Genomic DNA, 72,089 nt, shown 5'->3' on the forward strand with positions numbered 1-72,089 from the left:
GTCCAAAATTGTGACGAAGACTTTTGTGATATGAAATCGACATTGCATGGAATATCTTGTTGTTACAATATTTAAGAATTGAATGTTTCTTCTTGTAAATTTTTTTAGTTGTAAAAGCTTTGACCTAGGTACATTTTGTATGAAGATACCATGGTCAATGCTTTTATAACCCTTTAAAATACTAAAAGAAACTTTCAATACTTATAATTACATCGGGATCATGAAAACACAGTTTTCTATCAAATTTTTCACTTGTATACCTGTGCACTGTATTGTGCAAGCTCATGTCATCATGAATGTTACATTTCATTTTAAAATGAAGGTTAATTTCAGAATGACACCAGATAGATAAAGATCTAGCTGCAGAATAAAATGTGTTATCTTTATTAAATAAGATTTACTTTGGCACAAGGGAGATAATCAAATTTGAATAAAGTTAAATCTCTCTTTACAAATGCATTTTTGTCAATATACACTTATAGGTATAATTCATGTTGCAAGTCCTAAATTATTTACCAAATACTTATTGGCATTGATTTAATGGATAAGTGTGACAGCAAAAATATACAAATCTTCTTTAGGAATGCATGCAGGATTTGTTACAAGCACAAAATGAAGGTACTACATTTATCTATGAAAAAACTATTTTATCTCAATCTATGACTAAATAATGCAATTTTAGGAAATGCCCAATATAAATAAAGCAATAACATATGTGGATTCTAATAAAAACAAAACAAATCTTGTCACATAATATAATATAAAACATTGCACAAATTTTTAAATTCAATTTAATTCATACACTATCTAATACAGGGGATGAACCTAATTCTTTGAAGTCACATAACCATAAGTAATATTTTATTTCTCAGACATTAAATTTCCCCATAGCAATAATAACAATAAAACTCCATACTTTTCTATAGTAAAATGATAGTGACCGAAGTGGATTATATTTATATAATTAAGGGAACTGGAAATTTTTAATAGCATCATGATCAGTGGCGGATCCAGAACTTTCCTAAGGGGGCCTGCTGACTGACCTAAGAGGGGGCCCGCTCCAGTCATGCTTCAATGATTCCCTATATAATCAACCAAATTTTTCCCACGAAAGGGGGGGGGGGGGGGGGCCGGGCCCCCCAGCCCCCCCCTGGATCAGCCTATGATGATTTATATTTTTTTTGTATATAACATCTTATTGTATATGTATATTATATGTAGCATCAAGATAACTGAAATTTACATAAATTTCGTTGAGAATTTTTGTTTTGATAGGCTCAGAGTTAAAAGCTAGAACATCATGGTACCCTGAAAATTACTGTAGAATAAAGGGGACTTCTGCGCTTTATGGTGAGTCTCCAATTTGTTATGTAGTAACATTTTTTTTTAATTTGAGATATTTTCCTTGAATATTATAAAATATGAAATTCAAATTTTTTTTTTAATTGAAAGATTTCAGGCAGATTGGTGTGTCTCCCCCACCTTAGATTGTAAAATAGCAGAACATGATGGGTGCAGATCTTTAATAAAATATGCTAATATTGAGAGAGCAGCTTAATTCATTTTAAGACTTTTCATTGCAATAAAATGAAATAGTTGTTTCATCTTTTTATGACTGTATAAAAGAAGAAATTATTTATGTATGAGTAATTTTTTTTAACTTTACCTTTTAAGGGGAGATAACTCAGATAACCTAACTGTAATAACTGAAAATGTTGAAAATTTACATTTTTTTGTTTAAAAGCAATACAAGTCCTGGGAGTCCTTAATTTTCCTTTTTATTTTCTGAAAGCACATTATAAGAGCTCTTTTTTATATATTAAATCTTAAAATTCTATCATTTAATTTCTTTCTATCACACATAACAGAGTTTTTTAATGTACAAAAAGGATGCAGACTTTTAATCTAAACAAAGTCTGAGAATTTTGCCTGTGTGGCTTGATAAAGAAAGCTCTGTGGCCCACACCATTTTTTCAATATTTAAAAAAAAGCATAATGTAAACTTCATTCTGACAATTATAACAAATTGCATAGATTTAAATTTAGACCCTTCTTTCATCTACCTTAAGCTTTTGAGTATTGAAATTTCTAGTTTATGTACACAGCAGATAAAATGCGTAGAGTTGAAAAATAGCACATAACTGAAGCAGGCCAAGTCCACATGTTCATAATAGTCAACACAATTGTGAATAAATCAATTTGAATCATATCATAATAAAAAACAATAGAATAATAATGACAAAGCTATGACATAAAACGCAACTTAAATTATTTATTTTTTGTGTCAAAGAGGGTAGAGGGACAATTAAAATTGCAAAAAAAAAATAAAATAATTTCACTCTGTTCTGTCTAATCAAAAGTACAGTACTAAATTGTAGTCTTTCTATCTTTGCAATGGCAATGCCTACTGTGCATGAATTATGTTTATTCTTATATTTACATCTTAAAATACAATTTGGCGGAAGCATATAAATATGGCAAGTATAATTGAAATACAGATAAAAATTATAATCACATACATGTTATAACAAAAGGCACAGGCAGCTAAAATGGACAGACTTTGTGTTATAGAAGTAAGAATTCTATAGCAACAAGAACTTAAAATTCAAATGTAACAAATTACATATAACCATGATAACAAGAACGTGTCCCAGTACAGGGATGCCCATCAGCATTATCATTTTCTATGTTCGGTGGACCGTGAAAATGGGAGAAAATCTCTAATTTGGCATTTTAAATTAGAAAGATCATATCATAGGGAACATGTGTACTAAGTTTCAAGTTAATTGGACTTCAACTTCATCAAAAACTAACTCAACCAAAAACTTTTACCAAAACTTTAACCAAAACATTAACCTGAAGCGGGACGAACGGACAAACCGACGACGAAAGGATGGACGCACAGACCAGAAAACATAATGCCCATAAATGGGGCATAAAAAGACATATTCTCAACTACATTATTATTCAAATGTTTCATATACAAATATATAATTGCATCTGAATATTTGGACTAGTCATGGTTGGGTTAAGAAAAGGACTCAAAATGAAAAGATAGCTGCATGTACAAGTGTTTAAAAAACAAAATGAAAAATAAGAAATTCAGATCTAAAGGGAAACACATCAACACATATGTTTTAGTGAAATTTGTCTTCCTGGTTCCATTAAGATAAATATTTAGAACACAATCCATCACTTAAATTATACAACAATTTAATAAATATTCATTGCTAACAGTTTTATTATGTAGATAATACTTCTGTCTGTCCTGTTTTGTCTTCTGAAATATCTTTTTCCTTATGATCACTTTCTTCTGTCTTTTGAGCAAGGTCAGGGTTACTTGATTCCTTAGTTAACATAGTGTTTGTTTCAAGAGATTTCCTACTTTCTGTTTCAATTGAAGTAATTTCTTGAGAGTCTATTTTTAGATTGGATACTTGATCACAGATATCAGTTGAAGGGTCTTGACTTTGTATGCTTTCTTTATTGTTCATTACATCCGTATCCTTTTGTGTCACAGTTTCTGAGCTTAAAATGTCTTTTTTTCCAGGTGATTCTTCATGATAATTTGATTCTGTCTCTAGTTTTGGTTTTTGTTCACTAGAACTTTTTGTCTGGAATAAAATAAAAAAAATTACATACATTTGTACTGATAATGATTTATTAAAAAATATATTTAGGTTGAAAGTTTTAATAGAGTAAAACATTTCAGGATCCCCATAAATAATCAGTCAAATTTTACATATTCCAGGACCTCTACAATTCAGTTTCAGGATATATAAAACTATAAAGCTATTTATAGAGGTCCACAATTATTTCAGGAGCATCGCAAAACAATTTAAGGTTATCCTGAAATTAAGTTATGGAGGCCTTGAAGTATTTAAGGATAAACTGAAATCAAATTTATAAGGTCCTGGAATATTTCAGGAGCTCCTTAAATACAATTATTTGACTAAAGATGAGCCTCATATGGAAAAGTATTTTATTGTAATTTAAGAAGATACAGTGGAGGAATCTGTATCTCTAATGATTAATAGACAATTTGTAAAACTAACGGATGGGATTGTGCCTGATATTCATATGATGAAGACATAATCTTTTAATCAGTTAAATTGAGGTCTGGAGTTGGCAGGTCAATAACTGATAGTAGTCTTTTGTTATTTATGTATTATTGTCATTTTGTTTATTTTCATTTGTTACCTCTTCTGACATTAGACTCCGACTTCTCTTGAATTTTCTGTGCGTAGTGTTATGTGTTTACTTTTCTACATCAGCTAGAGGTATAGGGGGGGGGGGTTGAGATCTCAAAAAAAAAGTTAAACTCTGCTACATTTTTGCGCCTGTCCAAAACATGCTTTTTAATTTTAGTTTCTTGTGTATAATTTGGAGTTTAGTATGACGGCCATTATCACTGAACTAGTATATATATTTGTTTAGGGGCCAGATAAAGTACGCCTCTGGGTGCAGGAGTTTCTTGCTGCATTGAGTACCTATTGGTTACCTTCTCCTGTTGTCTGTTCTATGGTTGGGTTGTTGTCTTTTTTGACACATTCCCCATTTCCATTCTCAATTTTATTAAACTTCCTTTTTCTTTTCAAATGTGACAACAGTATTATGTTACACCTCAATAAGAAATTCGGAGGAAAGCAAGATTATATTACATCATTATTGAACTTTAACCAATGAAGAACTGAAATTATTCGTTCCCTCATTCATTCATTCATTCATTTGTTCGTTTGTTTTGTTCGTTCGTTCGTTTGTTCATTCATTTGTTTGTTTGTAAGATTACTAAAATTTCTCATTCATTTCAAATGAAAAAATTCCCTCCTGACTAGATATACTTCTTTTGGCATTCATTCATTCATTCGTTTGTTTGTTCATTCGTTTGTTTGTTTGTTAGATTACTAAAATTTCTCATTCATTTCAAATGAAAAAAAATCCTCCAGACTAGATATACTTCTTTTGGCATTTAATTTCTCTGTACATGCATGGTAGGTACTGTAAATTCAATATTCATTGTGTGCATTTATTATTGTAGTTTTGTCATTTTAGACTAAAATGCAATTATTATGTTTGCGATATTGAGAATAATCCTGTTAAATTCATATAAAAAATTTCAAAATGCTATTTTGAAGTATTGGGATTATAACCCTGTTGCATTTTGGCAATAATAAAAACATCCCAATAATTTCTGAATTTACAGTAATCCTTTTGTCACATGTTTTCAATGAGTAAGTATTCTTCCCAAAAATCAAACTTATTATATAACTACCAGTACTTACATTAGAACCTGGATTCAGTGTAGCTAATTCATTAAACATATTAACAGCATTGTGTAACATCTCTTTCAGTTCAGGACTTTCTGCTCGATCAGCTGCTAATTCATTCCTCTGTAACAAAATCAAGAAACTTGATTTATTGAGCGAAAAAAGAGAAAGAACATTCTTTCCAAATCTTCAATATTTCATCTTTTTTTACAAACTGTTGGCTATTTTCAGCTTAGTAAGTAGCATGATTTGTTAGCCTGTTATTTACAAGTTGAAATGATGCTATACTTTTTTGAGTTACAAAGTAAAGAACAGCAGTAAAAACAGTCTGCATTTGAATTAATAGTTATCTATATTCATACAACAAATTGTCAAATTATCTGAAATGCATCTGCATGGTATATTATATTTGAGTTTATCTATTAACTAGAAATAAGAAGGTGTGGATTAATTGCAATGAGAAAACTCGCAAGACAAGTTGCAATTTGTAAAAAGTAAACCATTTAATTAAAAGTATGGACTTCAACAAGGAGCCTTGGCTCACACCAAACAGAAAGCTAGTAATTAAACAAACCAGGATGAAAAATGTCCGTGTAATACAAACCAGATGCTCTGCAGGGCGCAGCTTTATACAACTGCAGAGGTGGAACTTTGGATTGTGATTAAATAGTTGACACAACATAGGTTTCTGACACAGAATGAATGTGGTCCAAGAACTTAAACATAAAAACTTTAAAATTTTAAATTGGACATTTACCTATTATGGTCCAATATCGAAAATCTAAATACATGGTGAGATTCAGCATATCATAGAACCCCCAAGAATTCATTTTTTGATGAAATCAAATAATGTTAATTTAAGACCATTTAGACCTCAATGTGGACCAATTTGATAACAGGGCCCAAATATCAAAAATCTAAATACATGGTTGGATTCAGCATATTATAGAACCCCATATATTCAATTTTTGTTGATATCAAAAAAAATTAAATTTGGACCCCAATTTGGACCAACTTGAAAACTGGGCCCATAATCAAAAATCTAAGTACATGTTTAGATTCAGCATATTAAAGAACCCCAAGAATTCAATTTTTGTTAAAATCAAACTTAGTTTAATTTTGGACCCTTTGGACCTTAATGTAGACCAATTTGAAAACAGGACAAAAAATTAACAATCTATTTGGCATATCAAAGAACCCCTATAATTCTTTTTTTGATGAAATCAAACAAAGTTTAATTTTGGACCCTTTTTGCCCCCAATTCCTAAACTGTTTGGACCAAAACTCCCAAAATCAATCCCAACCTTCCTTTTGTGGTCATAAACCTTGTGTTTAAATTTCATAGATTTCTATTTACTTATACTAAAGTCATGAAAGTTAGTGTGCAAAAACCCAGAAAAATGCTTATTTGGGACCTTTTTTTGCCCCTAATTCATAAACTGTTGGGACCAAAACTCTTAAAATCAATCCCAACCTTCCTTTTGTAGTCATAAACCTTATATAAAAATTTCATAGATTTCTATTTACTTATACTAAAGTTATTGTGCAAAAACCCAGAAAAATGCTTATTTGGGACATTTTTTTGGCTCCTAATTCCTAAACTGTTGGGACCAAAACTCCCAAAATCAATCCTAACTTTCCTTTTATGGTCATAAACCTTGTGTTTAAATTTCATAGATTTCTATTTACCTTTACTAAAGTTATAATGCGAAAACCAAATGTTTTTGGATGACGACGATGACGACGCCAACGTCATTCCAATATATGACCAAAAAATTTGTAATTTTTGCGGTCGTATAAAAATTAAGCGTTGAAAAAACAGAATACCATTGCCTATGCTGATTTTTTTTTTATTATTGGTTGAGTTTTTATCCTTTTTGATGTGCCTCTGTATTTTAGATTAAGAGTCTTGACTGAAATATATCTGAGTATAATTTGTAATTTAAAATAAATTACATGACATTTGCTGTGTTGTAAAGTAAAGACTGTTTATCTCACTGACACTGTATTATGTGGTTTTAAGTATCAAAGGTATTCATAAAGGCTAGAAGATATTAATTGATGATTTTTTATTTTTGTGTTTTAACATCTCTTTTGGGCTATTTTTTGTGGTGGCCAGTTATTATTGGTGGAGGAAGCCGGAGTGTTCAGAGAAAACAAAGACATTTGATAGGAAAAATGACCATCCTAGTCAATTATGATTGGAGTCCAGTGCAACCACATGAGTCAGTTTGAACTCATAACCTCAGTGTTGACTGGCTAGTGATTACAGTAGTAACTACTGTAACCACCCATCAGGGGTGGATCCAGCCATTTTAAAAAGGGAGGGGGGGTTCCAACTTCACGTCCTCATTCAAAAGCATTGATCTTCCAAATAAAAGCAGGGGTTCTAATCCCCGAACACCCCTTGGATCTGCCACTGCAACAGGCCACTGAGGCCCCCTTAGAAGATATAGATATCAAACCCGTACATAAGGGTTTTGACTGAATTTTATGCAAACTGTTGAATCAAAACATAATGTTTACCGGGACTTTACCCTCATTGATATACACACCTGTCCTCTTTTTGTAGGGTCAGCCCCTGACCCTAGTAGAAGATACACCATTTCTTCATGTCCCCTATCTGCTGCCCAGTGAAGGGCTGTCCATAAATTCTGTCAAAATAAAGTAAAATTAAGAAATAATTCAAGGGCTTGAATATATCATGATTTTACCACAGGTTGGCCCTTTATGCAAAATATTTTACCCTGAACGATAGCGAGGGGTAAAATATTGGCATAAAGGGCCAACCTGTGGTAAAATCCAGATATATTCAAGCCCCCATGAATTATTCTGATTCTAATAGGATAAATAGGGCAATTCTTTTGGATCGAAGCGCCCTAGGTGGAGGCAAATATTTGCAATTCCTATAAATAAACACACTTTTAAATTGTCGTAAAAGAAGGGAGCAAACAGAATTAGTAACATGCTCAAACTATTTACTATAATGTATTTAGATAGTTTTGAATGAATTTAAATGGTAATTTTCTTATATGTTCTATATGCAGGGTTTCCCCTGGGTCAATAATTTTTTTCGCCACCTCTTTCGCCAAAACAATATATTTTTCGCCACTTTATTATTTTTTTCGCCAAATAACATAAATATATTTTTGTTTAAAATTTATCTTTTTTTTCTACCCCCCCCCCCCCCCCCCCCCCCCCCCCCCTTTTCCCTTAAATATGATGATTTTGCCCCATTGTGTCTAGGATTATTCTCTCAAACATATTTTAGAATCTACATTTTAATGAAAACACTAAACGTTTACATTAAAACAACTGATTTTTTTTTAACTTAAAAGGGAAAAATATTCATTGTATTTTAAACAACTTTTCTTAATGAGGGTGCCACTATACTTTTTATAATAAAGAAGATATTAGTCCTGGAATATAACAAAATTAATTGACAGGGTTTTGATCATATAATACCAGTATAGTTCGTAGGGAAAGTTTCTTTATAAGAAAAATACTGATGTGCCCTTTTGTACTAAGAAACTAAGAAGTGGTTTTTACAACAAAACAAAAGCTTTTATCACATGAAATTGATCCCTCATTATCTATTGAAGGGTTACTCTCCTTCGAGGGGTTGTTCCCAACCTTTTGGATATATTTCTTCATAACGACAGTTTTCTTTTCTTGATCATCGTAAATGAATAAGTTGAGACGTACAACTATGCTTGAAACACGTGTGTCACTCAAACGACTTTAAAGTAGTCTCCCTAATCAATAACCTATATTTAAGTGAAAGGATGATTAAAGTTTTAAATTGGACATTTTTCTTGCTTTTGAACATTTTTCGTCACAACAACAGCTTTCTTTTCTAAACTACCTTTAAAAGGAGAGGAGACGTCAAAAGTTTGCTTCAAACACGTGCGTCGCAAAGTGGTAAATAAATTCTGTAAGTCAAAGGATAATTAAAGGTTTAAATCAGAGATTTTTCTTGCTTTTGAACATTTTTCGTCACAACAACAGCTTTCTTTTCTAAACTATCTTTAAAAGGAGAGGAGACGTCAAAAGTTTGCTTCAAACATGTGCGTCGCAAAGTGGTAAATAAATTATGTATATATGTGACATTTAGCGGAAGCCATTTAACCATATCATTTTGTCAAACAATTCAATCAACACCTTTATTAATTAGTCCTGTGTTGTCGATAGTTATAAAATGCAATCAGCTGATTATTGATTTTCTGTCCAAATCTTAATGAGGTCAAGGTGAATTCCGAGTATTGTCTGATCGGGTAAAGTCCGAGAAACTTGAAAAAAGTAAATTAACAAGATGGAGGAAAATAAATCGTTATATATATTTCTTTCGCCAAGTTCTTTCGCAAATGACGAATTTTTATCGCCACAATTATTATTTTTTCGCAAATTGCGAAAATGGCGACCGCCAGCGGAAACCCTGTCTATATGTATAAAACATGGACTTATACCACATTTTAGCAATGTTTGTTAACTTTTCCTTGTTGTGATGATTTTCGGTTCCGTAAGCGTGTTTTTTCCTGTAAAATGCTTAAATTCTTACGTCATCTTTCTATGATGTCGGGTAACTCATTTATAAAAAAGCAATATGACGTGGGAGTATGATCAGAACAGTCCAAGCAATATATTCATATTTTACAACGGGTGTGTACTCAAAGGATGTCATGTTAGAATAAAACAGTTTAAAAATATTCTATGTTTGATGATACTTCAATTGTACCTACTAAGTGCAAATAAAATATGTAAATATTATTATTTGTTCATGTTTTTTTTCCTTCATATTTGACAAGTTACATTGATTAGTAACATTAAATATACTGCAACACACTATAAAAACAAATTAATTTTTGTACCTGAGGGGAGATAATTAATGTAACTTTTTTAACTTTTTCTTTACTTTTCTAGTGTAGAAAAAAAATATATTGCTTTTTTGGCAGGAACTTTAGTATGACTTAAATAGAATTAGAACATTAATTTATCAAACTGAAATGTGAATCATTTCGTATAGATTCTATCACTGCATCAAGTGTGATACAATATTTATCCATTTGAGACAGTTAAATTTTCAAATTTAAACGCGAGGCTCATAAATTTGTGTACTATAAGGACTGGAGTTTTTTTTTGTGGACATGGGTCATTTATGATTGCATTCAATTTGGTGTATGCAAAAATTCAACAAAAGAAGGACGAGAGGCATGGGAGTCCCTTCCTACCTTCTAAAATCATTTTAAATGAAAAAAATTATTTTGATAATTATGGTTGATATAAGTCAACCACAAATTTCTTTGTCCAAGTTATTATCAGTTTCCTGCTTCTATTCGTTAGTGAAATATGTTTTAAACCACAAAATGAAGAATCCACCAAACGTTTCTTCATTACATAAAAAAAAATGAATATGAATATTCATGAGATAAAACTTACAGATCCATATGCATTAATCTGACAGCCTCCTTCAATGAGTGCACTGGCGACATCAGGATGGTTATGGTAAGCTGCATACATTAAACCGGTAAAATCTGCCTGTAAAATAAACATTCAATTAATTAGAAACAGAAATAATGGGTAAACAGAGAGGAAGCCATGGAAAAACAAGGTATGATGGGTAAAAAGAAGGTAATTTAAAATATACAGATATTCATAGTGACCCCAAACTAATTTGAGGCTATTTCTTGGCTAGATTTCTTTTTTCTTTAAGAAACTTTTGAGGAATGACTAATATTTTTTCTGTCTATGAAGAAATAACATAAAAAATTTGGTGCACACTGAATAACGTGTGTAGCAGGTTATTTAACAGTGTGCACCACATTTTTTTATGTTATTTCGAATAGACAGAAAAAAAATTACAGTCATTTCTTATAATTTAATGCTAAATTCCATTTTAAACCGTAGAAAACCATGAAAAAAACATTGATGACGTCACGGTCACATGACTAAACTATGTCTATGAGCTGATAACAAAATAACGTCAGCCAATCAGAAGACGCATTACATCCAAAATTAAATTATTATTGTATAAACCATTCACAAGATGTTATGACCGCTTACCTTCTTCCTAATTTTCCTTTATCTTTCTATATTTCACCAAAAATCAAGACACCTTTAAAAAATATTTTTTATTATCAAGATATCCATTGTTTAATTTATTAACCTCTAAATCTCCAAGATCACTACAACCTTTACAATTCAGATCACTTCCTGCTGCAATTAACATGTGAGTTATCTCCCCTAACGACTCATCATCCTTTTCCTGTGATCTTGCTGTTTCAAGAAGGGCTGTTCTTTTATCCTAAAATGCATAAAACAGGCCTTCCGTAAAATATAAATGGTACATTGAAAGAACAGTAGCTATATTACATTAGAGAACTGGTCATCCAGTCATAAAAATTTGAAATGTGATCAGACTCAAAATTCAACCAATCAAAATAATGTATTTGTGTTTCCAAGACAAATTTTGTACCCCACTTACCGAGAAAATTTTTATGACTGTACACCTGATCTCTATGCTTCTGGAATACATTTAGGTTGACACTTTCAAAAATAAATTCTGTGATGAAAATGATTGAAACATGAAACAAATATTGATGTGGAATTAAAGGATTTCACCAATTTCTGAAAGTTAGGACAAAATGATCATTTTGACAGAAAGTTATTTTTTGCTTGTTTTTTCTTGGATATCAACCCTATGGAGTGTTATCAAATTTGTCTCATTTTACTTGATAACACTTGATGATTTCATTCTACTTTATATGTTTTTTACACTGTAAAATTTAAAAAAAAAAAAACATTTTAGAAAATTGATGTAGTGTTATAAAAACAATTTCAGAGATGTGTGCACATTGAATTATCTCCCTTGTGATGTAAACATGTTTTGATGTTGACTGATGCATTAACAACTTTGCTTTTCCAAAATTCATTTAGAAAAAAAAATGCAAAATGTGCAAAACCCTGGATACAGACACAGATAGTTTAAAAAAATATGTTGACTTATCTATCAGTTTCTGTGAAAAAATCATTAGTTTAAAAAAAAATTATATCATGAATGAAGTAGAGTTATCTCCCATTAAATACATAAATTAATAACATAATAATAATCTTTATTGTCACATAAACAAATTAAACCATATTTTGACCAAAAAATGGGCACCTATCTAACACAGAAAATATTTTATTTAAGTCTTTTGTTATCTCCAAATCCTATATAACCAATGAATATTCTATAAGAGAGTAACCATTTAACTCGAATTCAAGGGGGTATGTTTTTTTTATATCTCAGTCAAAAGTTTGGCCGATAAATTTTATTCAGTTTTCAACGCTATCAATTTTTTTTTAAAATTCAACACTATAAGGTATGGGGAAAATCTTTCTTCTTTTGTCATCTGCTTGACCAGAACCTTTTTTTCCCATCAAATTGGGGGACAGAATTACATACCCCTCTTTTCGAAATTAAATGGTCGTTCCCTAATATTATTTATCATTTACTAAATAGTATAATTATTTACAGCAACATGGAGTCTGACATATGATTTGTATACCCCCCTTTTTGAAGTGAAATGGTCGTTCCCTAATATTTTCAGTGTTATTATTTAAGGAAGCTGGCTTGTGCTGTTTTAGATGTTTTGCCAGGTTTCGGAATCCTCTTGTTTTATCCATTTGAATGCATTAAAAAAATTTGCTCGGTGACCCCCATTTTTCTTTTTGTAAATCTTTTACATGTATAATGATAAGCCATCTGTAAAAGTCTTTTAAAATTTTAATTACTTTTTAACAGTTTTTGAGAACTTCAACTTGTCAATGATAAAGCTATGAAAAGTTAAGAGAGAATATTTTCCCGCCAAAATTTCAATGGCCTTTATTTCGAAAACAAGCACGGTGACCTATATATTTTTATTGCTCTTTGGAATACTGTATTAATCCCCTATCTTTATAAACTAGTGTTTTGAAAAGTTAATTACTTTGAAACTGAGAAGCGAACTCCCTTAAAGCTTCATGCAGTCTAACATTGTTTGTACCTACTTTATTCTGTAGGGTGATATCTGCACCAAGATTGAGTAGAACTCTAACAGCCTTACTATGATTCCAATAACAAGCACAGTGTAATGCAGTCCAATCATTCTGAAAAATACAACAACAGAAATTATAGACAAATCATGATTTGGATGAAGAGTTGTTTCAATGGCACTCATACCACATCTTCTAATATCTATATATTTTCATATTACAGACTTTTGACTCCCAAGTACATATCTTGGTTTTATATGTATATAACAGTGTCTCATAAATCTTTTTAGGCTGGGTGTTGATCTTTTTTTTTATGTGATTGTACTTGTGTAAATATTTTACTATTGTGTAAGATCAATACGTGACACTTTAATAAAATAAATTTATCTTATCTCATATCTTTGACAAAATATTTACTTTGGTCTGTTGACAAAAATTCAAGAAATTTGAACCACACAATTAACAGGTTTAATTTAATTGGATATATAGCAGTTTGACAAACACTAATTTTGATCATTGAGAAGTTTCATTTCTATTAACCGATAGTATATGATTAAAAGGTTCAGCTGATTTTTAAAGAGTTTATTCCTTTTGACATTCTGTACCCCCGTTAAGTTGAAAAGACTGATGAAAATGCTGATACCTTATCTTGTACATTAACCTCAGCTCCAGCCTCCACCAATATCTTTATAATATCCCCATGGCCCTTCATAGCTGCATGATGGAGTGGTGTATTTCCTCTCTGAAAATGAGAAAAAAATCCAATATCTTTAACACATTTAAGAGATCAACATGATCAAGCTACATGTTTATGCAATGCAGGGTTCTCACTAAGGTGAGTCCATGAGTCCTAGACTCATCAAAATCTGTCTGGACTCATCATTTTCGAAACTAGTGAGTCCACAGATGCATCAAGATAGATATATTTTGTATAAACTAAACACAGTTAAACACAATATCATCATTTTATAGCAAAAGTTTAAAAGTAATCTGAATTTAATGTCATTTCATTGCTTTGTTAGGCCATGGAGACTTAAATATTACATTATATTGCAATAAAATATCTTCTCCTTGCTGTTGGACTCACCATGGCCAAAAATGATGAGTCCCTGGACTCGCCTTTAAAAATCCTTAACGAGAACCCTGCAATGTACATCAGAAAAATAAAAATAAAACGAAAGTTGAGTACCATTTAATTTTAGTGTAATCCTCACTGTCTTTTAGTGGTAATGTGAAACTCTATTGCAAGGATAAGATGCTATCTAAAATGATTTTAAAGATTGTGTTATAGATGTGATTCTATGATTTCTAGAAAAAAGATTGTATTTGAAACTTCCCTTTTAACAAGGATGATATTTGAAAGTTGTGGAAAAACACTGTTGCACACAATGAGACAGCAGTAAAAAGAAAGAAGACAAAACTGGTACACTGCCTTTTAACAACCTCTCAAGAGTACATCATCATGTAGGTATTACTGTAATTAATTGGTTGTCATTGTTGCTTTCTATCCTATCTGTTTTTCGATTGTTTATTATAATAAAATAAAATTGAGAATGGAAATGGGGATTGTGTCAAAGCGATAACAACCTGACCATACAGCAATTGGTCTTCAATGTACCCGGAGGTGTCCTTCAGCTGGCCCCTAAACAAATATGAATTCTAGTTCAGTGATAATGGACGTCATACTAAACTTCCAATTATACTAAGAGTGTTTTTGTTTTTTTCATTGGTAAAATGCGTTTCAACTATAACCATGAAAGTCATGAAAACTGGTATCAAACTTATAAACGTGAATCCAAAGAAGTATATGTATATAGAACAGAATTATCACAGGGCAATCAACAAAGAAAAGACATGTGTTACACTTAAATCCATATAAGACGTTCAAATACTTTTTTAATCTATTAGTTTGTTACTGTACAGAATGTTTTTTCTTCCTGGGATATTCTTACACTGAATATAGGGTTTTGGTTTTCTGGATTGAATTGTTTCATATTTTGTCATGTCTGAACTTTCACATGACTTTTAATAGCTTAAATTACAGTAGGTTTTTTATTCATTGTTGAAGATAGTACCATGACCTATACATGCTATATTTGCTTACATACACAAGATCTTGACTACGATTGATAGTTGTATCATTTACAATCATGCCATATCTCCTCATATTAATACTCATATAATTAACAAACACAATTTAAAAGTGGAAAAAGACCTTCTATAATGACAGGCCTCACATACATTTGCAAAAACTTTAATTGTCTAAAAGATAAAGATTAGTAGCATCATGAAATACTGGTAACTTGTAGTAGTTCTACTGAAGATGCATAAAATATTTGCCACTGGACGTTAAGCAAACAGACAATCAATCATACCAGTAACTCCTCCTGAAGTTGCATGAAATATTTGCCACTGGACATTAAGCAAACAACAAGCGATCATACCTGAGTATCTCCTCCTGAAGTTGCATGAAATATTTGCCACTGGACATTAAGCAAATAACAGACAATCAATCATACCAGTAACTCCTATTGTAGTTGCATGACATATTTGCCACTGGACATTAAGCAAATAACAGACAAACATACCAGTATCTCCTCCTGAAGATACTTGACACATTTGCCACTGGACATTAAGCAAACATTAAGCGATCATACCAGTATCTCCTCCTAAAGTTGCATGAAATATTTGCCACTGGACATTATGCAAACAACAAGCAAACATACCTGTATCTCCCCCTGAAGATGCATAACATATTTGCTACTGGACAATAAGCAAATAAGACAATCAGTCATACCAGTAACTCCTCCTGAAGTTGCATGAAATAATTGCCACTGGATGTTAAGCAAATAACAGACAATCAATCTTATCAGCAACCCCTCCTGAAGATAAATGAAATATTTGCCACTGAACATTAAGTAAACAACAATCAATCAATAATACATTGTACCACTAGCTCCTCCAGAAGATGCATGAAATATTTGCCACTAGATTTGGCAAACAACAATCAATCAATGATACTAGTTACTCCTGAAGTTGCATGACATATTTGCCACTGGACATTAAGTAAACAACAATCAATCAATGATACCAGTTACTCCTGAAGGTGCCTGAAATATTTGCCACTGGACATTAAGTAAACAACAATCAATCAATGATAACAGTTACTCCTGAAGGTGCCTGAAATATTTGCCACAGGACATTAAGTAAACAATCAATCAATGATAACAGTTACTCCTGAAGGTACCTGAAATATTTGCCACTGGATGTTAAGCAAACAACAATCAATCAATGATACCAGTAATTTGCCAGTACTATATTCATACTCACAATATCTTGTACATTAACATTACATTTAGCCTCTATCAGAAGTCTTACTATCTCTGTTTTACCCTGTGAAGCTACATGTATCGGGCAACAGTCATGCTGAAAAATAATAAATAAAGACATTGTTCATCAGTCAGGAACATACAACTATCTTATGATGTAACCACCCTTTCTCAGATTTTCCCTTGTGTATCAATATTTTGATACTTTTTTGTGTCAAATTTACCATGTTGTCAATTTTGTAAATTTGTGATTTTTCTCAGTTTTAAGAACAAAATGCATAATTTTAACTTTTTTGTTATAAATGATTGAAAAAATACATATCTAAGAAATTTCATAAGACAAGAATGATATGGGATGTACATGATTCTTGTAAAATCATTTTTTGTATCCCTCTGACACCCATTTTCTAAAAAATTTGGCTAAAAAGACTGACTTGATTGGTCCTATTAAAAATTTGAAAACTGAATTACTCAAAAACTATTCATTGTAAATACACAATTTTTTCACAGAGTTATGTTTGATTATAATATTTTAAAAATTCATTGATATTTTCCACTTGTATCACATGTTTTTGAAATAATTAAAGAACAAGATTTCAACGAGACTGAAACGTCAGAAGAATACATCCTTAAGGATCCATTGATTTAGTCATAATCATGCTAGTGATATCAATACACACTTTCAAAAATTTAAAAGTATACATTTTATTGGCTGATGTTATAAATCCAAGAATTTGGTACATATATAAGACTAAGATTTTACAAAAAAATATTTATCGGTTTTATCCAGTATCATTTTCATGATTATATACATTTGTTTTCCACTTTGGCACTATTATAACTATATATAATGTCACTACCAAGACTAAATAATTATCATTATTAAGTTATATGATATCTGACATATATCATACTCCTATTTAACATGTTTAAAGCAATTCTCAAACTGAATCCTGAAGATAGTAACTAATGTGAATTCATTATTATTCATGGGATACCAATTTTCATGGAATTCGTGGTAATTGCATGAATTGGTAACAACGATTATAAATGATCCAAAAATACAAATTTTCCAAAGAATTGGATACAGACTTTGGCAAATCCACCATATCAAATATCCATGAAAAGGCATGTTTTCCTCAATCCACGAAAAATTGGTATCCATGAAAATAAATGAATCCACATGTTCAGTCTATATATATCAATCAAATAGTCTATACATTTTTAAAGTAATTTTATTCAGCACTAACTTACTGTATAAGATACCCAATTCACATCAATGTCACCAGCTTCTAAAAATTTCTTAACTCGCAGGATATGTCCAAACCCACATGCCTCCCAGAATGCTTCTTGGCGGGATGCGGCTAATCCCATTCTTTAAGGGATTTGTATTATCTGAAATTATAGAACATTCAAACATTGAAGATTTAGATTACAAGTGATTTTATCCTTCTACATGTTCTAGCATGTCTACACTCAACTATAGCTAATGCTCTTTTTTTTCAAGAATCAAGTCATATCTTGTGCACTTGTAAACCTTTGAAAATGAAAATGCAGGTGCGTATAAGAAATAATAAGCATGTGTAGTATGCTGTTTGCTGAACATAATCATATCTATAATTACACCTTATGTAAATGATGTAAGAATCCTGGATTTTGATTGGTTGATAGCTAGTGTATTTTTCACCAATTTACTGTTATCAAATGAATATCGTTCATTTTTTAACGCTGCCGGGGTATTTGTCAAAAGGATATGCCTTTTTCACCCTCTCTGCCGTGGTATTTGCCAAAAAATATTCTATCCAACTGGACGCTTGAACCTCTATGTAGAAGCTTGCACTTTGAGCCGCATGAAAGAATATACCAGCTGCTTCATATCACAAAGAAGAGAACTGTAAGATAACATTCCTTGGTATGGACTGATCATATATCTTCGTGATCTTGGTACTATCCAGTTCCCATAAATTATGGTCTTGAAGTATAGACTTTGGGTACTGACGCTGTTTATCATCTTAACATGTTATTCTTTCATTTGTCTTTATGAATATTGGTTTTACCATGTTTACTGTTTAGTTTGTATTTGATGTTCATATCCATTTGGCATGGCTCTGTACTTATATATTCTGTCATAGTGTTATTGTTCTATGATAATTTTTGTATTCTTGTCTTTCATTTTTGCTAATTTGCTGCGTCTTTATGCCTTGTTCATGGCCTGGTTGTTGTGTTTCTTTACTTTTACATCCCATCATTGTGCTATTGTAAATTGTGTATTCCTGTCTTTCATTTTTTCCAATGTACTATGACTATATATATGCCTTTTTGTACTTCTATGTTACATTTTTTTTGTTTTTATAGTGATTAGGATTATTACACAATGTTGACTGATGTACCCCTACATGTATCTGTGACATTTTAACCTATTACATGTATTACATGTATGTCTGTTTGTTTTATTCACATGTACACATCGGTGTCAATGTAACATGTATAATGGAATTTAATGCAGCTGTCATACAAGTGAGAGGTTTAGCTAGTTTTAAAACCAGGTTTAATTCATCATTTTCAATAAAAAGGGTTTTCAACATAAGAAAATGCCTGTACCAACTTTGGAATACAGCAGTTGTTATCCATTTGTTTGATGTGTTTTCCTCAGTGTTCCTTGCAGTGTTCAGTATTTTTGTGATTTTTATATATCATGTATACATATACATATATAATCATACATTTTTTTTCTGTATATCTTTTGTATATAATTCATTTTAACTATTTCTAAATCCCTGCCATGTCTGCCATTCTGATTTTTTGGAGTAGATCATCATTATAATAGAGATATTCTGCTTAGTAGACATTAAATTTTATAGCAGATCTATACGAACATTTTAATGTACATGTATAAGCTTTTATGATAATCATGGTAAATAAACCTTGACAATTTGTCTTATTGTCATGATTGTGGAGGCTGTCAACATGGTCAATATATAATGATTTTTTTGTTTGTGTAAGATAGTTTTATCATTTGTTTATTATAAATTTTATACTGGTGAATATTATGGGGACGAAGTCCCCAATAACAGTAGAAAATTCAATAAAAAAAAAAATTCGGGAAAATTTCCCGAATTTTTCATTGTACTAATGAACTCAAAATCGTTCAATTTTTTTTTGTCGTGTTTTGAAATCCCGGACCTGCGCAGAAATGTACAATGTACTTCCTTTTTCCGGTCTCGTTTGTATGAAACTTTGAGTAAAATATATATTTATCAGTCTAGTATAAAATAGGAAGGAACATGCAATACCAATTTCATTTTTAATAATTCCTTGACTGTCAGACATGCTTGATATATGAAAAAACGTTACCTGATTATAGCGTTTCTTTGTTTACATTGCACATGGCGTCATAATTTAATTAACGTCACAACTAAAATCCCTAACAACAGAACCAAAATCGGAAACGTTACGGTATTTCCTTTTCTTTTTTTTAACAAATATTTAAGTTACAAAAAAATAATTCATACAGACTTCGTCCCCATTTACAGGTAATGCCTGCCTCATATTACTCTGATTGTAGAGGTGTTCCTAGATTGGCAAAGGCTAGAAAATATAGATACATTCAATTATTGTACTAATAAATTAAAAATGTGTGTATCCTGTTAAATCATCTTGGTAAAAAATGTCTGAACATAAACATGATAAAAGCAAAAACTGTGACCACCTAGGAGACTTGTGTAGGTTGAGAAAAAGAGAAGTATGTACATTAGGTGAAAGAGACTCTTCGCCCACTGTGGGTCATTGACGTTTTGGACTGTTGGAGTGAAAATATATGCCAGTTGACAGGAGTGCGTTATACATTGTGTTAATAGTGATACACACCCCTGAGTCCAAATAATTATGACGTCTGGCAAGGCTATTAAAAAATTTTTGTGGAAGGCGTCCCAGAAAAAATTAAAATAGCCTTGCCAGACGTCATAATTATTTGGACTACACACGCCTGTGAGTCACCCAGTACTGTAGCTGCAGATTGGAATTGTTGGAAGCTCTTACCATAATAGATTATCAAAATATTTTTTGAACAATTTGCAGACGATCTTCTAAAGGGTCTAAATCATTAACAAATTCAGTTTCCCAGAAAAGTTGTTTACCACAGGCACTTGTTTCTATCCATTGGAATATACGTTGATAGTGGGTCTTCCAATGGATAGAAACAAGTGCCTGTGTTGTTTACCAAAAAAATTAGCATTTTTATTATTTTGCATTTTTTTATTCGCACAATAAAGATTTGTGTAATAGGAGTCCAACTGTTAGCTGTAAACTGTTTAACACACGGTATACTAAAAATTTCAAATCGTAAACTTGCCTGACTTAGAGCTTATCGATAAGAAATCAGTGAAAGTTAATTTGTTGATGATGGGATGAAACTGACACCGGAAACTGTCGATATACAATAAAACAAAACCAATGACGGATAAAAGATATAGACACATCAACATTGACAATCATTGATGACATGCATCTTGAATGAAATATTGTTGATTTAAAAGGTATTCATTTATTAAATAATATCACATGAACTGCTAAATGTACAGACCACTCAATTACATCTGCGTAAAATACCCATTATTCTTCACTTCATTATTTTTAATCACTTATTAAAAAAGGGGGTTTATCTGGATTACACTAAAGACCTGAAAGTGGTATCAGGTCCGTTCGCGCCCAATATACTTTCGCACCCTACACGTTCGCACCTTGCACGTTCGCACCCAAGGTCCGTTCGCACTCTACACGTTCGCGCCCAATTTTAATTCAAATTCAAGTTGAATAATTGGAAAATCATCATTGTTGTTTTTAATAGCTTTCGTGTAAATACTGAATGTATTTATAGCTTGGTATGAGTAAAAGATTGAAGATTTTAAATGAAAAACACAAAAGATAATTGTTTTTAACAGCTGGGTCCCTTTGATCTGAAACAATGAAACAATAAAATATAGCAATACAATATTATAACCAAAATATGATAAAATTTAATCAACACACAAAAAAAAAAACGTAGCCTCACCGGACACAATTACGAACGATTTTTGAACTGTGATTAATATTTTTTTATGTAGACTACTTTTCTTGAATTGTTTATACCATAGAATTTAAGATGTATGAAGGCTTTCCATTTTGCATCATATCCCACATAAATTTTTATTCACGTTAGGATACTTTAGTAAGATTTGCGTGACCTCGTTTTACGGGTCAAGAGAGCCACATATGGACGCAATTCCGAACAGCACTATATTGATATATCTTGCAGGAGAAATCAATGACAACAGTCTAGATTGCTAAAGCATACATTAATCTTTATCTCAAACACATTTTCATAGGAAAATAAGATGCACAAGTTTGTTTTTTCCTTCAATTACTTCAGCAGGGGTTGCAGACGAAATGTCGGTCATGTAGAAAGGAAAAGTTTCTGATTTTTTTTGTTTTTGTGTAAGTTCCTCCTCTAAAGGAGCACTAAATTCAAATTTATCCATTTCGGTGGTGTACTTATCATTCATCTATGATTTTTTTTTATATAGGTCAACATTTTTTTCGGAGTTCTCTGGACTTTTCAATAAAATTAACATATTTTCTTTGACCATAAATAGGGTCACAAGAGTCTAAAAAACGTCAATTGTGGGGTTATTTGGTCAAGATAAAAGGCATCACGCATATGAACAGAATCAGGAGATATTTTTCTTTCTATATATTAACAAAAGAAGGCAATATGCACTTACCTTTATGTTTTTTTTTATATAACTTGCAGGCCAAATTGCCGTTCTTATAATATTTTCAGAATGATTTTGTCATCGTCATCAACATTCACCAATGGCTCATAAGTTGTATTATCATGAAAACAAGGGAATTTTAATAGGGTTTTTATTTATAAAAAAATTTATTGATAAATATATAAATAAATATGATCTCAGAGGGCAAACATTGGAAATCGGAAATCGTTCGTAATTGTGTCCAGTCGTAATTGCGTCCTGTGGGGCTAGTCAGAATCTGAATATCTCACTTCATTTTGAAACAATTAAGTCAATGAAACAAAGTTATAGCAATACACTAACCAAAACATGATAAAGAGTTATTCAACACAAAATAAAACGTTGACAGAATCTCACTTTATTTAGAAAGGAATATTAATTTTTGTAACAATACACTATCCAAAACATGATTAAGATTTATATTCAACACAAAAAAAAAAATGCTGTATCACTTTGAAAATAAAAAACAATAATACGTTATAAGAATATTACTTGATTACAAAGTTAAAATTAGGCGCGAACATGTAGGGTGCGAAAGTTAAAGGGGGCGAACATGAGTGGGTGCGAACGTGAATGGGCGCGAACGGACCCGGATTCCCTGAAAGTGGACCTGAAAAGACCTGAAAAGACCTGAAAATAGACGACTAAAATTATTCAAATTGCAATAACTTTTTTATTATTGGATGGAATTTCTTCAAGTTGGAATTTTATTACATATTTCATTAAAATTTAAATGTTTTAAATTAAAAACAATTTTTTGATGCCAAAAATTGGACCTAAACGGAGAAATGAAAATACCTGAAGGGACCTGAAAATCTATGTCGGACTAATTCTAACTACAATAACTTTTTTTAATATTCAATGAATATCTTTCAACTTTTGATTTTGTAAAAAAAAAGTTCAATATAATGAGAATATAAAAAAAAATATGTGAAAAATATTGTTGGGGTGTCAAAACTCGGACCTGAACGGAAAACTAAAAATCTGAATGAGCCTAAAATTCCACATTTTTTTTAAAACGAAAATAATAAACATAGACGAAAAATATGGTTGATAACTTTTCATGTTCGATGTCATTATGTCTCTTGTAGAGATCTGTCTCATTGTCACACCACATCTTTCTAATTTTTATTGACGGAAGATACTAATATGCCGATACGTAAAACATGTAAAACTGATACAAGTAAAAAAAAAAAGACGGAAGATACCAAAGAATAATCACAACTCGGATGTCAAAACTTATAAGTCAAAGAGACATAATATATCATAGAAATAAATAATTCAGAAAAAGGTTTGATGTCTTTAAACTACGATAACCCCGTCACAATTTTTGTGGTGTCCCAAGTCTGGAACCTTCACTTCGTGACAAACGTCGGACCTGCTGAATGAAAAATGAAGTCCTGAATGAACCTGGCTAGTTAATTCATCATCTTATAAAACATTTGCATTTTCATTCAAGAAGAGTCAAAAGCAACTTGTGATAAAACTATTCAATGGTTGATGACCGAGCAATGTTTAGTTTGTGTAACAAGATATAGTGATAATCCAATTAAAAGATTAAAATGAAATGTTTATTTAGACTAATGATCCAATTATCACCTAATATCAATACAAGGTGTGAATTACAACCGTCACACGTTCATATGTAATTAAAACATTCCAATCGACGAACTCTTTAAATTACATATGATTTATGGGGAAGCAATACTAATACTTTTATTTTATAAATAAAACAGTTTACGACCTGCTTTAATATAAATTAATGTAGTTTAAGCAAGTTGTATTAGTTTGAATAATTTCAACGGACAATCTTCCTTTCTTTTCTTTAGGTTCAGGATTCATCAATAACAATGTACTTTGTTTTCAAATATGTTCCTGTATAAATATAAAGTCATTCGTTCTCTTCAATAGACTTTTGTCTAAAATAGAAACAAATAGGAAAACAATGTTTTGCGAGTTTAAATACAACTACCCCTAAAATCCATTCATGTGTTTTGTTTCACCGACAAGGTCCGAATTTTGTAACTCAACCATTATATTTTCGATAAAATTATTTATAATTTCAATGATATATTATACCTTTCCTATAACTAAATTCATATTTCAAGGAGAATGATTGAAAACAGTTAAAGATATTGAATAAATCTGACAGCAGTCTTAATTTTCAAGCAAATTTATGTTACTTAATTTTCCGTTCAGTTCAGAGTTTTCACACCCAAATGGTATTTTTCATATATTTTTTTTAAATTTTATCATTATAACTAACTTTTAGTTTCACAAAATCTAAAGTTGAAAGATATCCATTGGTTATTAAAAAAGTAATGGTAGTTAGAATATTAGTCGACATAGATTTTCAGGTCCCTTCAGGTCTTTTCATTTCTTCATTCAGGTCCAACTTTTGGCATCATAAAATTGTTTTTAATTTAAAACATTTAAATTTTAATGAAATATGAATATTAACAATTAATAAAATTCCAACTTGAAGAAATTCCATCCAATAGTAAAAAAGTTATTGCAATTTGAATAAATTTAGTCGTATATTTTCAGGTCTTTTCAGGTCTTTTCAGGTCCACTTTCAGGTCTTTAGTGTAACCCGGTTTATGTCAAGATTATGTCACAGGGTAGTGAGGATCTCACTAATCTCTCAATGCAGTCTGCACTGATAACTTTTTCAACTTCTAGTCTGAAGATCAATATTAAGACATTTTTCTGATTTGTCCAAACAATGTTTTGCAAAAACTCACTAGTCAGCTAGTCTGAATGAAATTTTACTAGTCTGGGGCATCGGGGTAGTGGCTAACCGTGCAGACTGCAATGTGAGTTTAATATAAATCTGTAATCCTCTACTATAAGCATTTGACTAGCTACATCATGTACATGTAACAAAAAATATATATATACAAGAAATGACATAAAACTGACTCTGAATACATGAGACTCACAAACTGAAGATGATCAGGTATACAAATGTTTTTTTATTCGAGTGAGATTTTTTTCACCGAAGCCTTTCAGCGCTATCAATTTAAATTATTTAGTCAAAATTTAACACTAGTATTAAGGTTTATCAAAATTGGCAAATATGGCCATTATCACCTAAAAAATTACTATGTACAGACTTAATTATCTGTGCGGTTTGGGAAGTTTTAAATGTTTTTAGATATATATAAAAGTTAAATTTATTTTGCATATCTGAAAGATAAAATCATTTTTGGTGAAGGTATGGATTCAAAATATTTTTTTTGTCCTCTGCTTGAACAGATTTTTTATTCATCAAATTTTGACAATTTCAATGATCGTTCCCTAAACATTTTCCATCTGAAATTATAGTTTTATTTAGACATAAACAATATGTTAATGTAGCCTGGGACATTCGTTCTGAACATGCATGAAATATTTGCCACTGGACGTTAAACAACCAACAATTAATCAATATATATAGACATTGTCTTAGTATTTAATAGTTAGCTATACAGCGTATAGGTACACATGTATATCATAAATATGTACATGTATAAAACTGGCATTTAAGGTAGCGCCTTCCTCATATTATAAATCTATAATCCTGTACTGTAATCATTTGACTAGTTCCCGCTGCCTTTGTTTTATCGTTTTGACATTATGAATACACTGGAACAGGAGAGTCAGGTGGCTATCCCGGCCTTTGTGTTGATTGAACGTGTCTGTCACGCTCATCCAGACTAAGGTTAGTTCCACTGGGACTAAGCTCTGGCAAATAAGACAAAATTTAGATGTTCAGATACTTTAATATTCTAAATATAATTTATACATGTTGTTATATATATCAGTATGAGGGTTTGGATGGGGTTAAATGATTAAAGAATAATGTCTTAAAAAAATGAAGATTAGAGAATAATGGGCAAAAAAAATGAAGATTAGAGAAGAAAGGGGTTAATTTTTTGAAGATTAGAGAAAAAAGCAGTTAATTTCTTAAAGATTAGAGAAAAAAGAGGTGAAAATTAAATGTTTACAGAATAACAGACCCCCCATCCAGACCCTCCAGTATGTATGGTAAGATTATGTAAGAGAGAGTTGTTCCCCTTTGCGTACAATGGGAGGCAACTCTAATTGTACCTAATTGATAACGCTGTGTGGTAGATTTGCCTCCCCTTGTTACATCATCCAGGTTTATATTACCATGTGGTTTTAAGCAAAAGAGCATGTTCCACTTTTCATTATGTATAGTGGATGTATTTTTTCTTTCTTTCTCTTTTTATATTGTCAAGATTGTTAATTTTTTCTAATTACTTTTATTATTACCCACTTTGGGGTTCAGGTGCTTCATATTGACACTTTGTTCATTGTAGCTTATCATGCTTATTGATACCATGCTTGGTATAACTATATTTGAATGGATTATTATAATAAAGCACCTTTCGCCAAACACTATTAGTTGTCAATTTGTCAGTAATTTGTATTTTTGTTTGTGACGTCATCTTTGTCTGATTTAAATGTAGAAATGGAAGCTGATGTGTTTGTATGTGTCCGTATGAATTCGCCTCCATCCATGCTACCAGAGCTATTCCCCTACTCTGTAATATTGTATAATGACACCAAAACATAATTTAGGTACATATGTAGATCAATTCCAAAATCATTTCTAACCTTCTATGTCATTTTGTCTCTGGTGTAGAGTTGTCTCATTGCCAATCATTATAACTACATGTCCTTATTTTCATATGGAAGGGCTGCTGATATAACTGCATTGCCAAGGTACCATTATATGCCATTAGAACATTAGAAAGACACAAGAACAAACTTACATCAAAATTGATATTGCAGGGTTACGTTGAAGTATAAAAACAGCAGGGGAGAAAATGCCTATACCACATGTACCAAGTCCATGAAGTCAGGAATATGACAGTTGTTTTCCATTCGTTTTTGTGTTTGGGCTTCTCATTTTGCCTTTAATGCCTAAACATGCTTAAAAGGACTTTCTGTTTGGAATTTTCCTTGGACAAATGTTGGAGTTCTGTATTTTTGTTTTTTTACTTTTTGAATATATGTCATATGTATGTATTCCGGTTTTTGAAAAACACCTTTATTTAGAATTCTCTTAGGGTCCAATGAGTTAGGTGATTAAGACTTAACTGCTTAATAAGTGTTTTAATATAATGTCTATTAGCTATGCATATTTTCCGCTTTAACGTCTCTTCAACACACACATGACACACATTTCAGTAGTTTTACACATGTTTTAGGGAGCTACCATTTGATTTTTATGGGGGGGCTAGGATGAAATTTGAAAAAAATAGGCAGGACAGGAGTTTTGTGTAAAAAAAAGGCAGGATGAGACACTTGCAAAAAAAAAAAGTCAGGACGATAATTTAGGTAAAAAAAAGTCAGGATAAACTAAAAAAAAAAGGCAGGACCGAACAGACTGAAAAATAAAAAGGCAGGACAGAGATTACAGCTAAAAAAAAATGCAGGACAAAATTTTTCATCCTAGCCCTCCCATAAATATCAAATGGTAGCTCCCTTAGGCAAAGTGAAAATGTTGGGAAGTGAAATGATTTATTAATTCTAAAACTATACAGCAATGAACATAATGATTAAAATTAGAACAATGATAAATATAAAAACATTAAAAAAATGTGATTAAAGTTGAATTACATTGAATGGTAAATTCATTAAAACATTCATACATTTATTAATATCCAATGGCATGTACAAATGATGTTCATATGTTCATGTACTTCAATTAGGGGTTCTGCAGTGGATTAAACAAAATATGCAATTTAAGCTACTTATTTCTTTTTCTTGTGATTCATGTGATTTCAGGGAAGACTTTTTGAAATATCTATGTGATGACTTTTATTCTAGTTAACATAATTTTTAGCTATTTTAGTACAGGTAAATTTACTAAAAACCATAAAAAGCTGCATTGACAACATGGACAATGTGTTCTTATTTAACATGTTTAAAAAAAAATATTCCTAAATGACAGCATGTGTTAAAATAACTCTGTTTTATTCATAAGTTTGGCATTAGCTGATTTGTTGCAGTCTGAATGCTGCACTTGTATATTTATACGGATCCATGCTTGCTGCAACTTGGAACCAGTTTCTTGCTGATCTATTACTACCAAACATCTGATAGGCTATCCCAAGTAAATTAAAATCTTGCCTACACACAATACACACTCTTTTCTCTGATAAGCCATTTTCATAATTGTTATCCTTTGCCAAGATTGTCCTCATCATCGGATATATACCATTGTGCCATTGACATGCTTTAGTGTCTTCTAGATGGAAATGACACAGAAATAGTAGAAAATATGCAAATGGTTTGTAGTGAACAGTTATCAGAGGTTCAAAGAAATCACTTCTTAATTCTATTGGGAGGATTGATGAATAAATTGGAAATGATGCAAATGACAGATGTTGATTTGGATATGTCTTCAACAGTGATATAAGCTTCTGTTTCTCTATCTGTTTCAATGGGATGGTTGACAATATTGATTCATATGTACATTTTGACAAAGTGTAATTTACGATATCAATTGAGATATAATAATGTTTATGACAGTAAAAGAAAGAGGCCAATTTAAGCCACCCAGATACTGCATCTGAATTTAAACCAACCAACCATTGACTGAGCTCAAGTTTGTAGATTCTGTATTGTTGTTTATTGTTTGGGTTATTTACATGTTGTAGTACAGAAGGTATTCTTTTATATGCATTTGCTATTAACAGTGTTAAGATATATCTAGATAATTCTCTTCTATAAAGATATGTTTGGTGCAGGAAAGTGGTGAAATTTGTTTTGTTTATTCTACTTGTTTCTATTGTAATGGAAACCTGGTTTAATATTATTTCGATAAATGTATTAGTTGCACACACTGATTTAGTAATCTCACTAGGAAATCTTGTGTAATCATTTAAAGTCTGAGATGATGAGAAGATCTGAACTCCTGTTTGATATGAATTCTTAAGGATATTGATTAATGTGTATCTGTTTTTACTGTTAAACCTTAAATAGAACAAGTTATTGTCAGGAATGAAATAATGTAATAATGTTGAATATTCTATACAGTATATTAACCTTTGTAAACAGGCCATAAAACAGGCAATGATATTGTCTGGTCTCCAAACTGATGTTTCTGTTTCTTCTGAAATCCAAAACATTAGGGTCTTCAGAAAATATGAACACAATAAACCTTTGACATTTTCATTTCTGTCTACTATTTCTTTCAATAAAATTTTAAGCAGAGCATAGCATAGTAACTGAGTATGACTGAAAGAATATATCAATATTTTTTCTGCTATAGAAAATGATATTCGCCACTGAAGATGCTCATTTATAGATCCCTTGTAGCCGATAGGAACAAATAAGACACCGCATGAAGTAATTTTGGAAATAAGTTCAGGAGAAGGCCATGCTGAACGTGGTCTAGTGATCCATGGTTGTGCTATAGATAGCCACTGATCACATTTAATGCAGAATGCAGAATCTACTTCATCGTTAGTGTCTGTAATGCACGGACCATGAATTTTATAGTAATTATGATGACCTAAATTGGTTCTAAAAAATGATAAGAAAAGTGATTTGTAAAGGTCACTTGAAAATACATTCATTCCTTTATGTTTAAGTAGAGTTTGTTTTAAATCGTTTGGTACAGTGTTATAATTAGAATATAATTGTAGATTTGTAAAACATGGCTGTGTGTCCTCAATATTCATGACTAATGTCATTACACAGTAATCCTTGACAGCCTTGATATCTTTATTTGATTCAAATACTTTGGAGAAAGCTAAAATGTGCATGATATCAAAATCACTACCTTTAAGATCTAGTCCTTCTCCCTGACTTCCGCTGCTTATATTAATATGTAATTTGTTGGATATCTGTAAATCACTATATATAAATGCCAGTCGTCTTGCTGTTACTTCTTTCTTCGATCCAATCTTCTGACACAAATATTTATAAAAATGCAAGGATTCAGACTTTTGGTGAGACATCATTAAATTTAATTTTTGGAATGAGTTCTGGATGGTAACTCTATAGATATTCTCTCTATCCTGGTAATGTTTTCTAGATACCGTAGTACTGTTTTGTTGCCTAGATATTCTCTTGATCCTTGTAATGGTTTCTGGATGGTACTGTAAAATTGTGTAGATAGTCTCTCTAGCCTTGTTAAAGTGTCTGGATTGTGCTGTACAATTATCTAGATAGTCTTTTAGCCTTGTTATGGTTTCTGGATGGTACTGTATGATTTACTCACTCAGTCTTGAGTCTTTTATCCTTGCAAATGTTTCTGGATTGTACTGTATGATTGTATTGAGTCTTTTATCCTTGCAAATGTTTCTGGATTGTACTGTATAATCGCTTAAGTCTTTTATCCTTGCAAAGGTTTCTGGATTGTACTGTATAATCGCTTAAGTCTTTTATCCTTGCAAATGTTTCTGGATTGTACTGTATAATCGCTTAAGTCTTTTATCCTTGCAAATGTTTCTGGATTGTACTGTATGATTGTCTTGAGTCTTTTATCCTTGCAAAGGTTTCTGGATTGTACTGTATGATTGTCTTGAGTCTTTTATCCTTGCAAAGGTTTCTGGATTGTACTGTATGATTGTCTTGAGTCTTTTATCCTTGCAAAGGTTTCTGGATTGTACTGTATGATTGTCTTGAGTCTTTTATCCTTGCAAATGTTTCTGGATTGTACTGTATGATTGTCTTGAGTCTTTTATCCTTGCAAAGGTTTCTGGATTGTACTGTATGATTGTCTTGAGTCTTTTATCCTTGCAAATGTTTCTGGATTGTACTGTATAATCGCTTGAGTCTTTTATCCTTGCAAAGGTTTCTGGATGGTACTGTATAATCGCTTGAGTCTTTTATCCTTGCAAAGGTTTCTAGATGGTACTGTATGATTGTCTTGAGTTTTTTATCCTTGTAATGGTTTCTGGAAGGTACTGTATGGTTGTCTAGATAGTCTTTTATCTTTGTAATGGTTTCTGGATGGTACTGTATTGTTGCCTAGATATTTTCCCTGTCCTTGCAAAGGTTTCTGGATGGTACTGTATGATTGTCTTGAGTTTTTTTATCCTTGTAATGGTTTCTGGAAGGTACTGTGTGGTTGTCTAGATAGTCTTTTATCTTTGTAATGGTTTCTGGATGGTACTGTATGATTGTCTAGATTGTCTTTTATCCTTGTAATGGTGAGCGATAATTGCCTTTAAAATAAACAAAAAATTGTTTGCTTTACCTATGGATTGAAATTCAGACAGTTATCTGTATAAAAGAAGTAGGAATTTTGTGGCTAAACTTGAGATATAATGGCAGTTTTGACTATCATACACTTATTTAATGGAGCCTTTTACTTGTTGTGTAGTTCCTAATAATTATATCTGATGTAGCTGATGGATATTTTGCCGTATGATCAAGATACATTATAATATTATTAACCATGTTACCATATATATCATAATAATATAATGAAGTGCATGACGTGTTGGATTAGGGTCCATCGTTTTTTTTCTTTTACTTTTTATACCATTTTCTCTAGTATTCTTTATTTATTTTGTCTATTATTCACCATTATTTCCTTCAAATATTTTTCTCACTTTTCTTTTTTAATTTTATATCTTTTTCTATTCTTTATTTTTTTTTATAAAATTGAGAATGGAAATGCCTTTTATTCGATCTGCACTTTTGGTCTATTTTTCTCTTCTCTGTAAAGCCATTCAGACCTTCATCCATGGGACCTGGCAAAGCTTACATTAAGTTGTATCATCAACATGTGAGGGTGACCATTATTTGAATATTATCAATACCAATCTCTTTAATTTTCAAAATTTAATGGTGTACGGTTGTACATGTATAGTATAAAGGGAAATAACTCAACAATTATTTTAAAAAACACAGATTTAATGAAGTTTATCTATTGTAGAATCATTACAAACAACTTTTCCTTATTAGATATTTGATTAACTTTTGTATAGTAGTACTTTTTCATAGAATGATATATTTAGAATGATTTGAAAATGAGGAAATTTTTATCATAAATATAATGATACTTAAGTAATGTAGGTTGACGTGAAAGGCATTCTACTTACAGGGATTTTCCAAACTTTGTCATTAAGTAGTAGTACAAGTGTAGTGATGAAATTTCCTCTAACTGAAGTATAAACTAGGAAATATTTCTTGTTGCTGAAACAGGAAGATAACATTGATTAACATGATTAAGTAACACATCTGAAATATATTTTATTGTCATGATGGTTCATTTAGCAATGATTAGTAACATGAAATATTATATTTAAAAATAATGGGATGCCAATGAGAAAACTATTCATCAGATAATTTGATTTCATTTGTTTACTATATATCAGTTATTGGCAAATATTTCTTTTTTTTGAAATTATGTATTGAATAGATAGTTAATCCATTCAAACATGAAATAAATGATAACATTTTAACATTCTAAATCGCACATCAGTCATTGTCAGTAGAATCTTTCAAATCATCAATCTCAAAACATCAATATTAAAATCAGCTATTCACCAAGAATTTATTGTACATTTTCAATATTTATATCTATTTCAGTAATTTAGCATGACTTTATGATGCTAGTACACGATATATGTACATTGAATTGTCAAAAACAGCACATATTTATGTAGCAGAAGCATTTTACTTTCTAAAAAATAGCTAAAAGATTACATTTTCACAATTTTGCAAAACTGCTTAATTTTGGGGCCAAAAAGGGGTCTTACTGAACCTACTCCTTTGTTATTGGCAAATATTTTTGTCTTATAATTAGAAATTTTGTATTGAATATGTAGAAATCCTTTTAAAACGAAAAATAAATCTTAAAATGATAACATCATAACATCCTTAAAATCGCACATCAGTCATTGTCAGTAGAATCTTTCAAATCATCAATCTCAAAACATCAATACTAAATTCAGCTATTCACCTCAAACTTATTGTACATAATCATGATAATATATATATTTTTTTTTCTCGTTTTTTTTTATAAAATTAATCTCCCAAGTAAAGGCTGTTCACATTACCTTGATTACGTGAGTTTAGGAATTCAGTCTTTTTATAAGTTTTATAATAATGGTTGGAACGACACAACATTTGTGCATCCAAAAATAAATGACTGAGCACCCACATCATAGCAATATATCACTGATATAATTTGTCATAGGGCACAACAATGTTGGATCAATTCAAAAATACCAATGATATGGTGGATTCTGTAAAGTTACTGAATCTACATACAGTGTATGCTGCCACAGATTTGTAGATGGTTATGCAGCTGTCTTTTATTCTATAAATTTTGTGGTTTGCTTTTTGTCTTTTTCTTTTGCTAATGGTCTTTGTCATTCTTCGACTTATGGTTTTTAGTTTCCCAATTGGTACACTACAGTTCAGGTGGAGTTTGCTTTGTCCACCCGCCAACAGTGGGAGTGGGCACCACATGGGCAAACTGTCTAGCTTGTCCACTCTGCCCACCCATATGAGTGGGCATGCAATTTCTTTTGGTGAATCAAAAGACTAGCAAGTACAATCAATTGCAAAAAGCAGATAAGCATTTGTAATCAATATTTTTACAAACAAAAAGTAAATATAGCTAGAGCATGTAGAGTGGGCTGTCCACTGTGGGCAGTTGGAAAACACAAAATCCACAATGCTTGTTGTTTAGCTTCATACTCAAGTTCTGATTTTTCAAATTATTGTCATTCACCCTAATGGAGCAACCATTTAACTTTGAGGGATTGGTCATGATTTTTTTCATTCTAAAAGGTTTTTTTAGCAAGCATCAAATCAATTTTTTTATACAGATTTGTTTTTGAAAAACAAACATATAGTTATACATGTAAAATTCAATGTATTTGCAAAAACTATTAATCAGAAAATTACTTTTTTTCCTATAATGTATACCTGATCAAACTATTGAGAAGTTGAGAATATTTTTGTAGTTAAAAAAACATAATCCCCTCTCCCCCCTCCTCATAATTAAATGGGTGTTCCCTAAAAACATGTAGTTTTCAATTCACAAAATTTCTACATATATATTAAAAGAAAGCAAGTGAGGTCATATTGCATAATTTTACTTGAATCAGAGAAAGCAAAGTATCTCTAAAATTTATTTGCTATCATTACTCATAACATATTCACTTTACCTACCTTCTAATCTAACTTCAGTCATTTACTCCTTTGTTATTAGTGAATACACTTCAGTATCTTTCCAACTCTCACGTAGAAAATGGCACTTGTAAGTTGAACTCATTCAATATATATAGGCAGACAAACTGAGTTTCCAAGTATAGTGTTAGATTGATGAACAGATAATAAAGGAGGGTGTGGATGGGGTTTACAGAATAGAGAATTATCATGATTATGGGTAAAATATGTAGAATACAGTGCAAAATATTAAGAATATAGAAAAATAGGCCATAAAAATAAAGAATAGAGAATAAAGGGGTGCTAGAATATAAAGAATAGAGAATAATGGACAAAATAAAAAAGAATAGCATGAATAGAGAAAAATGACATAAAAAATTCAAGACTACAGAATTGAAGGACCCCCCATCCATACCATCATAGAGGGAAAAAAACCATTGAGATTGATGTACAGATAATAACAAAATATAGAAAATGAAGAACCGTCTTCCTTCAGACTTTTCATGTGTAACTAAATTTATTGTTAAACTTTCTCATCACAAACATTAATTGATGAACTTAAAAAGAAGAAATTACTAAGGCATTTTTTTGTGGAAAACGATTGTTTTTGATTGACTTGATTTTTGTTGAAGTTATTTCCCTTAGTAGCCTTGTTAGAAGGCACACTAGTTGATTTTCTGATAAAAGGTCAATAGATTGATGACCGAATTAAACATTTGGCTTAAACCTGTAACATGTGTAAACAAATGAAAATTTTTGAAAAGCAACTTTTTATACGACCACAAAAAATGTTTTGCATCGTATAATGCTATGATGTCGGCGTCGTCCAAAGACACATTTGGTTTCCGGACAATAATACTAGTTTTAAAGTAAATGGATCTCTATGAAATTTTACCAGAAGGTTCAATACCACAAAAGGAAGATTGGGATTGATCTTGGGTGTTATGGTACCAACAGTTTAGGAATGAGGGGCCAAAAAGGGACCAAAAACAAGATTTTTGTAGTTTCCAGACAATAGCTTGTGTGTAAGTGTATGAATCTCTCTGAAATTGTACCACAAGGTTCCATATCACAAAGGGAAGGCTAGGGTTGAGTTTTGTTAAATGTATGGATCTCTCTGTAATCATGTTAATTGAACTGCAAGGTACCATACCTCAAAAGGAAGGCTGGGATTGAGTTTGGGGGTAATTACTCAAGGTGGGTGGGGGGGATTTTTTTCCCTAATTTTTTGGGTTTTTTTCATTAAAATTTTCCATTTTTACATTGATTATTTCTGATTTATATAAAAGCAAAAAATACTGATATGGCAGGAGATACACACCAAACATGCCAAACAGGATGTGTAAAATTATTATATATAACAGATGAACTAAGTATTGGGCAACAGCCCAGTATGCGCAATAGCAAGAAATCTTCAATGGCACAGTATTGCGCAATAGCAAGAAATTTTCAACAGTCAGGGGACTTATTGAACTAAGTGATTTTTAAATCACTTATTTGAGTAGCAAATTTGAAGTTTTGTTACAAATTGTGATTTGGTAGTTTTACCAAAATTTTAAACACACAGGGTTAAATAATATCTTTTCATTAATTAAATTGAAAAAAATGAACTTTTTGCTTCTTTTACATTGTATGTAGCAAGGTTTATGCCTTTGATGCTATTATTTATCTGCAAATTCTATTTTAGTTGAAAAAATGCTATAATAATGGCTTTACATAATGAACTGATACTTTCTTGACAGATTTTTCCCAGCAGTGGGAGTATTTTTCCTGTAAAGTTCAAGGTTTCATCTTTCAGATTATGTAATAAAATTCCACTGTTCACGATAAAAATTTCACTGTTCGGGGGGGTGTTGAAATAAGTGGGGGTTATTAAAATAATGATACTTAAATAAGTGATTTTTGGGAAGGAAATGGAGGTATGATACTTAAACAAGTGATTTTAATGTCATTATCCTAGATTCAGTACAAGGTCATCACCTGAAATGACCTGGTCATCCTAGACAACACAGATGTTGGTTCTGATAATTTTAGAAACATAATTAGTCCCTGGATCATTAGTATTCTACATTAAAGCTACAATAAAATTAAATCACTTCTTCTAGTGATTAATTTGTACTACTTAAATAGGTGATTATTATTTGAAAGAAAGACAACTCTGACTTCCAATCTTTATGGAAAGAATGATACTTAAATCAGTGATTTAGAAAATCACTCATTTAAGTAAGTCCCCGGACTGTTCAATTGCACAGTTTTGTGCAATAGCAAGAAATCTTCATTGCACAGTATTGTGCAATAGCACATTATTGCGCAATAGCACTGTATTTTGCAATAGCACAGTATTGCACAATATCACAGTATTGCACAATATCACAGTTTTGTGCAATAGCAAGAAATCTTCAATTGAAAATTAATACAAATATTTTAACCCATGTCAAATTTTTAAGATCTCTGACCACATTTATTTTGTGTCAGAAACCTATATTATGTCAAATATTTGATCAGAATCCAAATTCAGACAGTATCAAGCTTGATTATTGTGTCCAAACCTGCACCAACCGCTGGGCGAAGCATTTTATCCTTAACTAGAGTTATTGTCACTATAACAAATTATATTTGGTTGATTTATGAAAGAAAAATGTCATATTGGCCTCAAACATGACAACACAGATATTATTGTCTTTTGATCATTTTTATACGACAGCAACAATTTTAATTTTTTGGTCGTATATTGCTATCACGTCGTCGTGGTCCTGCGTCGTCTTGCGTCGTCGTCGTCTGAATACTTTTAGTTTTTGCACTCTAACTTGAGTAAAAGTGAATAGAAATCAATGAAATTTTAACACAAGGTTTATGACCACAAAAGGAAGGTTGGGATTGATTTTGGGAGTTTTGGTCCTAACATTTTAGGAATTAGGGGCCAAAAAGGGCCCAAATAAGCATTTTCTTGGTTTTCGCACTATAACTTTAGTTTAAGTGAATAGAAATCTATGAAATTTTGACACAAGGTTTATGACCACAAAAGGACGGTTGGGATTGATTTTGGGAGTTTTGGTTCCAGCAGTTTAGGAATTAAGGGCCAAAAAAGGGCCCAAATAAGCATTATTCTTGGTTTTCGCACAATAACTTTAGTATAAGTAAATAGAAATCAATGAAATTTAAACACAAGGTTTATGACCACAAAAGGAAGGTTGGGATTGATTTTGGGAGTTTTGGTCCCAACATTTTAGGAATTAGGGGCCAAAAAGGGCCCAAATAAGCATTTTCTTGGTTTTCGCACTATAACTTTAGTTTAAGTCAATAGAAATCAATGAAATTTAAACACAAGGTTTATGACCACAAAAGGAAGGTTGGGATTGATTTTTGGAGTTGAGGTCCAAACAGTTTAGGAATAAGGGGCCCAAAGGGTCCAAAATTGAACTTTGTGTGATTTCATCAAAAATTGAATAATAGAGGTTCTTTGATATGCCGAATCTAACTATGTATGTAGATTCTTAATTTTTGGTCCCGTTTTAAAATTGGTCTTCATTAAGGTCCAAAGAGTCCAAAATTAAGCTTATTTGATATGCTTTATCTAAACATGTACTTTGATTTTTGATTATGGCCCAGTTTTCAAGTTGGTCCAAATCAGGATTCCATATCAAGTATTGCATGTGCAATAGCAATTAATTTTCAATTGGAGTTATCTTTCTTTGTATAGAATAGTAGTTGATAATATATGTTGGAAATTTGCCAGACATGACTATGATGTCATTTTCTATTTTTATTTGCCAATAACTTTATGTAAATAACTTCATTGGAAATTTGCCAATATAAAATTTTGCTGATGAAGCTTTTTTTTCCTTATCTTATCTAAAATGTTTTTAGATAATGTATGTTGGACATTTGCCAGACATGACTATGATGTCATTTTCTATTTTTATTTGCCAATAACTTTATGTAAATAACTTCATTGGAAATTTGCCAATATAAAATGTTGCTGATGAAGCTTTTTTTCCCTTATCTTATCTAAAATGTTTTTAGATAATGTATGTTGGACATTTGCCAGACATGACTATTTACATTTTGGATATTGAACCATAATAGTTTAATATTAAATTTAAAAACTTTAAATTCTAATTTTCATTTCTTAAACCAAATTCATAATGTGACATAAACCTATGTTGTCTCAACTATTTAATTACAATCCACATTTATAGCTGTATCAAACTTAAAAGTTGTGTCCATACTTGTTCTCATTTCAGATTTCATAATTAAATAAAAAGAAAATTTCTTCAAACATTTTTTTGACAGGATTAATATTCAACAGCATAGTGAATTGCTCAAAGGCAAAAAAAAATTTAAGTTCATTAGACCAAATTCTTTCTGTGTCAGAAACCTATGCTGTGTCAACTATTTAATTTTAGATTTAAATAAGTTTGAAGAAGAAATCTTTAATTGATTTGTAAAATCTTGACATTTGTTTTGTGTAAAAAAACCCATATAATGTCAAAAATTTGATCACAATCCAAATTCAGAGCTGTATCACGCTTAAATGTTTTGTCCATACCTGCCCCAACTGTTCAGGGATCGACCTCTGCGGTCGTATAAAGCTGCGCCCTGCAGAGCACCTGGTTGTTGTTGGTTTACTGTCCCAATGAGGTATAATGAGATATCTCCTTTTATTCATTTGTTGTCAATTATGGTTCTGATATGTTATGTGCTCAAATGAAAAAAAGGGTATTTTATATTTCTTAAAGGACCTTGATATATTAACAAATGACAAAATGAATGAAGCATTTTCAAAATTCTTGTCTGAAACTGTTGAGCCAGCCTTGACTAAATTATCTAATTCCTTGACTAAATTATCTAATTCCTAATTAGCTTGGATCTCTTCATTCATTTATTCATTGTTGAAGGATTGTGTTTTAAGAAAAGCAGTAATATTGATTTAGTCCCAACTTACCCATGTTATCTGTCACCAGGCTTATTCAGACTTAATTTTAATTTTATCATTTATTTAGAAATTGGACTTTTAGAAAATATATTGTTTTACAAATTTAAATATTTACATGTATAGACAAATAATGTGTTAATCTTAATTAGTGGCATATGATTTTCAAATGTTTGAGACAGATTTGTTTATTTATTGAGTTACAGAAATTAATATGAAAGACATTAATTCATACTAAAGGTGTGAAAATTATTGTATAGGAAAATGAAAGAATAAGATTATGAGTATTATAAATTATAATTATCTTTTATATTAATTAATGTGAATGCTGTCACTTATAGCTTAAAGTTATGAAATGTCATTTTTAATTTGAGTATTTTCATGTTAATTGAGTATTGTATATTTTTGATATTTAGTATAAATACTTATTGTAAACTTTGTAAAATCAGAATATACTAGAAGAACATCAGTTAGATACACTAGGAGTCACATTATATTGACGTTATCCTTTGTATAGTTTATATTAGTACTTTGGCTTGGAATTCAGTGGCGGATCCAGAACTTTTCCTAAGTGGGGGCCCGCTAACTGACCTAAGGGGGGGCCCGCTCCAGTCATGCTTCAATGATTCCATATATAATCAACCAAATTTTTCCCACGAAAGGGAGGCCTGGGCCCGCAGGGCCCCCCCCCTGGATCCACCTATGGAATTAAATCATATAACTTGAATGTGTTGGATTTTCGTGAACTGCAACAACTAGTTCCTAATATTGGTGACTTTCATAGCGTAATTGTTTTTCTAATGATTTTACGAATAAAATCATGACCCCGTAACCACGCCCCTCGGTTTCATATCTGTGTGAGTAATACTTTTCTTTGAAGTTCAACAGCATCAATTCCAACAATAGAATTATAATTTCAATGAATTAAATTTACTAGGAAAGTTTGCATTTTAAAGGAAGTTAAATCTTTGATTTTTAATTGTTTTATGTATTATTATCAACTGAGCATCTAACTGTGCGGAAAAATTGTTTTAGGCTAAAATTATCATTATAATTTAACCTTTAGTGTTCTTGTTTCATATTTTTCATGTCAGGGCCTTTTATTAATGACTTAATGTATCTACAGTATGCATTTATCTCATTGTTGAAGGCGATACAGTGACATTGAATTACTTTTATTTTCATCATTTGCACTCTCAGGGATTATAAGTTGTCTCGTTGGTAATCATACCACTTCTCCTTATTTGTATAAGCTTTGTAACATTGGCAAAAGCCTAGAAAGTTCTAGATCTGAATACTGTAAACCAACTTATTTTCTCGGATACTTTATTCGCGTTTTACCCTTTCTTGACCATTTCGCGGGTATTTAATTTCACAATTTTCTGATTTACTTGATGAAGTTTAATAAGGAATAATGAAAGTTTTACATATTCGCGACGTTTTAAATTCGCGTTTTTTTTCTACTAAATCGCTCTATATAATTAAACAGTTTAAAAGTACATTGTACTATCAAAGATATATGACTAATGAAAACAATTTTAAATAATTTCACACATACATGACATAATTTCACACATACATGACATAATTTCACACATACATGACATAATTTCACACATACATGACATAATTTCACACATACATGACATAATTTCACACATACATGACATAACTTCACACATACATGACATAATTTCACACATACATGACATAATTTCACACATACATGACATAATTAAGGAATAGACAATGCGGAAATAACAAAAAGTTCAGATATGTCCTACTATATTAAATAATCACTGACATTAGGTTTCTGACCTCATTGAACAGACAAATGAACAATGATGAATGGGGTGGGATAAAACTACTTTGTTAGCTCACCTGGACCTAAGGGCTAGTGTTAGCTTTTGCAAACACTTTGCCTTTGTTTTCTGTCATCTCCAGCAAAAAAATTTGTAAGGATCAACAAAACAAGTTAATCAAAATGAATTTATTAATTTCTATGTTATTTGGTTTCTGGTTATAGCTGAAATTGTCAGATAACTCATATATTGCCCTAAGATGATGATTTTTACCTTAGGCAAGTTTTGGTCAGAAACTTTTGAAGAAATAGAGGAACAGAGTCTGATGATGTTTTTAAGTGTAACTTTAGACTGCCCTCTGTGGACATCATATAGGATACCCTATGTGGTACATGTATTTAGACTGGTCCCTCTGTGGACATCATATAGAATACCCTATGTGGTACATGTATTTAGACTGGTCCCTGTGTGGACATCATATAGGATACCCTATGTGGTACATGTATTTAGACTGGTCCCTGTGTGGACATCATATAGAATACCCTATGTGGTACATGTATTTAGACTGGTCCCTCTGTGGACATCATATAGGATACCCTATGTGGTACATGTATTTAGACTTGTCCCTCTGTGGACATGATATAGAATACCCTATGTGGTACATGTATTTAGACTGGTCCCTGTGTGGACATCATATAGGATACCCTATGTGGTACATGTATTTAGACTGGTCCCTCTGTGGACATCATATAGAATACCCTATGTGGTACATGTATTTAGACTTGTCCCTCTGTGGACATGATATAGAATACCCTATGTGGTACATGTATTTAGACTGGTCCCTGTGTGGACATCATATAGGATACCCTATGTGGTACATGTATTTAGACTGGTCCCTGTGTGGACATCATATAGGATACCCTATGTGGTACATGTATTTAGACTGGTCCCTCTGTGGACATCATATAGAATACCCTATGTGGTACATGTATTTAGACTTGTCCCTCTGTGGACATGATATAGAATACCCTATGTGGTACATGTATTTAGACTGGTCCCTGTGTGGACATCATATAGGATACCCTATGTGGTACATGTATTTAGACTGGTCCCTCTGTGGACATCATATAGGATACCCTATGTGGTACATGTATTTAGACTGGTCCCTCTGTGGACATCATATAGGATACCCTATGTGGTACATGTATTTAGACTGGTCCCTCTGTGGACATCATATAGAATACCCTATGTGGTACATGTATTTAGACTTGTCCCTCTGTGGACATCATATAGGATACCCTATGTGGTACATGTATTTAGACTGGTCCCTGTGTGGACATCATATAGGATACCCCGGGTGGTATTCAAATTTTTAAATGATCCCTCTGTGGACATCCAATAGAATACCCAGGGTGGTACATGAATTTAGAATGGTCCCTATGTTGACCATGTTGACATCATATATGATACCTTGTGTGGTACATGAATTAAGACTGGTCCCTATGTGGACATGATATAGGATACCTTGTGTGGTACATGAATTTAGACTGGTCCCTCTGTGGACATCAAATAGGATACCCAAGGTGGTACATGAATTTAGACTGGTCCCTCTGTGGACATCATATAGGATACCCAGGGTGGTACATGAATTTAGAATGGTCCCTCTGTGGACATCATATAGGATACCTTGTGTGGTACATGAATTTAGACTGGTCCCTCTGTGGACATCAAATAGGATACCCAGGGTGGTACATGAATTTAGAATGGTCCCTATGTGGACATCATATAGGATACCTTGTGTGGTACATGAATTTAGACTGGTCCCTCTGTGGACATCATATAGGATACCTGGTTCGGTTGGTATGAGAAAGTTAAGACACACTGATCAGAAAACCAACTATGTTAAAACAAAATCTAAATTATGTAATGATAATTCTTGAAAATATTTTCTAATTTTTATTTCAGATTATAAAGCTCTACTATATAGCTGCTGATAAAGGGTTTGGCGCATATACTATATATAGTAAAAATAGTTCCATAAAAAAAGTTGCACCAATGAATCCTTTGGTAGGACATCTTTATGCTTGAATCCCAAGATAATGGCCAGAATTCTACAAAACAGATAGAACCCAGCATGACAGCTTCTTCCTGTTGGACGACATTTTCACAGCTACGTCTTTATGCAGTTTTGTTTGTAATCACTACATTTGTAAATAAGGTTTGTTGTGATAACCATTATTATGCATATTATTGTCTAGTTTATTTACATTATATTTTCTAGGGAATTGTAGGGCAACGACCAGATTTCCATAACAATATACACACACAATTTTCAATATCATTAATACTGCAAATGGAATTCTCATATAAAAAGGAAGATGTGGTATGATTGCCAATGAGACAACTTTCCACAAGAGACCAACATTTTTGACCAATAGAATAAGTAGACAGCTCTCTCACAAGCAAAAAACCCCTAACTGTAAAAATATAAGGGCATACACTACAGGCACGGGGACACATTCTACTAAATCCACACAGCACGAGTAACAAACCCTGCAGAAAATATAAAAAAGAAGATGTGGTATGATTGCCAATGAGACAACTGTCCACTGTCAAATTATTTATTTATTTTAATTTGTTTATAATTGTACTTTTATCTTTCACCATAATCATGATAATTAATTTTGTTTGCATTAATTCATGAACTTTTATTTTTCAGTATGTGCTCTCCATCTTAGAATTCAAATATCCAACTATCTTCCAAGGGTAGGTTAATTACTTTTTGTAATACAAAAAGAAAAAATTGTCTTATAAGTATACATAACTGCATCATACATTAGCATCTTGCTCTTTTTTAAACAATTTCTTAGAATATGACAGAAATAAATCCATATATATATAAAAAGAAGATGTGGTATTATTGCCAATGAGACAACTCTCCACAAGAGACCAAATGCCACAGAAATTAACAGCTATACATGCTATAGGTCACCATACACTACAGCCTTCAACAATGAGCAAAGCCCATACCACATAGTCAGCTATAAAAGGCCCTGAAATCACAAATGTAAAACAATTCAAACGAGAAAACTGGTCAAAGGGAAGTAACTGGCATTTTTATACTTGATAGAGTTGAATTAAAAACTTTTACTAGTACATTTTTTGTGTGTTTAATTAATCTTTTACAGATAAAATAGAAATAAACAAAAACAAAAGCCTCAACCCCCTCACCCTCCCTCACCCCCCCCCCTCACCCCCCAAAAAATGAACAAAAAACAGATCAACACAAACACAAAATAATCAATATGTTTTTAATAGGTCTGTTTATAATATTTTATGTATGCAGTTTTCAATCACCAGTCATGTTAATTTTACTGAATGTTTTTTTAAATTTTATTTTGTATAAATAATTATAAAATAACTAATCGAAAAATTCAAATAGAGAAAAACATTCAACGAGTGACCGAACAACACATTAATTCACAAATGTGTGTAGCGCATGAGTTAATTATCAGTGTTGTTTGGTCATGAGCAATGACAAGTTGAATATTTTATGATATTTGAATTCTTTAATTAGTTATTCATTTTATTACATTGGCAAATGGCTTTTTTTGAAGAAATTAATGTAAAACGTGTAAGGAACTATATCTTTTTTCTACGCATTCACAATTTGTTTTGATCCGCCGTTATTGACGTCTTGACAACACCTATTGTTGTATGACATCAGAGAGTGAAATAACCATGTTTATTTCACATGTGAAATTATCGGTTTTTATTTAACTGGGAAATCAATGTAATTCATTGCAACCAATGTAATAACATCTTATACATTAAAGAAAAATTCTAAAAACCTCAACCGCCTCTCAGCCTGAAAAAAACCCAACCCAAAACATGGTTAGTCTTAAAAACTCTGGCTTCCTCTTCCAAGAAAAAAATACTGCCATGATGTAGCCCAGAGTGCTGAAAGTGGATTCAAACACAAAATTCATTATATCAATCATACTACCATGACCAACTCTCCGTATTTTTATGCCCCATTTATGGGCATTATGTTTTCTGGTCTGTATGTCCATTCATCTGTTTGTCCGTCTATACCCGCTTCAGGTGAAAGTTTTTGGTCATGGTAGTTTTTGATGAGGTTGAAGTCCAATCACTGATCAACTTGAAACTTAGTACATATGTTCCCTATGATATGATCTTTCTAATTTTTATGCCACATTAGATTTTTGACCCCAATTTCACGGTCCACTGAACATAGAAAATGATAGTGTGAGTGGGGCATCCATGTACTATGGACACATTCTTGTTATGTATTCTATGTTAATAATGATTTATCTATAACTTGTAGATGGCAGACATTAGTAGGATTTTTGGTAATGAAGATGTTGGTTGCAACACGCTATCTAAAACCGATGCAGATCACAGATAGTGAAAAAAGGTAAATAAACTACCTTAAACTAAATGTAATTACAAGCAATTAATTATTGCTAGTTTTGTAACATTGTTGAAGGCTGTAGGGTTGTCTATAATTGTTTCACATCCACTACATTTGAACTTTGGTGGATAGTTGTCTCATTAGCCTCTCCTTATTTTTCCTTGTTTTTATAACCTGATTATAAATTGTTGAAAAGTATATATGTAATTAAGATCTTATCTTATATGAATACATCACCAATATTTAGAAAATCGCAAAAATAAATCCCCATATTTTTATTTTACAGAAGTGACCTAATAAGATGGATCCCCTCAATGGTTTTCTTTGTGATCTCTATATACTCAGGATCAAAAGGTTTGGCAGAGTTGGTTAGTAGAAATTGACAATTACAGTGGATTAATGCCGTGGATTAATGCCGGACATAAAACTCATGGGTATTGATGCTGTATTGATGTGGTATTAAAACAGAATTTAATACAGTGAATTAAAAATAATTGCGTTTTTATTTTTGTAAAAATTGTGTAGAAAATAGCTGTTCCAAAATCTTTTATGATAAAGTTCTAGCTTTTTGATTTTAATAACATTATTTGCATCATTTCATAAAGTTTAAAAGACTGAAAATGAATTCTTCAGTCAAACTTGTTAAAAAGGGGGCCATATGTACATTGCATAGTCTTATACTTGTGTTTAAACAATGCTTAATTCTATATTTTTCAGTCTATACCAGTATTTTTTAGCCATACAGAACATTTACCGTGGTGTTTAATTCTATATTTTTCAGTCTATACCAGTGTTTTTAGCCATACAGAACATTACAGTGGTGTTTGATTATTTATCTCAAATGATCATGTATAGAAAGGTAGGTCTAAATAGTGTGATGAGGTTCTGTGTTACATAAACAAATGTCACAATTAATTATACCCCTAATCTGTCTTTCAATCTGTGTTTCCAAAAGATCTCAGCTTATCCATCCAATTAAATGTTGGTGACATTTCTCAGGAAATGCAAATCAAGGCTTTTTAAAAATTAGAATCTAACTTCATGTGATAGATATAGGAAGATGTGGTGTGAGTGCCAATGAGACAACTCTCCATCCAAATAACAATTTAAAAAAGTAAACCATTATAGGTCAATGTACGGCCTTCAACACAGAGCCTTGGCTCACACCAAACAACAAGCTATAAAGGGCCCCAAAATTACTAGTGTAAAACCATTCAAACGGGAAAACCAACGGTCTAATCTATATAAAAAAACGAGAAACGAGAAACACGTATAAATTACATAAACAAATGACAACTACTGTACATCATGTGAGCATGTTTTACTTTGTGACACATTTTCTAATACAATCCATCACTCATCAACTTCCTGTTTGCAGATTACTAAATATAGTGGGTTATCATTAGTGTATATTCAACATGTATATAATTATATGTATACATTCATATTATCAAGTTTCTGAGACAAAGGTAATTTGAAGTTAAATTCTACATTATTTTTTGCGATAGTTACGTGCATTTTCTTAGATTTGCACTTTTCTCTTTTGGATATTTAATATGTTATTATCTTAAAAAGTATAATCGTTACTTTTATATCTTTTTGAAAATACATTTGCAGTTCTACATCTAGTTGCTTGCAAAAAAATCAATAAAACCAATGAGATTCAAAAAAAAAAAAAGATCAATACAATTGTGTGCATATATTAATATTGTGAATTTTACAGAAAGGACAAAAATGCTAGATTTTTTTTTTTACAATTTCAGGAAAATCTGCATACACTAATATGCATCAGATGTCAGAGTGCGAGTTATTATTTCGATTATCACCCAGTTGCATTATTCGCAATAATAAAAAACTCATTAATTTCTGAATTTGCAGTACTAAAAAATGAATTGCTAATATTATCAAATGAAGGGTGCAAATTAACAACTTAGAATATACAAGTATAATCAGTTATGTTAAAAACCATTTCATCAAATAAAGTAAAGTATTTTCTTACAAGGAGATTTTTTGCCAAGTACAAATGTACAAATTAATTGTATGAATTATTTTTTCAATTTTTACAGCTTACAAGTGCAATAAATTACCTTATGTGTATGGTGATAGCTATATCATCTTTAGGAATAGTATTAACAGATCCACAGGTAGGCTTAAGCTTTGCTGACCAATACTTAATATAATTTGATTAAAAATAAAAAATGGATTCAATTTTTAGTTGTTTTATACCAATTTTTGTGAGTTTCGTTGGAACACGTGAACGACGAATTCAAATGTTCAACGAATAACATATTTCAATAGATTGGTATACAGAGCTTGTCAAAACCACAAAATCAAATATCCTTGAAAATGCAAGTTTTCAGCAATCCATGAAAACTGATACCGAAGAAAATAAATGAATCTACAGTATTTAAAATTTGATATGACAAATTGTACTACCAGTATTTTACTCAGGAACAATTATCCAGAGCTTCATGGAACTTGATTATATATAATATTTGGCTTATGTCAGTATTGGCGTAAGATTTCAGATTCAACCCTCATAAACTTCCTGTTTAACAAATGCTTACATATTCGAAACAGAACATAATGGCCATTGACCATGTCCAAAATTTCAATGCATATATTCATGGAACTAAAAATATCTTCCTTAAATTTGTTAAATGGCATCATGTCAGCATATGATGCATGTTTCAGATAAATTACTCAACTATTTCCTATTCGGGTCCTCTGTGGCAAAGAGGGTCTTCGTAGTTCTATTACTGTAATCACTTGCCAGTCAACAATGAGGTTGTAAGTTCGAACCCCGCTCGTGCAGGTGCACTTGACTCCAATCTTAATTGACTAGGATTATTAGTTTTCCTATATAAGTTCAGTGGTTTTCTGCTGTCACTGCGGCTTCCTCCACCAATAAAAACTGGCCGCCACGGAAAAGCTCAAAAGTGTTGCATTAAAACACCTTTTGACAGTAATCATATATATATTATATTAACATTATACATGCCATGTATGAAGTGTTTTCATTCTTACTGGAAACTACAAACAAGAGCGCCCTGATATTTGTTTTCAAGCTTCATGTGAACATGATTTTACGGTGCAATGCATTTTCAGATTCTTTTCTCCTCATTTTCCTGATTTATACTGAAAACTCAAAGCACGGGTATCATTAGTGAGCTGACAGTCCTACTTGATGTAATTCTGTTTCACATTAATTCTTAAGAAGCAATGATGAAACTTGACTATTACAAACACCTTATTGATTTTAACAGTTATTTCCCTTTACCCAGTTCTTCTCCCCTTGGCTGAATAATTATAGTTATGAGTGATTGATTAATGATCAAGTCTATTAATATATTTTTGTTAACTGTATTGGGCCGTGTGTAGTATGGAGTTACGTATAGTATGCATCCCTTTTTCATCCCTTAAAAATCGTGTAAAAAGGCTAATAAAAAAAGTTTAGGAAAGTTGTTAGAAAAAGATAAAATAAAAGTCTAGTTCACTGTAAAAATCCTTTGATAGTGACCTATTAAACCATGTATATAAATTTAATTTCAGTTTCACCATGGTGGATACTTCTGGATATGTGTTCATATTCTATCTACAGGTATGTTTCATCAATAATGATATGCTTGACTGATTGTTGTTTGCTTTATGGCCAGTGGCAAATATTTCATGTTTGTTCAAGACAATTTGTCATCAATATGAATAATTCAGCTTGTATGAATTGCATCAGGAAACCTTCACGTTATTGTTTTTTTTTATCAGTTCGGTTTTGAAAGACTACAGTCACTGACTGTTTTTGTAATCAATATGAACATAGCTGCTTTGCTTTATATCTCAAATGGGAAGCATGTGAAAACTTTATTTATACAATCAATGGTTGTTGAAAAAAAAAAAATATATTTTTTTTTTTTGCTGGAGTTTATTTAAATTTGACAAATTTGCTAACAATGTAAAAATAAAAAGATGTGGTATGATTGCCAATGAGACAACTATCTACAAGAGACCATAAGACTTAGAAGTAACGACTGTAGGTTACAGAATGGCCTTGAACAATGAGCAAAACCCATACAGCATAGTCAGTGATAAAAGGCCCTGAAAAACATTCAAATGATCATTGGACTTTTATTTGTCTGTGAGAGATTGGTCCAGTTTCCAAATCAATAAAGCCTGGAAACAGTGTGTAAAAAGAGCATGTGATACAGGTAGTTACAAACCATAACAAAACAGCATTCAGGATGGTTACATTGTCAAAAATTCATATTTAATGAAAACCACCAATCAATTTGAAATTAGCTCTGTATTTACCATCACAGATAAATGAAAATAGCAGATGATCAGCCTTCCTCTTTCAAAAAGACACCAATCAAAACATAGGATTCCTGACACTTTTTAATGTATAAGGAATTCAAGTCCTCATATTTAAAGTAGGAGAAGTATTTTCAATCAGGGACTGAAATGCCCTGAAATATTTGAATTATTCTTGTGAAAATAACATATAATATATCTTTTGCTTTTTTATTTTTAGGTTTATTGATGCTATATACAAATATGACAAAGGGAAGATTGAAGATAAGGTAAATCACACGTGTAGATATTTTTTTTTAATAAAAAAAGATAGATGCTACAACAATGTATAATTTATAATTGATTTTTATAAAGGCTGTTCTACAAAACATACATATTGATATTTTATAGTGTGTCTTTCTATGTTGTGTGATGTTATGCTATTGATTCAGAAAAGAGAGAAGGTTTGGTACCATTAAAATGATTAATCCCGCTGCAATTGTTTGCACCTATCCTAAGTCAGGAATCTGATGTTCAGTGGTTGTCGTCTGTTTATGTGGTTCATTTAAGTGTTTCTCGTTTCTTGTTTCTCGTTTTTATATAGATTAGGCTGTTGGTTTTCCCGTTTGAATAGTTTTACACTAGAATTTTTTTTGGGACCTTTATAGCTTGCTGTTTGGTGTGAGTGAAGGCTCCGTGTTGAATGCTGTACCTTGACCTATAATGGGTTACTTTTATAAATTGTTATTTGGATGGAGAGTTTTCTCATTGACACTCATACAACATCTTCCTATATCTTTTTATATCTATATAGGAGTATGATAGGACCCCTGGGGGAATGAACTAGTCGGGATTTTTTTTTAATATAGTTTCCGTTCTAGAACAAAAGTCCACGTCAGTAAATAGAATAAAACTGGGATCCTGTAAACATGCAATTTTTGTTTTGCTTTTTTTAGACGCATTTGCTGTAATTAATGGATTAAAATTACTTAGGTATATATTCCACATGGAGGTACTCCAACTTACAGGAGGATTATACACCGAAGAAGAACCCTAGAGCCATTTGTCGTAATAATGATCGTTAGCATAATACAACGATGACATTTAACACTTCAACATTTCACACATCGACAAGTCACATGTTACAAGTTACAAAACATCAATATACAAAAAGACAATTTACCAATAAAGAATTTTGAAATCTACAAGTTACAAATTGACAATTAACAAATGAAGATTGTTGAATTTTGATACAAAGATACAAGTTACAAATTGACAATTTACAAATGAAGATTGTTGAATTTTGATACAAAGATACAATTTACAAATTGACAATTTACGAATGAAGATTGTTGAATTTTGATACAAAGATACAAGTTACAAATTGACAATTTACGAATGAAGAATGTTGAATTTTGATACAAAGATACAAGTTACAAATTGACATTTACGAAATGAAGAATGTTGAATTTTGATACAAAGATACAAGTTACAAATTGACAATTTACGAATGAAGCATTATGAAATTGCACAGTTACAAGTAACAAACTGACAATTTACCGATTAAGAATGTTGAAACTACAAAGGTGCAAGTTACAAATTGACAATTTACGAATTAAGCAGTATGAATTTAACAGTAACAAGTTACAAATTAACAATTTATGAATTAACAATTTAGAAATTACACAGTTACAAGTTACGAATTAACAAGTTATGAATTAAGAATTTTGACCCCGTTGGCTTTCCATAGTATCTAAGCTAATTTTATATATTTATTTGTTGTTCTATTTACAGTCCTGTGGAGAAACTCCATTGTAATTATATATACAGGTTAGTTCAACAGTCTTTATTAGCAGATTAAGTAACATGAATAGGGAAGATGTATAATGCAGTATATATATACATTGATATATGGTAATTTTATATGTTTGAAGGAACTCTATTGTAATTGCATATACAGGATAGTTACTGCTATTAATGAATACTATTGTTACTTTTTTTTTATCATAGGAGTGGTTTGATAGCTATATTCATTCAATTAAGAGCAAGGCAAAGAAGCAAATTCTAAATTTTTCCTTTTCCTTTTTTTTTTTTCAAATGATAAAACCAAAAGTATATTACTTCTAATTACTTGAATCAATGCCTGTCAGAAATACGGGTGAAAACAGGCCATTTTTTGTAATAAACGTATTTACACTTTTGGTATTTAGCTGAATTTTGTCTCCAAATAACCTTAGAACTACTCCATATGACCTTTTGACATCAAGCAACAATCAGTTTTTATTAGTGACGTCAAATGTTTTGAATTGTGATGTCAAAGTTTATGTGAACCTGTGTGATTTTACGTAATGGTGGACAAATTTGAATACAAGTGTAAATACATTTATTCCTGGGTTATTTTATCAACTATATCTTCTTCTGTTTTCAGCATTGTTATATTGACTCCATCAAGTTATTTATTAGGTATGTAACTCTTATATTTAAATAGCAACATTACGAAGTCGTTATTAGCGCTATATATTTATTGAAATTTGTTGGAAAGGATTATTTTAAGAATCCCTTTTGACAAATTAGTTTCTTGTTATAGATGACAATATGGTTGTTTTGATTTAAGGTTTTTTTATGCCCCATGTATGGGCATTATGTTTTCTTGTCTGCATCTGCCCGTTCGTCCATCTTCAGGTGAAAGTTTTTGGTTGAGGTAGTTTTTGATAAATTTGAAGTCTAATCAATTTTAAACTTAGCACACATGTTCTTTATGATGTGATCCTTCTAATTACAATGCCAATTTAGAGATTTCCCCCCATTTTCACGGTCCGTTGAACATAGAAAATGATAGTTTGGATGGGGCATCTGGTACTATGGACACATTCTTGTTTATCATCTTTTGTGAGAAATATTTTCAGACATATAAATGTAAAATAATATAAATGTGAGAAGATGTGGTATGAGTGCAAATAAGACACCTATCCACTAGAGTCATAATGCTGAGACATCTACATTGGTCTCATGGTAGCAAGTTCGCTCAAGTGTGCAATGTCATGGGTTTGAACACTAACTGGCTTAAACAAAATAGAATAAAATTAGTTTTTTATGCTTTTCTGTCTCGAATGAAGAGCTAGGAGCAAAAACTGGTGGACTCCATGTTAAAATAATTTGACATGTCTTTTTCAGGATATACTTTAGGTGATCTAAGGTAAAATTAAATAAATCAAGAATTCAAAATTGATACTTTAAGTTGGAAGAGTATTAGTTAATGATCAAAATAAGCTAAAAATATTGATAGGTCATGGAGCTCCTTTTTGAGATATTTGATTTATAAAATATGGAAGGAAAATGCTGACTCAGACTTTTACCTTATACAGTACATTCCGGTTATTTGCATAGCCTATTTGTCAGACGAAATTATGCAATAAAGCGGAGTATGCTTATATCCGAAATGCCGAAATACGCAGTCAAATAACATCGATAGAAGAAATCCTGAAGAAAGATGAACATCCATAATCCACTTATAACATATTGAATGATTATTTATTCTGATAAAAGTTATTTGTCTAGTGTTGTGCATTTTTATTTCATTGTTTATTCTTTCAATAAAGTTTATAAACACATTTAGTTTTAGTTTATTCATGTAACGACTTTTCCTTTACCTGAGATACCAAAATAAAATTGTTCTAAAAATAGATTTGTTTCTATAACCCGGATGTACAAATTATATTTTTACGCTTTGATTAAAACAAACTGTTGAACAATGCTACACAGTTTATAATCATTTGATACAATAAATGTGTAATGAACTGCCTTTAATGTGCAGTATTTACCGATTGTACAGTGATGTAACACTGTTACAATAACCTCGTTAGTTTCGTATACAGTATGCAAAGCAGTTTTAACAGGTAATGGGGCCCTGCACGGGTTATTTGCTGGACACGAGTGTTGAAAGTGAGAAAATATAATAATTTTAAGTTAATGTTCTTTTCAAAAAATATTAAAAATGAAAGATTGATGCATGAAATTCTTCAACCATATATAAATGCCCTGTAATATTTAACATAAATGTAGATCACCCCATGCCAAATTACGAGATTGCACATTGGATAATGATCGATAATTAGCAGGCGTTATTGTTTTTAAATTACACCCAAAATGTAATCTATGAACAATGTTTGAAATGCAATCAATAATTAACACCTTTTGAGATAGAAGATCATAGAATGGTTGTGTTTTTACAACAATCAGCTGATTGACATCTTTATGACCTCGAGGCTTAAAATAGAATATGGGAAACTTTACCTGTGTACACATCGAGGCCTTTTTTATAATCATATAAACACGAAAGAAACTGTTTTAAAACTCTATTTAAATAACACAGAAGTAAATGTGAAATAATATAAAAAAAATATGATGCATTCAAGAAAAATATACTTACCAAATTGCTGTTTCCGGTCAAAAATCTTGTCAGTTTTAAATAAGCATATCTAGCTGGCGATTATTTTCTATGCAATTAACCGAAATACCACTTGAGGGGCTATGCATATAACCGTACAATTTAACATTAGATGAATGGGAAATGGTTCTGTGCAGGAGAAAAGTATGCAATTAACCGAATTATGCTATTAAGCGGTATGCAATTAAGTGGAATCGACTGTATTTGCGTTGATATTATGTGGGTCTCAAATCAAAGAAAGAAAATCAAGAATCTGCTTAAATTTTGTCAAATGACCTTTTATGAGCTATTCAGTCTTATGTTAAAATATAAATAGGTGTTATGGGGCAAAATATTTTACCTTGTATCGTATGGAAAAAACACCAAGGAGTCCGAACATTTGACACTTATTCCAAAACCTCACCTAAGTACATCCTTAATGACTGTTACCTTGTGAACTAAGCATTTTAATCATCCAGCTCAACATTGTGGTTCTAGTACAAAGCAGGGTTAATACCCATATTGCCCTAATATGTTCCCCTCCTGAATATCCACTTAATTTATCGCTGGAGGTTAAGCAGCCATCCATCATCATTGTCATTGTTGTCGTCATCATAATGCAGTAGATGTAAGCGACTATAATTATTGCATGAAAGATGGTAATTGAATGAATTGTAAATTTCTTTTCTTTTAAAAATAAAGTGTCTGACTTTTGTCATTGTAATGCCTCACCTTTACTACATACTGTTAAATTATTATTATTTGGATACCAATTTACGTGGGTTTTCTGGGTACAGGTGAACCACAAATTCAAATGTTCAACTAATTTGTAAATTTATACAGGCTTTTTTTACAGAATATAAAACCAGTAGCAAAACCACGAAATCAAATATCCAGGAAATTGCTAGTTTTCCTCAATCCACGAAATTTGATACTCATGAATAATAATGAATTCACGGTACCTTTATTTTTCTTGCAGGAGATGCATTAGAAGCTGTCAAGTATCCATACCTGTATTTTTCTAAGTTCTATGTTGGATGCTGTGTAAGGTGAGACATTTAACATAATTTGAATTAAAATTAATATAATTTATATAGATGACATATATCTGGGTCTAAATTGAGTTGATAGAATTTGTTTAATACATTGTAATACTTCGCCAAATTGTAGTCTATATCATGCATTTAAAAAAAAAATATAAGAATTAATGGTCACTGAGCTATTTTTCAACCTAAATGCATCAATGTCAGATTTATTATAGAATATATACATTAAAGCTAATAGAAAGAAACTTTAATAATAGACTTTTAAAAAATATTTGTTTCAGGTCACCAGGTCATTTTAATGCCCCTGCAGTTCTTAAGTTAGCTGTTCTAGAGTTATACCCCTTTACAAATGGAAAAAAGCTGTATTTTTCATTTCCGTTCTTTTACTTTAGCACAAATGTTATGAAACCTATACACAGTGCTTAGTACTATAAAACACAGATCAAGTTTGAGGTTTGGGGGCATCTCTTTAACCATTCTAGAGTTATGCCCCTTAACAAATGGACAATTGTTAAATATTTCCTTCCTGTCCTTTAACTTTAGTTTGCCTCAACCAAATTCTATGAAACTTATAAACATTGCTAATTACCACAAAATACAGATCAAGTTTGAATTTTATGGGTGTCACTTTTACTGTTATTGAGTTATGCCCTATATATATGGAAAATTGCTGAATTAATTCTGTTCTCTAACTAAATTTTATGAAACTTATACACAATACTTATTATCACAACACTCAAATCAAGTACACATTTGAGTTGCTTCACTTTTACCATTCTTTAGTAATGTCCCGCTATAACTGAGGGGGAGGACAGGGGGGTACCCTTCTCCCTTCTCCCACCCCTCTTCTCCTTTCTCCTACCCCCATTCTCCTTTCTCCCATTAGAATAAAACATCTCCTTTTGAGATATTTTTTCTTGAAATATTAGAAAAATTTTTAAAAGGAGAGATATTTTATTTTTTCTCCTTTCTCCCAGCCTTCTTCTCCTTTCTCCTACCCCCTTTCTCCTTTCTCCCACCCCCTTTCTCCTTTCTCCTACTCCCTTTCTCCCTGTCTCCCTTACCCCTGTCCTCCCCCTTATAACTTTATATGATATGCAAGCAGGTGACTCATCTGTGTCCAATGGATACATTCCCAATTTATTTTAATAAACAACATAAATCTAAGTTAGTCTTAAAAGTTAAGTTCTGAATATTTTTAAAGGTCACATGTCACAGGTGTTGCAGGTCCAATTTGACCATGTTTGAGTCACACATGTACTTTTCCGTAGGACCAATGTTATATATAATATCAAACTATGTGATAATATGCATTCAATGTTTTTAAGCTTGTTGAAATATTTCGAAACTTGGTATTAAACGAAGCCCTTCTGTTTTCCTTACAATTGTATGATCTGTTTCAGTGGAGTGTTTGGAGTACTATTGAATCTCTATACAATACGTCTACAAGAAAAAGTTTCAGAGGGAGTGATGGAATTCTCCAGAATTCATGGCTTAGTTAAGGTAGTTGTTATTTATAGTTTTGAGTATTTTCTAATAATTTTTTGCTTGGAGAAAATAGTGGAGACTAATTTAATTGAAAAAAAAGTCCTTTGGTGAGTAAGGGTAAGGTTGTACATGTAGAGGTGAATAAAAGCTTCATAAGAAATTAGTTATGTTGATGTACTTTTCTTTACTCAAAATAGGCCACTTAAGAAACATTAAAAATTGGAAAAAAATAAAAAAATCCATGGACAAGAATGTATGATTTATCGGCACTTACAGTGTTATTTGGTAGCTCTTTTTGGAAAAAATGACAACAGCTGTCTGTATGTTACATCAAAATCTTCATGTCTTTAAAGTTTGAATTGATTGATTATTAGTGTTGATTGCCACTTTCTGGACTCTAATTGACTATATCATTGTGGCCAATTTTATTGGACAAGGAAGCTGTAGTGCCCCCAAAAAATTGACCAATCTTATGGAGGAACATTGGCAATCCTAGTCAATTGGGGCACAAACAGGGATAAAACTCTCAATTTCAGTGTTAACAGGCTAAAATAACTAGATGAACATCTTTTGAATTTATAAGTGTAATGAGCAACCAGTATATATAATCTATTGGGAGTCTAAACTGATAATTAAATAATTTTAAACTTTATTTTACAGATAATAACAAGTGTGATCTCTCTGTCTCTATTTAATGACATTCTCACAGCAGAACATGCAGCATGGTAAGTACATTGTTAAAAAGTTTTTACCTTGCTTTAGAATTTCACTTGGCCTTTTTACCCATCACTAGGTGTCCAATGTTGTAATCATTAAAACCAATAATCTCCTTTGAAACTATTGGGCCAATTGTTACCAGACTTAACCTGAATATTGCTTAGGAAATATAGTTTTTAAATTCTTAGCTCAGATATTGATCAACAAAATAACATGGCCGTTGTTGCTAAAAATAGAATTTTTAAAGAACTTAACATTTTTTGGCTTATATGTAAAAAAAAAAATTGAAGATGGTAAGGCAAAACATACAAGGTAAATTGACAGTGGAAAGTGGACCTCTATAAAAGTTATTCCACTTGAAAAAATACTTTTCCCCTGGTTTGCAGATTTTGCAAGAACTAATAATGTCATAGTTATGTGGACTTTTTAGTTAGATGTCATATGGTCTTTATGTGTTATTAGGTTGCTGTCTCATTAGGATATACCCTAAATCTTCTTGAATTAGCAAATAAAGAGATGATTTTACGAGACTTTGCCTTCTGATCTATTATAGAATAAACAAAACAATTAAGGGTGGAATAAGTATATATATAAATTAAAAATGATTGAATTTGTTCATCTTTGCCAAAACGTAGATATATTGATAAATGTTCAAAAATAAAATACAAATGATAGGTCACCTGGTGTTTTCCCAATCTACAGGTTGTGACAAAATGATACATTGTATGATGTCAGCCAAAAACATCGTTATGTGATTAGAAGCTTAATTAAATGAGAGAATTGTAACATAAAATGTGAGCAGATAGTTTTAAGAAAATGCTTTGAGAATATAAAAAAAAAAGATATGGTCACAGTACATTTTTTTCCAGCTAAAATACAAAATAGCAAAATTTCATGTAGATTCCTTCAGAAAATGAACTATTTAAATCAAAATCAAGCAAAAATAATCTACTCTTGTAAAACTATTAATATTTTGCTGTCTTGATTGAAAATCTGGACATTTTGTTCTCTGTTATTTACAATCCAAGATGGCGAAGGACACCCATACTACTTTAAACATGCATTTGTACTAGATACTGTAAAGGAGTAAGTTAGGTAGTGTCCTAAAATGGCCCCCTTTTTTTAGCTTAAATTTCAAATTATGATTTATTGACCAATATCACAATGAATCATAACTTATACAATAAATAGATAGAAAATAAGCCATTTTGTTGAAAATTTATGTTCCTGTGTTTTATTTATAACGTCACTAATAGTACTTTTTTTAATTTTCCACAAAAAAGTTAATGAAAATGGGTAAATGTACATCGATTATTGGACAGGAAACATAGAATGCAAGAGTTGACAACAAAGATCTTTTAAAAGAATAATTGTAAATACATTTACATTTATAATAATTCTATTTAACATTATCACATGTCTGAAGGTCAACTTATAACATGTTTTATCTTGTTACATTAAACTTTATAATTTGGGCCATATATGGCTCTTTCTGAACTTACTCCTTAGTAATATTTTCCATGCTTTTATAATAGCAAAACATTGTAACCAGATAGGTGTCACAAAAATAAAAACTTGATAGCATTACTCAATACTGCAAATTGAGAAATGATTGTGTGCTTTATCATTGGGATCTTCTAAAAATTGATTTAAATGCAAGACTAATTATTGCAATTTCAGGAACATCTGCGTACATACTTTTGTATGAAATAAAAGAATGTCAATTCTTGTTATTGCAAAAGTCAACTAGTCACCAATAACTTTCACAGGGGTCCACTGTCCAATGTCAATTTAAATTAAAAAGAATACAATAAATTTTGAATTAACTGTAACCATGGTAACAAACTTACATTATTTGTATGTAGCATTTCCAGAAACAGCATTAAGTTAACTTGCATTTGTGAGGGTTTGGATGGGGTTAAATGATTAAAGAATAATGCCTTTAAATAATGAAGATTAGAGAATAACGGGCCAAAAAAATGAAGATTAGAGAAATGCGTGGTCTAATTTTTTGAAGATTAGAGAAAAAAGGGGTTAATTTTTTGAAGATTAGAGAAAGAAGGGGTGAAAATTAAATGTTTACAGAATAACAGACCCCCCCCCCCCCACAGTATACAGTATACACATCAGTATATATGCATTTATACTTTCATGCAACATCCTAAACCATGCAAACTTAGTAACTTAGTAATATATTGAGAATTTTTTCATATTTTAACATTTCAGCTTAATGATCAATCACCTGGCAGCACTGGCATGTGAGGATACATCTTATGACCAACCAATCAACAAATCATCAACAAAAGAAGAACCAAAACAAATATTGTCAAAGCATAATGTTTTATATAATGACTATTTAAAAGAAAATGATAATAAAGATTATATTATTTAACTAATACTTTAATAAAGGAAGGTCAAGAAAAGAATATGTAGTTTTTCAATTGCAAGTTTGGAACTTAGTACATTTTTATCTGTTTACCCTCCCGGAGCACATGAGATCACACCTAGTTTTTAGTAGGGTTCGTGTTGCTTATTCTTTAGTTTTTTTAACTTTTTTATGTTGTATCATGTGTACTATTGTTTATCTGTTTTCTTTTTCCCTCTGGTATCTTTCATCCCACTGTAAAGGGTTATTTCTGTAAATCAAACTTTATGATCAAAATATTTATACATATTTTTGTGAGTTGCAGAACAATTTTCATTGATATTGATTTCTTGGTTTTAACAACTATCCATGCATCCTCTTTCTAAAAAATAAGATGTGTTATTATTGCCAATGAGACAACTCTCCACCAAGGACCAAATAACCTAGAAGTTCAGCAACTATAGGTCAACTTGTGGCCATCAACAATGAGTTTAACCCACAACGCAAGCTATATAAGCCAAGAAATGAAAACTTAAAACAATGCAAACGAGAAAGCTAACGGCCTGATTTATGTCCATACAAAAAATGATATGATAAACAGCAACATAGGACAACGACTGAATTACTGGCTCCTGACTTTGGGCAGACACATACAGAATATTGTAGGGTTAAACATGCCACCGATTAGTATAAGAAACAAAGACTCATCTCAATAAGCTGCAGCTCACTACTTAGACCATAATTACATGTATTATTAGCCCTCAGCCTAAAAAAGGGACAAAAGATACCAGGGGGATAGTCAAATAAAGGCAACAATAGTATACCGCTGTTCAAAACTGGTAAATCTGTGGACAAAAAACAAAATCCGGGTAACAAACTAAAACTGAGGGAAACGCATTAAACATAAGAGGAGAACAACGACACAACATTAAAATGTAACACACACAGAAACGGACTAAGCATTAGACAAAATCCGATGAGAATAACAAATATAGCATCAAAACCAAATACATGAATTTGAGATAGAAAAGTACCGTGATCTCATAGATTGAAAATAAACTGACAACACCATGGCTAAAAATGAAAGACAAACAGACAAATAACAGCACAGATGACATAACATAGAAAACTAAAGACTTAGCAAAACGAAACCCCACCAAAAACTGGGGGTTCTCAGGTGATCAGGAAGGATAAGCAAATTCTGCTCCAAATGTGGCACCGGTCGTGTTGCTTATGTTATTACAAATCCGGTAATGTAACTGAGATTCCGAAACTCATTATTTGATCATGTCAACTTATGTTTATGCATGTGAAGATCAGCATTCATAAAATAGTAGGTAACTGAGGCAAAGTCCAACACCATTGCAAAAGAAAAATATTTAGATTTAAAACAGTTTGAGCAGAGCATACCCAATCGCAAATCTGGGTTGACATCTGTAGCTACTAAAGGTACAGAACGCACTTGTCATTTGGTCACATAAAAGTCACATTAATTGCTAGTTATTAATAGTAAAAGGTGGGTTTTGGCTTTTAAGAATGAACCCGGGATGACATGCTACTAAAGGTTTGGAATGCACTTGTCATTGGGTCACATAAAGTCGCATTATTTGCTAGTTATCAATAGTAAAAATGGGTTTTGGCTTTGAAGAATAAACCATACCTGTATGGCTTGTATGCATCAAAACATTTTTGATAAATTACTCAAACTTAAGTCTTATATTTGATAGGTTCTTTGTATTAAAGTAGTATCCCTCTATTGAGAAGACACTGACAGAAAACACAAACACTAGAATATTGTTTGAGTTATATTTACTTTAAATCCAAATGCTGCTGAAATATTCAGTCTGGTATGCGGTTTAAATAGAACAAAAGAATTTGAACTCAATGTGAATATTCAGCATTCACAAAATAGAAGTTAACTGAGGCAAAGTCCAACACCATTGTAAAAGAAGAATATTTAAACGTATAACAGAAAAAGTTGATAAGACAGGGCTATGAATCAATCAAAGCAAGGTCATCAATTTTACGGTCGCCATCTTCTTCTTTTCTTCTTTGGTATGTATTATCCACCACTATATTGGTGCACCCCATAAATGGGTAAATGTTCATTAATGATATGTATAGTCACATTAAAGGGATTATCTTATCAATACTATTTACATAGAAATTCAATATAAATTCAATATAAACATTTGGGTTAAGAGCCTTAGAATATGTACACCCTTGATGTCTCTTGAGTTTAAAGTCAATGTTCTGAGTTTATAATCACTAATCTGAGTTTATTATCACAGTTCCAAGTTTGACAATCAATGTTCAGAGTTTATGATCAATGATCTTCCACAATGTAGGGAGAAGCACATTTTTCGTGAGCAATCCTCTATTTTAGTGAGGGTCTTTTCACTACATGACAATATTTTCTGTTTTATCAAAACACTAGGGTCAAGAATCAACTGTGTTAATAGACCAAAATCACCAACCAGACTATTCCATGAGCACGTATTTGGATTACTTATGCTGTTTATTATCACTTCCAATTCTTCTATATATGATTTTCTGTATTTAAATAGAGCGTTGCATTTTAAAATGAAATGAACTATATCCTCATCTTCATATTGACACAGTGGACAAACAGAGCTAACTTCATGTTGGTTAAATTTACTTGTGTTGGACTGGAGAACGTAAGTTCCTGTAATTAGACGAGCTTTTATACCACCACGGCGGACATCTTTAATATTGCTTTCAATTGAAGACCAAAGTTTATGAACAGTTTCAATTTTCAAACTTGACAGATCACAGTACGACAGGGTAGATTTATTTTGACAATCAAGTAGTAATTTTTGAGTCCAGAATTTATCAATTGCTAGTTTCACATTCTTTTTCCATAATAATTTACACGGTGGATTAATAACCATTTTAGCCGCACTGGGAAGATCATATTGCACTAGAAGTTTATCTATGTAGGTAAACCAACTGTCTGAAGTTTCTGATTTTGTTGAAATCTGTCTTCTAAGAATTTTGTTTAAAGTTAAGTTTTCACTTCGAATAATACATCCCAAAAGGTTCAATTGTCTAATATGGAGCTCAGCCGTGGCAGGTCTAACACCAAGAAGCAGATAAGTAATGCCTTTAACTGATCTATTTGGTAAACACTGGATTTTACGCAGGAAATTAATGTAAAATTTTTCTAGAGCATTAAGATGATATTGCTTTAGAACAAATGTTTCTAAGCCATACAGAAGTCTTGGAAGAACATAAGTTATGAACAGTTTCATGCATGTGGTTGGTGGTAAGCCATTAGTTCCATGAAAACCAGTACCAGTGAGACTGTACAGAGTTTTTGTAGCACACGAAATACGGTCATCTATATTTATTGATACCTCATTTTTTTCTGATCTAATTATACCCAAATGGGTGGTTGTTTTAGACACTGAGACTTCATTGTCACCTAATTTCCAGTCTGAAGACGTAGTATTTGATCGCTTAGGTGGAATTTTCATAAGTATAGTGCTTTTCTCGGGATGTATTACATATTTTTCACGGTTTGCATATGAATTAGCTACATTCAACATCAATTGGAGATCTGTTGCAGAGTTGGCAACTAGAGCAATATCATCAGCAACAGTCGGACATCCAATATAGGTTGTTCCAATATGCATTCCTAGTCTATTGCGTTCTAATGTTTTTAGAAGGTCATTTATGTAGGTCTTGTATAGACCTGTGGACAAAATGCCTCCTTGTCGCACTCCTTGTTTAATAGGAAAATTGTCACTAAGACGACCACACCACTTTACTCTTGATGTTAAATTTGTATACCACGTGTCAATAACATTCCATATTTTACAACATATTCCATTTAAAAACAGTTTACATTTTAAAGACGGATGATCGACAACGTCAAATGCTCTTTGAGAGTCTAAAAACGCTATAAATAATGGAAGGTTGAATTCCTTTGCTTCTACGATGCATTCGTTGATCAGTAGCGCTGCAAGTAATATTGAGATATGTTTGGTGAATCCAAATTGTAATGAAGACTGGTCTAAAGGTAACCGATCTTCAATTCTGTCTAGAATGACATGTTCGAAAACTTTTCCTATTGTATATGAAACAGTAATGCCTCTATAACTACCAAAATCAGTAGCGTCTTTCCCTTTTTTGTGAACAGGTGTAATGATTCCTGATAAAAATTGTAAAGGTATATAACAGTGTTCAGTTATGGCATTAAACAGTACAGACAGTACGTTAAAAATAGTAGAACTTGCAAGTTTAAGGTGCTCAGCACAAATTCCGTATTCATCACTTGATTTGTTGTTATTGAGTTTATAAATAGCAGATTTTATCAGGCGTAATAGGTGAAAAAGTATCCTTATTTTCAAGGACAATTTTACGAATAAGCTCCAAGTTGAATTGAGTATTTTCATGATAATCAGAGTCAAATTGTTCTAGTTGTTTTGGTACAGCAAGGTCTTCATAGAATCTTGCAAAACCTTTACTTTGTTTGTCAAGATCAAGAATAAGTTGGCCTTCATTCATGAAGCCTTGTGGTTTTGAAATAGTATTAGATAATCCTCTTCTTATCAGTTTATAAAAGTTTGTGGACTTGCCAGATTCAACTATTTGGTTATAGAATTGTTTCCTTTCACATGCCATGTCCTGTCGCTGTTGTGACCTAATGCGTCTTTTGATGGATCTACGTTCTTCAATAATTGGGTGATTCACAGTTGGTCTTCCATATTGAATCCAATTTTTGTGGATTAGATTGCCTTTCACAAGTAATTGTCTTAGTGCTGGACTAGCCTTCCATTTTGGTCCCTTCAGACGAATTTTCTTAGATGGTACAGCAATTTTGGCAGCTGCAAGTATATTACCATTAAGCTGGTCAATAAATGTCTTTATTTGATCTGGTCTTTCAATGATGGGTATCTGTGAGTTAGACAGAGTGCTTTGATATGCCTCAATATCACAGTCTTTCCATAGATTACGTCTTCTTTCAGGAGGTTTAATAGATTTTGCACAAGTCAAGCTTAACGTGGCTTTTATTTTGCCCACAACTGGTACATGACTAGACGTATTTGTTGGATGTTGGTGACATATTTCAAGTTCAAGAAGATTGTCAACAGTATGACTAAAAATATAATCGATCTGAGATGATCCTTTACCATGCTGATACGTTGGTGCAGTTCCCATGTTTGCAAGAGTACCTAGTTTGTGTTTATCTATAAAAGATCTAAAACGTCTATCTGAATCGTTACGTCGAGAAAGTAACATTGTTGCGTTCATATCACCTACGAGAATAATTTGGTGTGATTCACAATACTTCTGAATGATGATTTCAAGCAAGTCAAGATTGTCTTAATACTTAACGGCTGTATCAGAATATCCAGATGTAGGAAGGTAGCAATTTATCAAACAAATCCTTTTTGGAGAGCTGTTAATTTCTACTGCAATAATACGCTCATTACCGTCCTTCATGAGCTGATTGGCCATTCTGTATCTGTATATCTGTATCTGTGTAAGGAATTTCCTCCTTTAAAGGAGCACTTCTTTTCAGAATCGGTTTAAAAGTTCACAATATATATTTACAGGACTATATTTACAGGGGTCTTCGGTATTCAAGAAAAGCAAAAATCTACGCCCGTGGGGTGAATGTTGGCTACATTCAATGGCCCTTTCGTTTGTTTGACGGTAGAGCTTTCAAAAGTTCATTTCTTTTGGTATGTAAAGCATAGCACAGTTTTCTATTTATCAGTGGCGGATCCAGGGGGGGGGGGGTTCCGGGGGTGCGCACCCCCCCCTTTATTTTTGCCGATCAATGCATTTGTATCGGGACATATGTTTTGCACCCCCCCTTTGCCCTGGGTGCCCTGGGTAAGCACCGCCCCTTTCGAAAATTCCTGCATCCGCCCCTGATTTATATACTCTACTTTGAAGCAGTTGTCCATACATTTGCATCTACAGCCACATGCGCATAATAATCTACTTGGATCTAAAATAAGCTGTTTATTTATTACTAAGCTGGTTAGGTTAAAGCATTTATCACAGTTTTTAATGCTACGAAGAAAGCAGTCTAATTCATGCAAGTATGGTATACGAGTGTTATTCAGAGGTTTACAGTCTAGAATAAAATGTTCAACAGTTTCTGAATTTTCATTGCAGAGAAGACACGTTGGATCTATTGAGTTTTGGTTAAATGCAGCCTTATTGCTTTGCAGGTAATAAGTTCCTGTTAATAGCTTTAATTTTGGTTGTAGGCGGCTAATATCTTGTGCAGAGGTACCAACACTTGCAAGACATGGATGAGTATTGTGCCATAGAATATTATTTGCAGATAAATTGCGAAGAGAGCTGAATAATGATACTTTTGTCCTGAGTTGTTCATGTCAAACGTTGTCCACTGCCTTCTTAACACTTGCTTTCCATTTGTATCTGCTGACTGGGTTCTGTATAAGTTCATGAGCTGATTGTAGATTGTATTGTGCAAGTAAGCAACGTATTTTAGAAAACCAGTTTTTGGAGTTAAATCCAGATATCGAGAGTTGTCTTTCTGCCAGATCTTTTTCGACAGATGATTCCATACCACAAATCTTGTTGTATATGTTTAAGGCTGCTTTGTGTATAATGCCTTGGAGTGGTATAACTCCTGCTATAGTATAAATTGCTGCATCCGCAGTGTTGTTGGGAAGCGACAAGATTTGTTTAATTGATTTTCGATAGAATACTTCTAGTGGCTCTAAATGTTTATTGTCTGGAAGAAGAATGCCAATTCCATAGATAAGAACTGGAAGAACATAAACGTTGAAAATGTGAAGACAAGTTAGTGGGTTTAGCCCGTTCTTTCCATGCAGACCAGCCCCCATCAGGCTATACATAGTTCGTCTTGCCTTTGAGATGTTTTCATCAACGTGAATGCTGATAGTTCTTTTTAAATCAGAGCTGTGTTTTATGCCAATATGCACAGCTGAATCTGGCTCATTCATTTTTATATTATTAATTTTGAAGTTGAAGCCTGTATCTTTTGAAGGTGGTTCGTGTTTTAATATGACACTTTTGGTTGGTTGGAGTGAGTATTTCTCTTGCATGCTGTAATTCTCAACCGTGCTTATCATTGTTTGGAGGTCATTATGACAAAAGTGTGTCAGAAATCATATCTAATATTCTTCCTCAGTCATAATTACCTTCCATCATTACCGCACTGAACAAAGAAATAACACGACGGGTGCCGTATACGGTGCAAGAAAATGCGTACCCTTCCGGAGCACCTGATTTCACTCCCGGTTTTTAGTGGAGTTCGTGTTGTTTCTTAATTATTATTTATAACTGTTGATGTAAATGTCCTTTAGTTTTGTGAGTCTTTGTTTACTCCTTGGTTTTGATTGTTATTGTCTTTAAGCAGAACATACCCAGTCTCAAACCTGGGCTGACATCTGGATCTACTTAAGGTTCGAAATGCACTTGTCATTGTGTCACATAAAAGTCACATTATTTGCTACCGTAGTTATCAATAGTAAAAGGTGGGTTTTGGCTTCGGAGAATGAACTATAACTGCATCAAAACATAAAAAAACTATATATGAGGGGTTCTCTACTTTATTGAGAAGACACTGACAGAAAACACAAGCACTTGAATATTGTTTGAGATATATGTATTTTAAGCTGCTGAAATATTGGAAAATAAAAATAGAAAGTTCACATAGAGAAAGTATTTGTCAATCTGGTACTAAAATGTTCATAAGACATTGAATGTCAAGTCTATGTGCACGCCAAAAAAGGAGGAAGAACAAGTCAAGAGCCACGTTTTTGTTTCCCTTTGACTATCATAATCGATTGTCCTTTTGTTGTTTAGACTGTATTAGGCCGTTAGTGTTCTTGTTCCTATAGTTATACATTTTGTCCTGTTCAAGCATGTCTGTTATTGCCTTCCTTGTGGTATAGAGTTTACTTATTGTTGAAGTAAGATGACCTATTGTTGCTAACATCTACCCCAGTTTCGTTTTTTTTAAAACTTTTGATCCTTTTTGTTTTTGTTTATTCTTGAACATTTGTATATGCTATTGGGCTTTCAAATATTTGGATAATGTGCATCACCGAAGATATAATTATTGTCCAAATGTATATCTAAGAGTGCAATGTAGTTGGTGAAATTAATTATGTTTTTGTCTCATTTGCAAACATACCACATCTTATTAGTTTAAACATATTTTATTTGCTGAATTAAAGCAAAATGGATTAGAAACAAGTAAATCATACTTTTTATTAAGTCTTCTCCATAATTCAATATAAATAATATAATATAATGGACATACATGTAAAAAAAAAACAGTTTATAGAATACAAAACTAGCTATCATAAGTAAAATAGAAGTGAGAGAGAGAGAGAAAAAAGTTTGAAACGTCATATTATTCTGTGATGATGATGTGAGAGTTGATGATGATGTGAGAGTTGATGATGATGTTGTAACGAGCAATTAGTATCAATAACGTTTTATGAAGGCACATCTTATTGTTTATATGGTATTATCTTTTTCAGTTCAAAAGATAAATTAGATCACAATTGTCATTTAATTTAAATTATACAGAGCTGACATCATATACACGGGGGAAAAATGAATTTTAATTTTAATCGTGAAACTTATGTTAGGTTGATTTCTGTGTTTTTTTTAGCATTTTTGTCTTCAGAGCACACATCTGTTACTGAAGTATGTGTAGTGTCAACATACATATTGATACACAGGCGCAAGATATAAGGGAGATATGCAAAAGAAATACGATGGATCAGAAGGTATGTTACTGTTGCAAAATGGAAAGTTGACTATTGAAAAGTGGAAATTATGACGTTTGTCGTAGATTCTATTTTGAAATCTTCTATCTATCTTAATATCGATGAAAAGATCAAAGAAAAAGAAAAGAAAACTTTTTACTCTCTGTAGTATCTGCAGTATAACATATGCCATTTTTTAATCACTTTTTATATATAAAACATTTCTAAATTCTCTCTTTTTATAATTTTACAGCATAACGTCAAAAAATCCCGTTTGTGGGCATAAAATATTGATTTTCTAATACATGTATTATAAATCTTGCTAAGAGTATCGTATATCATTTTCAGATAAAAGCTTCAACAGACATGGTTTTTCCATCATATTTTAACAGAAACAGATATTTTTTCAAAGCATTTCATGAATATACAAAAAATGTAAAGGCTGTGTAAAATATTGTGAAACAGCCAACTACATGTTCTTATATATGTCCTTTTATATGGAAGGGCTTCTGTAACTGCAAGGTATACCATTAATTATGATCATGATTATAAGGACACAGGAACAAACTTACACACACATGTTACCGTTAACGTGGCAAGGACAGATTGAATTAAGGTATCAAAATATATTGAAATTGTCCATTTTTTTTTTAGCATGGGAGGGTTTGCATATGCTTACCAGTTTTTTAAAACACCTTTCTTGAGTTTTCTTGGGATCCAATGACTCAAGTGATAAAGTGTGGTATAATATAGTCTGATGTGCATATTTTATTCAAGTTAACTTCTCTTCAACACACATCAATTAACTCATTTAGCAGTTAAAATAGTTCAGTAATTTTAGGCAAAGTGAAAATGCTGTGAAGTGAAATTATTTATTAACTCAAAAACTAAACAACAATATATATTTGCATGATTATGAAATTCTAACAATCATTGACAATATTATATTTAAAACACTAAAAAATTGAGAAAACTAGGATTACTGTTGAAATACATTGAAAGGTAAATTCACTAAAAAATCCATACATATATTTATGCATTTCCATTGTATTCAACATGTTCAATGACATAAACTTCATTTAGGGGTGCTGCAGGAATGCAAACAAAAAACTTATGCTACAAGTTGATCCTATTGATTTCTCTGAGCAGCGTTACATGGGTGAATTCATATATATGATATACTACATAGAAAATGATGTAAAAAAGTTATCCTCAAAAATGAGTTCAAGATTAATTTGACTTGAACAATTCATAGCTTAGGTTATTCTTTGTTAAGACTGAAGTCAAGGGGATAACCAGGTGAGTATAAATAGAAATTTCAAGCTTAAGTTTATTACTTTTTTTTGTGTGATTTCAAGGAAAACTTTAGTATCCATATGATTACTTTTATTCTAGTTAACATAACTTAACTATAAAGCATTAAATGTCAGTGTCATCTTATTTCCTGAATAAAAAACCAAAAAAGGTTTGGAACTGTTACTTTTTCTTCGAAACTATAAAAAGTCAGCTTATGTAGAATGATGCAGTCTGAATGCTGCACTTGTTACGTTGAATTTATCTAAATTAACAGCTTGACGAAACAGTGCACTTGGTGATAAATTACTACCATAACCTAACACACGTAACTTTTGTAGAACTATTCCAAATAAAATATAGTCAAACAAAATTAATATTCCCAAATATTTTGCATGATCTAGTTGCTGGTTATGATAAACTGTCCTATGCAACTGTTTTGCACAGTACAATAATGATTCCAAGTCTTCGAGATGATAACTACACAGAAAATGTATGAAATGTGTAAATGATAGAGAGTGAAGGAAGATAGGATATTTCATGACATCAGTATTGAGTTCTATTGGGCTTAATAACGAGTTTTGTGCAAAAATGACATTGGCACGTGGTATTGTTTTCGACAATGACATAAGCTTCAGTTTCTGTGTATGTTTTAATGTAATCTTTGACAATGTTGATTCAATTGTCAATTTGGTCAAAGTGTAATTTGTTATATCTATTGATTTTAAATAATGTTTGTGACAGTAGAAGAAAGAGGCCAATATAACCCACCCAGATACAGCATCCGAATTTACACCAACCAGCAACTGACTGAGGTTATGTTTGTAGATTTTGTATCGTTGTTTATTGTTTGGGTTATCTGTATGCGTTAGTTTAAAAGGTATTCTTTGATATTCATATGAAATAAGCAGTGTTAAGATACATCTAGACAATTCTGTTTTACAATGATGCAGCAAAGTGTTGAACATGCATGAAATGATGAAATTTGCAGTGGGCATAACAGGCACTGTTGAATATAAATCCTGCTGGTTCATTACCGTTTTCATTACTGTTATATTTTCACACACTGATCTTGTTATTTCACATGGAAACCTTCTGTAATCATGAACAGTCTCTGATGCAGAAAAAATCTGAATTCCTGTTTGATATGAATTCTTAAGGATGTTGATTAATGTGTTCTGGTTTTTACTATTAAATCTTAAATAGAACAAATTGTTATCAGGAATGAAATAATGTAATAATGTTGAATATTCTATACAATATATTAACCTTTGTAAACAGGCCTTGAAACAGGGAATGAAATTGTCTGGTCTCCAAACTGATGTTTCAGTTTCTTCTGAAATCCAAAACAAAAGGGTTTTCAGAAAGTATGAACATAACAAACCTTTAACATCTTGGTTTCTATCTATTATTTCTTTAACTAAAATTTTTAATAAAGCATAGCATAGCAACTGTGTATGACTGAAAGAAAAGATAAGTATTTTTTCTGCTACAGAAAATGATATTCGCCACTGCAGATGTTCAGTTATAGATCCCTTATTGCCAATTGGAACAAATAGGACACCATATGAAGTTATTTTGGAAATAAGTCCAGGTGGAGGCCATGTTGAACGTGGCCGAGAGATCCATGATTTTGCTTGAGTGACCCACTGATCACATTTTAGACAAATTGCCAAATCACCCTTACCAGAATAGTCTGTTAAGCAAGGACCATGAATATTATTAATCATCGGAATAAAATCAATGTTTTCTTTTAATAGCTGTGATTTGTAAAGCTCACTCGAAATAAAGTTCTTTCCTCTGTGTTGTTGTATCATTTGTTGAACGAAATCTGGTAGATTGTCAAACATGGTATTTAATCGTAGATGTGTAAAACATGGAGATGTGTCCTCAATGTCCATGACAAATTGTAACCTCTGATCCTTGACATCATTCTTTCCTGGTTCATATACTACAAATAGAGAACGGATATACATTAAATCAAGATCACTATCTT

At 31.7% G+C, this 72,089-nt stretch overlaps 3 protein-coding genes and 1 long non-coding RNA gene across 5 annotated transcripts in view; 1 reads left to right on the top strand and 3 right to left on the bottom strand.

Annotated features, from left to right (window-relative positions):
* Window positions 1-343: 343 nt before the first annotated feature.
* On the bottom strand, window positions 344-21,044 carry LOC139498038 (ankyrin repeat domain-containing protein 6-like). Of its 2 annotated transcripts, XM_071286343.1 has the most exons (10): window positions 20,961-21,044; window positions 17,864-18,004; window positions 16,611-16,706; window positions 13,924-14,022; window positions 13,296-13,394; window positions 11,431-11,568; window positions 10,704-10,802; window positions 7,823-7,921; window positions 5,283-5,390; window positions 344-3,614 (listed from the first exon to the last, which is right to left on the bottom strand). In XM_071286343.1, exons 2-10 carry the CDS (start codon window positions 17,981-17,983, stop codon window positions 3,243-3,245), a joined length of 1,230 nt encoding a protein of 409 aa, XP_071142444.1. In that variant the 5' UTR covers window positions 17,984-18,004; window positions 20,961-21,044; the 3' UTR covers window positions 344-3,242. The 2 variants fall into 2 exon arrangements, with proteins under 2 accessions (XP_071142444.1, XP_071142445.1); XM_071286344.1 differs by lacking the exon at window positions 20,961-21,044 and having other exon boundaries at window positions 17,864-18,030.
* A 15-nt stretch (window positions 21,045-21,059) lies between these two features.
* Window positions 21,060-60,108, top strand: LOC139498039 (UDP-N-acetylglucosamine transporter TMEM241 homolog). Its single transcript, XM_071286345.1, has 15 exons — window positions 21,060-21,144; window positions 43,252-43,504; window positions 44,006-44,052; window positions 45,635-45,724; window positions 46,008-46,089; window positions 46,503-46,580; window positions 47,788-47,865; window positions 49,274-49,322; window positions 50,247-50,295; window positions 51,800-51,835; window positions 52,434-52,468; window positions 55,411-55,480; window positions 56,881-56,980; window positions 57,626-57,690; window positions 59,909-60,108. Exons 2-15 carry the CDS (start codon window positions 43,367-43,369, stop codon window positions 60,072-60,074), a joined length of 1,083 nt encoding a protein of 360 aa, XP_071142446.1. The 5' UTR covers window positions 21,060-21,144; window positions 43,252-43,366; the 3' UTR covers window positions 60,075-60,108.
* LOC139498040 (uncharacterized) lies at window positions 29,968-34,842 on the bottom strand. The gene is made up of 3 exons (XR_011657796.1): window positions 34,555-34,842; window positions 32,472-32,565; window positions 29,968-31,589 (listed from the first exon to the last, which is right to left on the bottom strand). It is a non-coding gene; the product is annotated as an uncharacterized lncRNA (long non-coding RNA).
* An 8,597-nt stretch (window positions 60,109-68,705) lies between the features above and the next one.
* The window catches only part of LOC139498037 (uncharacterized), a 6,157-nt gene continuing 2,773 nt past the window's right edge, over window positions 68,706-72,089 (bottom strand). The window contains exon 2 of the mRNA XM_071286342.1: window positions 68,706-72,089. This exon is cut by the window's right edge and continues 785 nt beyond it. Within this exon, the coding sequence (XP_071142443.1) occupies window positions 70,309-72,089 (1,781 nt within the window). The 3' untranslated portion in view covers window positions 68,706-70,308.

The sequence above is a fragment of the Mytilus edulis genome, chromosome 12 (assembly GCF_963676685.1).
Source record: "Mytilus edulis chromosome 12, xbMytEdul2.2, whole genome shotgun sequence".
NCBI classification, from domain to species: Eukaryota; Metazoa; Mollusca; class Bivalvia; order Mytilida; family Mytilidae; genus Mytilus; species Mytilus edulis.

Coding starts and splice junctions, on each gene's coding strand:
- LOC139498038 (XM_071286343.1), bottom strand. CDS start 17,983: ATGGGATTAGCCGCATCCCGCCAAGAAGCATTCTGGGAGGCATGTGGG. Junction 11,569..13,295: donor ATATCACCCTACAGAATAAA/GTAGGTACAAAC, acceptor TATGCATTTTAG/GATAAAAGAACAGCCCTTCT. Junction 10,803..11,430: donor GTGATCTTGGAGATTTAGAG/GTTAATAAATTA, acceptor TTTATTTTACAG/GCAGATTTTACCGGTTTAAT.
- LOC139498039 (XM_071286345.1), top strand. CDS start 43,367: ATGCTTGAATCCCAAGATAATGGCCAGAATTCTACAAAACAGATAGAA. Junction 44,053..45,634: donor TATCCAACTATCTTCCAAGG/GTAGGTTAATTA, acceptor TATAACTTGTAG/ATGGCAGACATTAGTAGGAT. Junction 55,481..56,880: donor TATGTTGGATGCTGTGTAAG/GTGAGACATTTA, acceptor GATCTGTTTCAG/TGGAGTGTTTGGAGTACTAT.